The 72089-nt window shown below is 41.3% G+C and overlaps 1 protein-coding gene across 1 annotated transcript; it reads left to right on the top strand.

The window, feature by feature from the left end:
- The first annotated feature begins 62084 nt into the window (after positions 1-62084).
- LOC148532399 (olfactory receptor 1468-like) lies at positions 62085-67911 on the top strand. Its single transcript, XM_088467917.1, has 2 exons — positions 62085-62157; positions 66962-67911. The coding sequence occupies exon 2, from the start codon at positions 66967-66969 to the stop codon at positions 67909-67911; it is 945 nt and encodes a 314-aa protein (XP_088324043.1). The 5' UTR covers positions 62085-62157; positions 66962-66966.
- The last annotated feature ends 4178 nt before the right edge of the window (positions 67912-72089 follow it).

The following is a 72089-nucleotide window of genomic DNA, read 5'->3' as shown; positions in this document are numbered from 1 at the left end:
ACATCAGTAGCAAGAGCACTGCTTGCAAAAGAAGTCCATGGCCTGAGCTTTTCCTTGCCACTGCATGTGGTGTATGGAATGTTGACATTTTAAATTTTTTTGGCAGTCATTTCTCTCTTTTATTATAGGTGATGTTTTCTTTACATTTTGAAATATTGTTTAGTTTTAAGGTGCCCTTTCTTAAACTTTATTTCACCTGGACCTGCAGTACTAGAACTGGGTTTCTGTTCCCTCTATTCTATCGACTGATTCATATAGACTCACAGAGCTACTAGTGTCAGGGTGGCACCTGATGATGTTATATTTTTTAACACACAAGTTTTATATTATTATATATTTTAACAGTGCCTAAAAGGCCCTGAACACACAACAAACTGCCTCACAGAGCCCCTAGTATAAAAGTTGCACCATAATGATTTTATAGTCATGTTTTTTTTTGTTTTATAAAAAAGTGCCACAGTAGGCTTTTTTTAGTAACAAATACAGTGCTGCTGTCTCCTACTAAAGTATTTTTTGGTGCCTTATAGAGTTCTGCAGCTAGCCTACAGTACCCAGTGCCCCTGTCTTAACAGCACTCTTAATTTTTTTTAAAGTGCCCAAGTGGGCTTTTTTTTTTATAAAACAGTGCTGAAGTCCTCTCCTATGTAATTTTTTGTGCCTCACAGAGATTAACCCCTGAATAAGTCTTCAAGGAGACAAAATGCATAGGGTAACTGTTTTTGAGTCTAATTCAGTGACTACATCACTACGAATACATGCTTTAATCCTAAGGGTGAATCATCCATGTTCAAATGTGGTACCCTGTAAACCTAATCAGCACCATCTAAAATTATGTTTGTACTGTACAAAATGTTTTTTATTGTAATAAATTATATTATGTTTTTCGAAGGGTGTCAACAGCTTTTTGACCACTAAAACTACTAGGTTTTTATATGTGAATGTTGTTGCACTTCAATGGTAGTATTTTAAAGTGTTTATCCTGAATGGCCTTTTCTTAATTCTCCAGTATAATTTGTAAAGTTACTTAAGTGCTCCTTCACAGACCTTTTTCTAAATCTAATATATATATATATATATTTATTAGCTGAAGTACCCAGCATACAGTAGCTATGGTTTGAATCTTAAATCTATAAAAAAAATGTATGTGATGTTGTCCAAATCCATCCAGTGGACTGCCCAGAACAGGCTCCCTGGGTGAAATTTCTGTCTGGCGCACTTTGTCATTTACCATTTACAATATCCCACTAGTTCTCCATTTGACACTCATTGCTCATCTACCACTGTCATAACATTGAACTCTGTTTCCAAATCCCACCCACCATGATCATAACAGGTCACACACTCGGTTGACACAATTTTTTACTCATTATCACAGTAACTTCCTTTTTACTTAATTTCTACATTTACACAGCACATGTTTATGTACAGAGTGAGTGAAATGGATGTGGGGATCATGTTAAGTGCTACCTAGGTATCAGAACTTCAGTTACATAGACTGCATGTGTATATTCCAGTGAACACACAAATCTGTGAATTAGCAACTCCATCAATTTGAGACTCCACACTCCATGACAGTGCTGAATCTCTAGATAACCAAAATATGTGATGGAATACCACATCTGTATTGCACAAGGAACGCATTGACTAAAACTTCAGCCTTCATGGTCACAATTTTTTTTGTGAGCTTGAGTGATAAATGGTCAATAGATTTCTAAAATTGTACATAATGTGATATCAGCCTTAATAGGCCATGTTAAATAATTTTCTCTTTCTGGAATTTTATAACTTTATGCAACATTAAATAATTTAACATTTGAAATTAAAAAGTATATAATAAGATACCAGATAAAAACCATGTGGACAATCTAGTATAATCTATTTTTTAATCTTTAGTAACCAACCATATTTCCTCAAAACCCAACATAACTCTTTAATCTTATTTAATTATTTTTACATCAGACTATCCCACAGCCTGCATTGCTTCAAGCATGTGCTTAAAACATACATGTTGATACAATATATCTGTCCACCATTTAATCATGTCAACACTTAGTCTACCCCACCCTCTTTCACTGTCCAATTCTCTTACTCCTGCTACATCCTCTTAGCTCCCCTTAGACTGGCCACTCCTTATATCTTGCATTTGTCTCCTCTCTCCTTGTAGACTGTAAGCTCCATGAGCAGGGCCCTCATCCCTCCTGTTATTACCTACTTCTCTTGCACACCAGCTACACTCTATACCTCCTCTTTGGGCTCTCTGCCCCTAGAGTCCACTCTTCTATTGTTCTTGTTTCTTCAGATGACCTAGAACCATTATCTGCACCCACGTTAATAGGTACAAGTTTCAGGTTACATTGTATATTTCCATTGAACCTCTTGCATCAGAGGCTGTGTTTATTTTTGTAGTGTTATTTGTTACCTGTCTACTGTATTGTACTGTACTGTGTTACCTAGTACTGTCTTATTGTTTTGCGTTCTGTATGGCAGTGTGGGCCTGATTCAGACCAACTCGCTAGGATGCTTTTGCTCGTAGCTGCCGATGTTTCGCAATGTGCACATGCATATGCATCACGCTGTCGGTCGAAGCGGCCGCACGGTCATACGGGAAAAGGGGCCGGATATTCCAACGATTCCCTCGCAAGTTGCGTCCCTAAGTTCGGATCAGTAGCTGGCCGACCAAGGGGAGGAAGCGGTCGGAATTCAAAAAAATACACCCCCTTCTCGTACGCATTGCACATCATCTCCGGGCATATAAGGATTAATCAAGACCATCGGGAACCATCGGAACTGGTCGTAGAGCTAAAGGTTGACCGTACCCTCTCTTAAGCTCTACAATCATGTCAGTGTAAAAACCTCCCATGTCACATGTGCCATGACGCTACTTTGTTAAATATGCACTCCCATAAACCGTATGCACTCCCATAAAACGCCGTTCGCATAATTAGGCACGCCTGCGTTCGGATCTCCACTCCCCCGTTTTCAAGCACCTTCCCCTGTTACCACCCACAAACCCCTCATTCTGTCACTGAAACTACCGACCTGGCTGTGTTCAAGGAGAGAGAAATTTCTGATCATAGCGGCTAGTTTGCGCACGCGCATTGCGAACTTTACGCATGCGCAGTATAGCGAACATCGGTGGCGTATGACCGTGCAGCTGCAACGACTGACTCTGAATGAGGTCCTGTGTGTGCACGAACTAGTCCATGCGATTGCAAAGTGATCGTCCCATGTCTAAAGACGCCCCACCAGAATGAGTGACAGGTCAAGCCATTTGTGGGTGGTGACAGGTTTGGACGATGAAAATGGGGCAGTGGAGGTGCAAACACAGGCATGTCTGTGAATCTTAACGCCATTCCAGAGTTGTGCATAATTAAGACGGAGCATCATAGTACACATCACCTGGCTGGATTATACACTGAAGTGCACGCAGTGCCTGCGGTAGAGTATGGTCAACCACAAGTGCTGCGTTGGCTTCCGATGTACCGATGGTTGCATACACTTCCTGGAGATGATGTATATAAGTGGACATCTTAATACAGGCTGGTGGGCATCTGCATACACAGGGTGATCGCACGCCAAGACAAAGTGGGCGTGCTTATGCCTTGCCATGCGATCGCCTGCCTTGCTGTTAGTCAAATTTGCATATGCATCGAGCGAGCGAACGCATCTATCGAGTGGGTCTGAATCGGGCCAAGTGGACCAATTTTAGCACCCTGTAAATAAAGTTTATTAATAATAATAATAATTATTATTTAACAGTACTTTCAGCTGCACAGTCAGGAATAGTAACATTTTCAAAAGCTGCCTGCATTGCATAACACACAGAGAGCTCCACCAACAGACTTCCTATGTGTCTTGCTATCCACACATGTTCTTCCAGTCTGACCTGCCTCCCCAGATAGCCTTCTGGTATATTCTGCACCCAACACACAGTCTTCTAGTGTGCCCTGCCCCATCCACACAGTTTTCTTGTGTACCCTGTCCCTCCATACAGACATCTGGAGTGCCCTGTCGCCTCCACACAACATTCCTCTATGTCCTGCTCCCTCTGTACAGTGTTTTGATGTGCCCTAACTCCTATATACATCCTTCCTAGTTGCTCTGCTCCATGCACAAAGCCTTCCTATGTGTTTTGTCCCCTCCACAGATCCTTACCATGTACCCTAAACCCTTTAACACAGCTTTCACATGTGCCCTGCCTTCAACATATAGAAATCCCCCACTTCACAGCTGTCCAATGTGCCATGCCATTTACAGACAGCCTTTTGCAGTGCGCTGCCTCTCTTCCACAACCATCCAATGTTTCCTTCCCTCAAACAGACTTCATATGCACCCTGCCACTCCTGCGCAGCATTGCTATGTGCACTCCCTGCCTATGCATTCCCTGCACCGTCTGTACAGATTTCCTGGGTGCCCTATACCATTCACAGTCTTACCATATGCCCTTCCCTCACAGCCATCTTGTGTGCCCTGGATCCTACACAGAGCCTTGTTGTGTGCTTTTGCCCCTACTTGCAGCCTTGTTGTGTATGCCAGACCCTACACACAGCCTTTCAAATTGCACTGCACTCTCCACACAGAGATCCTGTATGCCTTCCCATGTTACCTGCCTTAAACAGCCTTTCAATGTGTTTGCTCTCTCAACATAACCTTACTATGTGCCCGACCCTTCAACGCAGACTTTATGTACCTTGCCAACTACACACAGCCTTTAAATGTGCCCTGCCAACTCTACACAGCCTTCCCATGCGCCCCTTCCACACTGCCTTCTTTAGGGCCTGGGACTTTCCACAGTTTTCTTATGTGTTCTACCCCTCCAAACAGCATTCCTATTTGTCCTTACCCCTCTACAAGTCCTTTCTATGTTTTCTTCAAATGGACTTCTGGTGTGCTCTGGGTCTCTCCACAGTCTTGCCATGTGACCTTGGTCATACACATAGTCTTCCAGTATGCTCTGGCCCTATCATGCAGCCAAATATGCCTTGCCCCCTCTAGATAGACTTTCTGTGTGTAGTGCTCCTTATACATAGCCTTCTTGAGTGCTCTGTCCTTCCACACAGGCTTTCTGTGTGCCATGCCCTTTCCACACAGCCTTCATGTAATCTCTGCCTCTTGCACACAACCTTCATGTGTCCTTTTCCTTTCACACTACCTTTCTGGGTGCCCTGCTATCTAAAATATTTTTTCTTGTGCCCTGCTTCCTCCACACAGGTTTCCATGTACCCTGCCTCCTCCATATAGACTTTGACTGAGTCCTGCCTCCTCCACATAGTCTTAACATTTACCCTACCTCCTCCACACAGCCCTACTGCATGCCTTGGACCCTTGCCACAACCTTGCTGTGTGCATGGCTATATGCACAACCTTCCCATGTGCATTGCCCCTTTCCCACAGATTTCTTGTGTGCCCTGTCCTCTCTACACAACTTTCCTGTGTGTCCTTTGACCTTCACAAAGCTTTCCTAGGTGCATTGCACCCATAACCTGCCTTCATGTGTGCTGTGCCCCTCCCAATAGCCTTTCTGTGTGCCCTGGACACACTCTCACAGCTTTCCTGTGTGCTGTGTTTCTACCCCCACAGCATTCCCATGTGCCCTCCCCCTCTTTACAACCTTTTACAGAACTCTCCTGTGTGCTATGTCCCAACAATCTGCCTTCTGTGTGCCCTGGACCATACTCACAAGTGTGCCCTGGGGCCTTCCTTTGTGTCATTCTCATCACACCACTATGTTATGTATCTTAGGCTCTACCCACAGCCTTTCCCTGGGTCCTGTTCTACCCACAGTTTTCTTGTATGCCCTGTCCCCTCTACATACTATTACCTTGTGCTCTGCCCCCTCCACAAAGCTTTACCCTGTATTCTGTCCCCTCCAGATAGGCTTCAATGTGCCCTCCCCCATCCACACAGTCTTCCCTTGTTCCCTGCCAACTCAAAACTGACATCTCATGTGCCCTGCCTCATCTACACATCATTCCTGTACTTCCTGCCAATTCAACACAGCCTTTCAATGTGCCTTGCACCATTCAAACAGCTTTGTTTTGTGCCCTGTACCATACAAACAGATTTCCCATGCTGTATATGCCAGATCCTAGCCCCACAGCCTTTCCATGTGCCATGCACTCTGCACACTGTGATTCTGTGTCCTGCAGTTTCCACACAGCCATCTTGTGTGCTCTACCCTCTCAACCATGTATCATGCCTTCTCCACACAGCCTTAATATGTGCCCTGCCTTCTCAACATATCTGTACATTGCTCACTGTCTACTCATTATAGCCATCCTGTATACCCTGACAACTTCAAACACCCTTCAAATGTGCCCTACCAACTCCACATTCTATCTAACAACCCTTTTCACAAGGTCTTCTATTAAGCCTGGGACCCTCTACACAATTTTCTTATTTGTTCTCCCCTACAAACAGCCTTCCCATATGCCCTGGCCCCTCGACAAGGCCTCTCCTTGTTTCATCCACACAGTCTTCTGGCATGCACTTGGTCCTGCCCACAGACTTGCCATGAGCCCAACATGCAGCCATCCTTTATGCCCTGTCACACAGCCTTCACATGTGGCCTGCCCCCTCAACACAGTCTTCCAATGAGCTTTGCCCCATTTTTTGGTGTGCAGTGCCCCTTACACACAGCCCTCATGTGTTTCCATTCCTTTCTACATGCCTACCAAAAGCCGGGTCTACGCTGAGCCGACTGCGGTGTGAGCGGCGCTGACTCAGGAATATCCCGAGTCGGCGCCAGCAAAATTCCGGGTCTGATCCCGATATAAACTTTGTTCCAACTCCGGGTCAGACCCGGAATTTAGGTGGAAAAGGGGTATTACTTGTCAAGATTCTGGGCCTGATTCAGAACTGAACGCTCTGACCAGAGCGCTCGCTCTGAATCAGGGCCCTACTACCTTTTTTTGGAGCGTCCTCATGGACGCTCGCATAGCTGTGGGTTACCACCCACAGCTATAGCGAGCATCCATGATGATGGTCGCGATGGTCTTGACCATCATGACCATCGGGCTTGCGACGGAGACCCTGCAGTAGGGTTTCGCTGCCGCAAGCCCTGGAGTGATTTTGGCTCTATCAGAGCCAAAATCACTCCCACTGACATCACTAGTGATGTCAGTGGGGCCGGCTTGAGACGGTAGGCGTTCCCATGGGAACACCTCCGTCTGGCAGCTAAGCCCCCGGCACGCACACCGAAGAGGGCGTGCTGTCAATCAACATCGACAGCACTCCCCCTTTGGTGCGAGACCCGGAGCGACAGCTTGGCTGTCGCAGTCCGGGTCTCGCGCATGCGCACGATGGAGCTCCCTCCATCGTGCGCATGCGCAGTGGGGCAACATCGACCTGTTTGCGAACATCCTTTGCTCGTGAACGGGTCTGAATGACCCCCTCAGCTTGAGCCAGACACTGCACGGTCACATGCCTTATCAGGCCTGCACAAGCTGCTTTGTGTTCTGCATATTTTACCACTGGCTCCTTTCAGTCAGTGTCTGGGAGAGTGCTAGGATTTCTCTACCTACTTTTAGCCACCACCTGACCCAAGTTATGGATGCACTGTTCCCATTCTGCATCACCATATCTGCTTTTCCAGCCAGAGTTCACAATGGCATGAAGTTAGGGTACATTTCTACAGTCTCTCAGGCATGCCTAATGTCCTGGGGCCTATAGATTGCACACACATAGGACTCAGACCACCCTGAGACACTTGTTAATATGAGTATATGTATATATACTCGTACAGTATATGTGATTTTTGTGTTTTTTTCCCAACAATTTATAGAATGCACCTTTAGGCTATTAAAATCAAGGTTCAGGTGTATTGTTAAATCGGGTGGAATATTCTTAGATACTCAGCCAAAGTGTCCAATATTTTGAAATCAATTTCAAATTTGAATGTTAGTAAATAAAAATCGGCCAGTGATTTATACAGTCAATTTTGAGTTGGTTAAAATTGACATATAAATTGTCAAAAAAAGTGACCTTTAGTAAATATACCCCAAAATATGGTTATTATATATATATGGTCTTTAAATTGAATAAATCACCTGATTTAAAGATACTATATATAATAGATATATGGATATATTTTAGTCATTCATATGAAAATAAGACACACATTATATTCTTGGCCATATGCCTGCAAAATTTTGTTGTTTTATACTGTTAGTACACATCAGCATTGGGATTACATACACCATTGTGGCATATTTAAAAAAAACAGCACATAGATATAGGGTAAAGTTCATAAGCATATCTTGTATGGTGAGCAGATTTAAGCTATTGATTTAAAATAATAAGCAATATAGCTGCATACACACACAATTTTGTAAATTAACGATTTTAGTAAACGATTTTAGTTCATTTTCTCAAGAGAAAAATGAACCAAAATCATTTTCTAATATCGTTTATTTACTAAATGTAATGAACGATTTTTTTGAACTACAAATGATTTTTGCATATTCCCTTAATGAAAATCATTAAGTTGGTCAGTCTGACTGAACTACAAACTACAAACGTGAATGCGCATGAACGAAAATTGTTTATCGTTCTAACTTAGAAATGTAATGATTTTTTTCAACGATTGAACGATAAACGATATCGTTAACGATAATCGTTCAAAATCATTGTTGTGTGTGTATGCACCTTAACCACTTGCCTGGCACGGTCGTATCAGATATGACCATACCAGACTGGGCTTTCCCTGACATGGTCGTATCTGATACGACCAGTCAGGAATAGCCACTAGGCGGCTACGGGAAGTTAATCTTCCCACTGCCGCCTATATCAGAGGGACCTTCTGGTCCCTCTACACCCGCTGCTCCCCCTCCTTTGTGTCCTGATCACTGCTGGCTACAGTAATCGGGCACCGTCGGCACCCCCCTCCCGGCGTACTTCAATAGTGTAAGCAGCCAGGGCTCATGTAGGCCTGGCTGCTGCTGTGACCCGATCACTGTGGCCAGCAATGATCGGGCAGCCTGGCCGGCCCCACCCCTTTCAGAGAGCAGCAGCAGCGGCGGCTCTGGCAGCCGCCGCCGCTGCTCCTGAGTAGCCGGGCCGCCAGCGGGACACCCTACCGCTGTGGCTCCGGCACAGAAGTGATCACATAGTAATCACTGGCTGAGTAGAAGCAGCAGCGGCGGCTCTGGTAGCCACCACTACTGCTATGTATTGGAGCCGCCAGCGGAACACCCTCCTGCTGCAGCTCCGGGAACACACAGTGATCAGTGTGATCACTGTGTAGAAGCAGCAGCGTGGCTCTGGTAGCCGCCGCCACTGCTGCTGAGTAGCCGGGCAACCAGCGGGACACTCTCCCGCTGTGGCTCCGGCACAGCAGTGATAACATAGTGATCACTGGCTGAGTAGAAGCAGCAGCAGTGGCTCTGGTAGCCGCCGCTGCTGCTATGTATGGGACCGACACTGGAACACCCTCCTGCTGCGGCTTTGGCAGTGATCACACAGTGATCACTGGCCATGTATAGACAGCAGCGGCGGCTCTGGTAGCCGCCGCTGTTCTAGGTATCCGGGCCACTCCCTCTGGCCTCAGCTGCTCCTCCTCCTCCCCCATAATGCCCCCTTTTATAAGGGGCCAGGCCATAATAAAATTATATATATATATATATATATATATATATCTATTAATCCAATGAGCTGCACTCACCATTCAGTAGAAGGAATCTTTAATAACTCACATATATAGCGTGATGAAATCGACGTTTCGGTCCTTCCAGTACCTTTGTCAAGACAGAGACAATCGCCACAAAGCTACCACCAACAAGACACACAGAACACTATCCCCTGTGCCTGCTGATATAGCCACATCAATTAGTAAGCTCCACCCTGTCAATCAACAATGAGTGAACATAAGGAAACTACTATAACATACACTGCATCAGAACACATTACTAATACTTACAACACTATATTGTGTGAAGCAGACATGCCGCTAGTGCAGCATCAGCCGCTAGCATGTTATTAGTCAACAAAACAAATACAGTTCATGCCTGTATCGCGTCAGGACCGGAAGTAGCATGCGCTCCACCAAGTGGAACGCACCAGCCCCAGAAGTGACGCGACAGGTCAGCGCCAGCCACACGCTTAAGCAGGTGCTAGGTAACACAACATAACACTAAGCCAGTAAAGTACTATATGGCCTATCATAGATAATCACAACTACAATTAGCATGGGGACAATCCCCTCATAAGAAACACACTACACTGAAAGAATAAGATCAATCAAACAGATAGATCGCATAGATAATTACTAAGTAACGTGGCATGGCAGCAAACCCATATCAGAGTGAACTGTAAATCGAGGATGTTCACCACTGCAAACTACATTGGGACAATTACTACAAAAAAGACAAACACTAAATTACCAAGACAGAGCTACACAAACCATTCAAATGGACAATTGCCAAAATAGTGGCAACAACAACCATCGATGTCAAAGATGAAACCATCGATGAATATTAAACATCACTATATACAACAACGAATACTATAGGTGGCTAGATCAACAGGCAACAAAGGGATACTCACATGGAGACACACATAACATACAAAAATAACATATTAGACACCAAATATATAAAAGCAAGCACCGAAGTGCACATTAAAGGGTTAAATATCCAGAATATTCGACTGTCACTAATATACAAATACAAAAACATAATAATCACCAAATAATCCAAATGGAATGAAAAAATAATAACTAACCATGTGCTGACATTGCAAAACAAGACAAAAAGAAAAAAAGAAAAAAAAAATATCAATTCCAGCAATCAAAATCCTCATATACTGTATAAGGCACGCCACAAAGCATCGGTCGCAAGCGGCTTATGGGTATTACCGCAAGAAGATATTATATGGATGGTATTCATTGAGGCCCTTTGGGGATACAGTATCCAGCTTAAAGATCCACATTGCCTCACGTTTTTTGAGAAGAAGCTCCCTATCACCACCACGTACAGGTGGTGGGACATGGTCAATAAGCATACATCTTAATGAGGCCGCAGAATGTCCACAAGCCATAAAATGTTTAGCCACTGGTTTATCGGACTTATTGGTAAGTAAAGCACCCCTAATAGTAGAATGCTGATTGGCCATGCGGTCCCTGAAAGGTCTTGTAGTCATCCCTACATAGTAGAGACCGCATGGACACATCAAAATATATATTACAAAGTCCGACAAACAATGTAATCGATGGCGAATGGCTATCTTCTTGCCATTATGCGGATGAGAAAAACACGCCCCCATTGTCACTGAACGACAGGTAATGCAATCTGCACATTTATAACAGGCTGGGCGGCGAGTCGACAGACAGTTTGTCTGTAGCGTCATAGGTTGTTTCATCAGCCGCATAAGTAACTGTCGCAGACTGGGACCACGGCGGTAAGCCATCATAGGGGGTCTTTTGCTCACTCTTAAATGCTGGATCAGTAGTGATAACCGACCAATGTCGTCGAATAGCCTTATCGGTAGTTGAAGCAGCTAAATCATATGTGGCAGGATAATTCATTCGTGAGGAATCGATCTCCTTTTTAGTTGTAATATTTAAATGTCTCTGTCGTGCTTTCAACAAGCATTGATCAACAACTGAAGGTGAGTAGCCTCTCTCTAGGAATCTGGTACACATATCAGTTAATTGTATCTCAGCGGCCTGCTGAGAAGTGTTATTTCGTAAGACTCAGATAAACTGAGATATTAGAAGGGACTCCTTAAGTCTGCTCGCATGATGACTCGATGCATGGAGAAGTGTGTTGCGGTCTGTTGGTTTCCGGTACAGGGTAGAACTCAGACTGGTACACTGACATGTGATGGTCACATCCAAAAAATTTATACAATCCTTATTGATATCAGCGGTAAAACGAATGGGACTATCTAATGCATTGAGAATCGAAACCATATCATAAAACTCTACATCTGTCCCGTGCCAAAAAAGGAACAGATCGTCAATATAACATTTATAGCAAATAATTTTATGTCCAAATTTGCCCAAAATATTTCTCTGTTCATAAGCTTGCATGTACAAATTGGTATAGGAAGAGGCCAAATTCGACCCCATCGCCGTACCAGATCATTGGATGTAATAATCACCTCCATAACAAAAATGGTTGCAACCTAGTACTAACTCAATCAGTTCACATAAAACTCAATAGGCGGTCCAACATGTATGCCATTGTTAAGAGTAGTTCTCAAAGCATCAATCCCTGCCTGATGGGGAATTACTGTGTATAAGGACGATACGTCCATAGTAGCCAGCCACATGTCATCTGTAATATCGTTCAGGACTAAAATTTTATCCAGAAAATCAGAAGTATCACGTAAAAAGCTATCCATACACATCACATGTGGCTGAAGGAAACTATCTACAAAGATAGCCAAGGGTTGTAACACCAAACCCCTAGCCGAAATGATCGGACATCCAGGGAGGTCGACCAGTGTCTTATGGATTTTAGGCAATAGGTAAATGATAGGACATATCGGGTGCGGTACTGTTAAATACATTGCTACTCCTTCATCAATCCATCTACACTGTAGCGCCTTAGTGACTACCTGGTCAACTTTGTTTTTCACCCCACACATTGGATTAGTAGTAACCTTAGCATACATACATGTGTCATTCAACTAGCGACGGACCTCACGGTCATATGCGTGCCAAATCCTGTACCACCACAGCTCCACCATTATCGGCCTGGCGTATTACCACTGTCTCATCATGGATAAATCCAGTTAGGGCTTGTCTCTGGAGCTGGGTTAGGTTATCATAAGTTTTATAGATCTTAGCAGAGGACACGTCATGTTCAACCAATCGCAAAAAAGTTTTTATACTGGCGTTGTTTGACTGAGGGTCGAACACACTGGGGTTTCTGAACATGTTGATAGTAGTCAAATCCTTTGAGGATGAAAAATTTTCCCGTAGGTGCAATTTGCGCCCAAATTTATAATGATCAATTGACCAATTAAATCTATTATGTTGCACTGTGGGGACAAAAGTTAAACCAAGGGCTAGAACTTCAGTCTCTGCCCGTGTTAAAGTTCTACTGGACAAATTATAAACAGGATCTATGTCCTGGACTGTCCTTTCCCTTGTTTTTTTGGTTTTACCACCGCGTCTACTGGGATATCTGGGGCTCGATTTAGGCCTATTCCCTCACCCCTGCCTAAAAAAGAGGAATCACTCGGAGGCCGTTGTCGAATAGGTTCACTCTCAGAATTGGATTGAGAGGAAGAAGAGTCAAAGCGGACAGGGGATCTGTATCTGGAAACGCCAACCTGTCGGCGAGGGGCACTATCACCTCTTAACCACCAATACACTTGGTGGTTAGTATAGTCGGCGTTAACCGTCATCAGTTTTTTACGTTTAAATGTGAGAAGGTCCCTCTGGTAATTATTAACCTGTTCTTGTAATTTACCTAGCCAACTTTCACTGCTATCACCAGTCAGTGTAGTGAGGAGGCTATTATTAAATAGTCTAATCTCTTCCCTTACTTTAGGTAACTCGGTCCCCACCGATGACTAATAAAATTAGATCAAGGGAGCATTTGTTCAATACCCTACACCATTTGGTACAAAACGCCAGATTGTTGCGCCCAATGGTGGGGGTATTGCTCACTCTGAATCCCCTAGGTATTCTTTTGTTATGGTAATAGTCAGAGAGGAATTGACCATGCAGAGTTAAATCAACCTCTCTTATTTTGAGTCTTAACAACTTATGATACAAGTCAACACTTGAGTCTTCACGGAGTTTCACAAACTCTGCATGGTCAAATAACACCCTATCAGCATCGTCATCCGTGAGTGAAACAAATGTATTTTGTGCCAATTCCCATGTGGCATCATCCAGCATATGTCCACCCTCACTAGTCATATCAAACAACGCCAGTACACAATCAACAAATGTTTTATAATGTGTTGGATATCAACCGGATGATCACCAACAAATGTGAACTGACAAATTAGATATCAGACAACCACCCCATCATGACATACAACATATAACACAGCACAAATACACATAAAGGTAAATCGAATGGCACGATCTCAAGGCAAAAAATAGTACCCAGCAATGTCAGCACATGAAAATATAAAACATCAAGAAAAACCAAAATCATTCAAAAACAAAAAAAATAAAATAAATAATAATAATTAAAAAAAAAAAAATAGAAAGAGATACATATACAAAAAAATATTATATATATATATATATATATATATATATATACTCTCAAAAAAAACCAATCCATCCATGTGTAGGTCTGTGTGCATCAGGGGTCCATTGTGGAGAAAGAAAAACAGGAGCCAGCAATGCAATTGAAGCAACAATCCAATGTAGTTCCAGGTGGTAGATTAAAGGTGTATATCAACAACACCCAAATATCAGGTTAATCCAATGAGCTGCACTCATAGCATCCAGTTCACCATGTGGGGTACTCTATTTAGAAACAGCAAAGTCCAAAGCATAAGGAAGAGAGAATAGGCACTCACCATTCAGTAGAAGAAATCTTTAATAACTCACATATATAGCATGATGAAATTGACGTTTCGGTCCTATCAGGACCTTTGTCAAGACAGAGACAATCGCCACAAAGCTACCACCAACAAGACACACAGAATACTATCCCCTGTGCGTGCTGATATAGCCACATCAATTAGTAAGCTCCACCCTGTCAATCAACAATGAGTGAACATAAGGAAACTACTATAACATACACTGCATCAGAACACTATAGGAATACTTACAACACTATATTGTGCGAAGCAGGCATGCCGCTAGTGCAGCATCAGCCGCTAGCATGTTATTAGTCAACAAAACAAATACAGTTCATGCCTGCATCGCGTCATGACCGGAAGTAGCATGCGCTCCACCAAGTGGAACGCACCAGCCCCAGAAGTGACGCGACAGGTCAGCGCCAGCCACACGCTTAAGCAGGTGCTAGGTAACACAACATAACACTAAGCCAGTAAAGTACTATATGGCCTATCATAGATAATCACAACTACAATTAGCATGGGGACAATCCCCTCATAAGAAACATACTACACAGAAAGAAAAAGATCAATCAAACAGATAGATCGCATAAATAATTAACAAGTAATGTGGCACGGCAGCAAACCCATATCAGAGTGAACTGTAAATCGAGGATGTTCACCACTGCAAACTACATTGGGACAATTACTACAAAAAAGACAAACACTAAATTACCAAGACAGAGCTACACAAACCATTCAAATGGACAATTGCCAAAATAGTGGCAACAACAACCATCGATGTCAAAGATGAAACCATCGATGAATATTAAACATCACTATATACAACAACGAATACTATAGGTGGCTAGATCAACAAAGGGATACTCACATGGAGACACACATAACATACAAAAATAACATATTAGACACCAAATATATAAAAGCAAGCACCGAAGTGCACATTAAAGGGTTAAATATCCAGAATATTCGACTGTCACTAATATACAAATACAAAAACATAATAATCACCAAATAATCCAAATGGAATGAAAAAATAATAACTAACCATGTGCTGACATTGCAAAACAAGAAAAAAATAAAAATAAATAAATAAATATCAATTCCAGCAATCGAAATCCTCATATACCGTATAAGGCAAGCCACAAAGCATCGGTCACAAGCGGCTTATGGGTATTACCGCAAGAAGATATTATACGGATGATATTCATTGAGGCCCTTTGGGGATACAGTATCCAGCTTAAAGATCCACATTGCCTCACGTTTTTTGAGAAGAAGCTCCCTATCACCACCACGTACAGGTGGTGGGACATGGTCAATAAGCATACCTCTTAATGAGGCCGCAGAATGTCCACAAGCCATAAAATGTTTAGCCACTGGTTTATCGGACTTATTGGTAAGTAAAGCAGCCCGAATAGTAGAACGATGATTGGCCATGCGGTCCCTGAAAGGTCTTGTAGTCATCCCTACATAGTAGAGACCGCATGGACACATCAAAATATATATTACGAAGTCCGACAAACAATGTAATCGATGGTGAACGGCTATCTTCTTGCCATTATGCACTGGATATTTAACCCTTTAATGTGCACTTCGGTGCTTGCTTTTATATATTTGGTGTCTAATATGTTATTTTTGTATGTTATGTGTGTCTCCATGTGAGGATCCCTTTGTTGCCTGTTGATCTAGCCACCTATAGTATTCGTTGTTGTATATAGTGATGTTTAATATTCATCGATGGTTTCATCTTTGACATCGATGGTTGTTGTTGCCACTATTTTGGCAATTGTCCATTTGAATGGTTTGTGTAGCTCTGTCTTGGTAATTTAGTGTTTGTCTTTTTTGTAGTAATTGTCCCAATGTAGTTTGCAGTGGTGAACATCCTCGATTTACAGTTCACTCTGATATGAGTTTGCTGCCGTGCCACGTTACTTAGTAATTATCTATGCGATCTATCTGTTTGATTGATCCTATTCTTTGTTGTTTCTTATGAGGGGATTTTCCCCATGCTAATTGTAGTTGTGATTATCTATTATAGGCCATATAGTACTTTACTGGCTTAGTGTTATGTTGTGTTACCTAGCAACTGCTTAAGCGTCTGGCTGGCTTTGACCTGTCGCATCACTTCCGGGGCTGGTGCGTTCCACTTGGTGGAGCGCATGCTACTTCCGGTCCTGACGCGATGCAGGCATGAACTGTATTTGTTTTGTTGACTAATAACATGCTAGCGGCTGATGCTGCATTAGCGGTATGTCTGCTTCGCACTATATAGTGTTGTAAGTATTCCTATAGTGTTCTGATGCAGTGTATGTTATAGTAGCTTCCTTATGTTCACTCATTGTTGATTGACAGGGTGGAGCTTACTAATCGATGTGGCTATATCAGCACGCACAGGGGAGAGTGTTCTGTGTGTCTTGTTGGTGGTAGCTTTGTGGCGATTGTCTCTGTCTTGACAAAGGTCCTGGTAGGACCGAAATGTCGATTTCATCATGCTATATATGTGAGTTATTAAAGATTCCTTCTACTGAATGGTGAGTGCCTATTTGCTCTTCCTTATATGTATATATATATATATATATATACACACACACACACACATTTTAATAAATTATATATATATATATATACACACACGCATTATAATAAATTATATATATATATATATATATATATTAAAGTGTGTATGTATATATATATATATATATATATATATACACACACACACACACACACACACATTATAATAAATTTTATATATATATATATATATATATATATATATAGGTCCAATCGGTCCGGCACCCCTGTTTACACAAGTAAAGACGCCTGCGTGCATTCCTCAGTGTAAGGTATAAAAAGCTAAAATAGGCGGCACTGCAGGTCTTAATCAGTCGTTGAATTTATTGCCAACATTTCAGGGCTAGACGCCCTTTTATCAAGGATACATAAAAGAGATAAACCAAGGTTCTTACTTTAAATAGCTCACCCGTGCATGTGTGTGTGGCTCGAGGAGGCCCGCGCTTCCGCACCTTGCAGGGCGCGTCCCCCTCTGATGACGTGTGCTGTGTCCTGATTCCCCAGTAACCTAGGAGACCCGGATGCCACGATCACCGGCCACACTGTATCAAAGTGAAACAAATAGCAATTAACAATTAAGGAACATACCGCCACCAATGGATATCATAATACTTAGCTAGGAACATACATGCACAATTTTATAGAAACTTGTAAGGAAACAATTATATCAAGCAATCTATATTGTACAATACTAGCACAAACTGAGGATGGCTAAGAGATAAGGCAGAGGGTGTTACTGGTAAGAAAAATAATCTCTAATTGAGACAGTATATGTCACTATATGCAGCAGTAAAATACTGCCAAATATTACAATTGGGAAAAGCATCTTATTGGTTACTGGTCACAAAGATGTCAATCAAAACGAATTTCAACAGATTTTGTCGTTTAATCATTTTGGTACAATATTTGTTCGATATAGATATATATATCTATATATATATATATATATATATATATATATATATATATATATATAGATGGATAGATATCGCAGAGCCTCTGATTAGGGATGGCAACCGACCATCGATGGTTTGCAAACCATCGATGGTCTGACTGAAAACAAGTAGTTTGCCATTGCTGGTGGGTATCAATGTTGCACCATCAATGGCAACCCTCAATTGATGTTTAGGAAACATCGGCAGTTGTGGTCTACACAGATCTCCTCGTCCAATCGCTAAACAATTAATGGCTTCTAACGATGGTTGAACCATCAATGGCCATCACTACAGTATATCATAAAAATCGCTATTTTTATGGTATACTGTGTTTAAAAAAAAAAAATTCAAATAAAATAGTGATGGATAAGTTTAAAATTATGTTCTTGACCTAATTCAATCATATAAGAAACCGACAATTTTGGAGCGGTTTTTGGAAAAAGAATTTCTCAGTTAAGTTGTTAGATAATTCCAAGTCCCAAATAAATAATTCTAATCACCTATATTACCTTGGACCCTCCACATACTGTAGTTATCCAGTGTGCCCTTCCACCTCTACACAGCCTTTGTGTGTGTCTGCTTCATCCACAGACCCTTTATTTGCACTCTGCCCCTTCCACACAGCCTTCATGTGTGCCTTTGACCCTCTTTACAGCCATCTCATGTGACCTGGGCCCTACCCTTAGACTTGCAATGTGAACTGAGGGCCTGATTCAGACCCAGTCACAAGCGCTGAGCACTCGCAACCAGGTCGATGGTGGCCCACAGCGCATGCGTACGACGTAACCGGCTCCATCGTGCGCATGCGCGAGACCCGGCTAGCGACGGGCACTCCATCGCTATGGGTCTCGCACCAAAGGGGGCGAGCTGTCGATGTTGAGTGACAGCTCGCCCCCTTTGGTGGGCGGGCCGGGGGGGTGGTTGCCCAAACTGAGGTATTCCCATGAGAACACCTGCCGCTTGGGGGCTGCCCCACTGACATCAAAAGTGATGTCAGTGGAGAGCTTCCAGCTCTGTTAGAGCCGAAAGCTCTCTGGGGCTTGCGATGAACGAGACCCTACCACAAGGGTCTCATCACAAGCCTGATGGTCATGATGGTCTTGACCATAGCGACCATCATCATGGCTGCTCGCTATAGCTGTGGGTGGTCACCTACAGCTATGCGAGTGGCCAAGAGGCCGCTCCGAAGAAAAAAAAGCCCGGCCTTGATTCAGAGAGAGTGCTCTGTCAGAGCGAGCGGCATTGAATCACGTCCTGAGTGTTCTCATGTGTACTGCCTCCTCCACACATATTTCCTCTATGCCTTTCCCTCATCATGTAGCCCTACACACAGTCCTATGTCTATCATATGCCTCTTTGTGATCTGGTCTTCATTTATTTTTGCAGAAAAGAAAGATCCCAGGTGTTAATGTGGCAATGATTGTTTTGATGCTCATCATCCATTGTGGACATCTTCTCTTCTTATTCATTTTTAAAATTGGTAGGTTCCCTAGGTTTGAAGGTTTTTTTATATAAAAAAATGGTTAAATTAAGCAAATTAACTACCTTTATATACAATTCTATCATTACTACCATATACCACCCTTTGATAATCAGTTTTTGTCTTACACGTATGCCCCTTCACACAGTCTTCCAGAGTGCACTGCCCCTCCATGCAGTCTTCTTGTGTTTACTGCCCCCTTCCAACAGCCTTCCCATTTGTGCTGGCCCCTTCCCACAGCCTTTTAAATTGCCCTGTGCTCTCTTTTTTCCTATGTGCCCTGTGCTTTTCCCACAGTCCCACAATTTGCTCAGGGCCCTAACCACGGCCTCCCATATGTCTTTTCCTATCAAACAGCTTTACCATTTGCCTGTACCCACCAAAAGCTTGTTGGTGTGCTCTAGGCACTGCACACAACCTTCCTGTATGCCCTGGGCCATACCAATAACCTTTTCTTGCACCCTGATCCCTACTGTCATGGAAATATGGATCAAAATGGACGTGAAGCTGAATGTGTAATGGTTAATTATTTTAGCTGTGTTGCATAGACCTGTAAATGGTTAATTCTTTTAGCTGTGTTGCTTAGACTCGTAAATGACTCCTTCATCTGTCCCCCATCCTTTATTACTTACATGGTACAAGGACAAAAGTTATATCTCCAATCTAAGGCCCTCATTCAGAGCCGTATGCTCTGAGCAGAGCGCACGCTCTGAATAAGGGCCGCCCTCCATAAAAATGGAGCATCCTCCTGGACGCTCGTATAGCTGTGGGTCACCACCCACAGCCTATACGAGCGTGCATTTTGATGGCCGCGATGGTCGTGACCATCGCGACAATCAAAACTGCGAGCCGGAGCCTGCGGTTGAGGTTTTCAACCGCAAGCTCCGGAGTGATTTTGGAACTATCAGAGCCAAAATCACTCCCACTGACATCACTAGTGATGTCAGTGGGCCGGCTTCTGACGGGAGGCGTTCCCGTGGGAACGCCCCCGTCAGGGAGGCACGCCCCCGGCGCGCCCACCAAAGGGGGCGTGCTGTCAGTCAACATCGACAGCACGCCCCCTTTGAAGAGACACTACGAGCGAAGGAAAATCCTTCGCTAGTCGCGTCTGGCACATGCGCACGATGGAGCTCCCTCCGTCGTGCGCATGCTCAGTGCAGAACATCGACCCACTTGCGAGCGGACAGCCGTTCGCGAGTGGGTCTGAATCAGGCCCTAAGTTTGAACTAAAAGGATATATTTGGAGGGGTCATGAACAGTGGAAATGATGGACATTGTCTACCTTTTGACATGTGATCCTTGTATGACTGAACGTGAAGTCCACCATGTCTAAATTATAAATAGTTGTGTGTTCTGCATGTAAGCCATTTGTCTTATTAAGGAATGACTTGTAATTAGTTATGCTTACATCTGTTACCATATGCAGAATGGACAATGCCTATTTAAGCCTGTTGAATATCTGTACCAAGTTGTCTCTCAAGCCACCCTTGAGCTAAGACATCCGCATGCATGTGAATAAACAAGTTATGCTTTTTCAGCTGATCAAGGCGAATCAATTTATTGTCTATTACAGTTGGTGTTACTGCCCACTTGCAATCTTTGCCTACACAGGACAATATGGCTACTAGATTTTCTGATGCAGAAAGAACACAGCTGCAGGTGAGATACTTTTCATTTTACCTTTCATTTTCTGTGATGGAATAATACAGTGGGTCAGTCCTGTGTAGCGAAGTTAACTCCAAAACGGGATCCTTTTTCGGTGTAAAGATCAGGCGAATGCCTACTTACTCCTATGATTACTAATTATTGTTTATTGTGTATTGTGATTATTGAATTGAACAATTATTGAACTGTGAATTTCATGTATCATATGTCATGATTTTAGGTTGTTATATTTCATGATAATGGTTCCATGATCTCTGCAATGTTTCAATAACATTGAATACTAAGGTGAAAAAGTGTTTTACAGCTACTAGAAAATCCTGTGTTATTTCAAATGTGTGAATGACTGGAGAAGCTATGATAACTGAGAAGTGTTGGGAGTGAAATAAGACCTCTGCTTGCAAACAGCTGAGTGTGTTTTGCAATTGTGAATGAAACTTAAGGTATGAGGACTCTTTGGCTAAAATTAACAAGCGTTCACACATGCTTGTGTCCGGGCTTTATTTCAGGTGGAAATTTACCTTTTAAGGTTCCGTTTTTGCTGGATCCAGCAATGACAGGTGTGACACGGTCATTGAAATACTGTTCCCATCTCCTACCACAGTAGGGGGTCCTATTTTTCTGGGGAAGGCTGGGTTAAGAGAATTATACCCCTTTTACACCGGAGCTAAAACCCGGGTTTTTGAAGGGTTAACCCGGGCAGCTCCCTGGTGTAAAAGGGCAGAGGGTTGGATCGCCGGGTCGAGTGACCCAGCAATCCAACCCAGGTAACTAGCAGGGTTTAACACGGGCGTAGCCCGTGAAACCCTGCTATGGGAACAGCACACTCCGGGTCACGAAGACCTGGAGTGCGCTGCTAGCCAGCTGATTGGTCCGGCTTCAGTGGCGCTTGGAGATGACGTCATCTCCAAGCATCCACTTTCACTCCGCAATAGCCGGGTCTATGCAGACCCAACTGCGGTGTGAGCGGAGCTGACTCGGGAATATCCTGAGTCAGCGCCGGCAAAATTCCGGGTCTGATCCGGATAGGAACTTTGTTCCAACTCCGGGTCAGACCCGGAATTTAGGTAGAAAAGGGGTATAAGAGTGGACCAAGAGTGTGATGAATAGAATGGGACAGGGAGGATCTGTCGAGGGGAAATATCCCCTGAATGGCAAAGCCAGTGATATGTATCGAAAGCATGGTATGATTGCGGTGAAATATTTGAAGAATTGGAATAAGCGAACACAGGGTAATTTAACATTTCCCCTTACAGGTATATTTGACAGAGCAATTTTGAATAATCTAGGAAATGTTTTAAAAAAACTTGTGATTAATGGAAATCCTATTGTTTATGGGTATCTGAATCTGTTGCAATGTTACCTCCTTCTGTATGTTTCCCACTCTATGCAAAACAAACCATGGTTTTAAAAACAACTGTAGATGAGGATGACAGGAAGGAGGAGGCATTGTATCCTTACCTCCATCAGATTCTGACTAACCCAGAGGAAGGTGCACAGGCTTTGGACAATTCCCAGCTGCTTGCCAGTGCTCCTTCCCCTCCTACTAATGACACTACACTACATGCATCTCTGAGACATGTTCAGCCACAAGATTCATCTAGTATGCACACTCTAGATTCAGTCGTAACACCTCTATTTGAGGAAAGAGGCCGGAGAATGATACCATTCACATCCACACCATTAGCACCTGAAGTGTCACAGCAGTCATTGAACTCTGTGAGACTCATCACTGCTCCCCCGACAGTAGCTGGAGGACCAGCAGTTACATATTCCATGCACATTCCCTGGACGGCATCTGATCTTAGAGCCCTAGCAGAAAAAATGCCTGATCCACGCAAAAATCCTAAAGCTGCATGGGATCACATAATCTTAACAAAACATATACACAGTCCAAACTACAAAGACTTGTTAAAATTGTTACCTGCCTTACTGAAAACAAATGACTATGCCTCTTTAAAGCAGCATTTGACCTTGCAGACTACTGAAGTTGTTGACGATGGAGCTATAGAAACTAAGTGGATGAAATTAGAAACAGCTTTTAACAAAACTTTCCCTGCTATCATAGACTGGACACAGATAATGAGCATTGCTCAGGATCCTAAGGAATCAGTAGCATATTACACTGCCAGATTCTTAAAGACTGTACAATGCCATAGTGGAATTCCAGACATTCAGGGAAAGCAGGACTTACCTCCTTTACTAGTTACATCTTATGTAGAGGGTTTAAGGAAACCTATACAGTCTAGGCTTAAGACACAAGCACCAGACTGGAAAACAAAAACTTTAAACAACATTATTGAATGGTGCACCACGAGAATAATTTGTTTGGAAAAGACACAAACAGATAGCATAAGTATATGAATGTACAGATTAAAGCAGCTGAAGTGACCGCAAAGCAGGCAAACAGACACTTCCCAAGTGAGAGGAGATCGACTTTCCAGAAAAAGGTAATATGTTACAACTCTCAGGCAAAGGAACATTTGTCCTATGACTGTAGGCAACCTCATAGACACGGGAAACCAAGACGATTTGAAAGGAATGTTAACCAGACAAGAGTAAATAATAATTGACAGGAGGCTGTGGCTTCCGTGTGTCCAATATTGACTGCAGACAGTGATGACCCAATGATAAGTTTAATTGTAAATGATAAAGTAATTTCCTGTATAATAGACACCAGAGCCACTTCCTCTGTACTTGCAGGGAACATAAACTTTCCTGTTACTAACAAGACATTCACAGCAGTAGGGGTATCTAACAATCCAGTTGAAATGACGATTTCTGAACCATTAACTGTTACACTTGGTCCCCTCACCGAGACACATTAATTTATGTTGTCCACAAGTTCACCTGTCAGCCTGCTGGGTCGAGATCTGTTAACAAAGCTCAGATGTTCAATCAGCTATACACCTGATGGAGACTACCTGCACGTGCCAGAACATAATGCTGACATGGCACAGGATGCTTTATGGCAACCCAACAAATGTAGACTCATGTCTGCTTCACAGATACTACCCAGCTGGCTGTCACAAATCCCTGAACAAAAGTGGACCACAGACAATGCAGATGTAGGACTGATAAAATCTGTAGAACCAGTACATACACATCTCCCTGTAACCTCACAAGCAGCCCCCAAATTACCTCAGTATTCACTCAAGCCAGAAGCAGAGCTAGGTATTGTTCCCATACTGCAGGACCTTCTAGAGCAGGGGGTGGCAGTTAAAATCTTAAGTCCATCCAATACACTATTCTAGCCTGTTAAAAAGAGGCATTGCAGGGGGTGGAGATTTGTATAGGACTTGAGGGCCATTAATGCAGTGGTGCTCTCTTTGTTCGCTGTGGTCCCAAATCCTGTTACCATTCTGATGCAAGTACCACCAGACCATTCCTACTTTTCTGTGATTGATTTATGCTCAGCATTTTTTTCTATACTAATACACCCAGACAGTCAATATATCTTTGCCTTTACCTACAGGGGTCAGCAGGACACCTGGACCAGGTTACCTATGGGTTATACAGACACTCCTACAATCTTTAGTCAGACATTGATTGAAGATTTGAGTAATTTCATACTGTCATGTGGCTCCACTCTCATTCAATATGTGGATGATATTTTGCTCTGCTCACCGTCACTTGCAGTGTCTGAACAGGACACCAAAGCTTTGTTGTGTTTTTTGGCAGACAGAGGACATAAAGTCTCAAAAGATAAAATGCATTTTTGTTCCTCCAGAGCTAAATAGATAGGACATTGTATCTCTCAAGGTTACAGGCATTTAACTACAACATGGGTTGAAGCAATTCAAGAAGTACAGTTGCCCAAGAATAAGAAACATGTGCATGCCTTTTTGGAATGACAGGGTATTGCAGACAATGGATATCTGTTTTTTCACAATTAGCTACACCTTTGTATGAATTGACAAAACATGCTATCCCAGAACCTTTACAGCACATGCAGGAAACCATACAAGCTTTCTAAGGAATCACTTTTGCAACCACAAGCACTAGGAATTCCTAATTACAACAAACCTTTTTCTCTTTTTTGCCATGAAGTTTTTGGCCATGCTGCAGGAGTGTTAACTCAGCATCTTGGACACAAACAGCATCCAGTAGCACACTACATCACTGTCCTGGACCCAGTAGCAAGGGCTCTTCCTGTCTGTCTGAGAGATGTAGCAGCAGCTGCTACACTAGTTGACAAATCTGCAGACATTGTCCTGAATCAGCTATTGTATGTGTATGTAGCTACTTTACATACCTGCAAACAAACTCAGCACCTAACTACCTCAAGGATCACTAAGTGGGAATTGGCATTGCTTGCACCCAGTAATCTCATCATTCAGCGGTGCAACATTTTAAATCCTGCAATCCTTGCCTTTTGATGATGAGTCTTTACAGACTCAGAGGGTGGGGATGGAAGTACACATAGTTGTCTTTCAATTGTAGCACAACATTTTTCCACACATCCAGATCTCACTGATGAACCTATACAAAATCCAGTTTTGTTTGTGGATGGCAGGTGTCTGAGATGAGAGGATGGCAATCTTGGGTCTGCATATGCTGTATGCACAACAACTGACACTCTGGAAGCCAGATCCCTGCCTGCCCCTCACTCAGCTCAAGCAACAGAACTTCTAGCTTTAACAAGAGCCTGTGAACTGGCTCATGATAACAGTGTAAACATTTATACTGATTCCCGTTATGCTTTCGGGGTAGTACAAGATTTTGAAACTTTGTGGAAAATGAGAAATTTCCTAACATCTAATGGTACACCTATTGCACATGCTGAAGCGGTACAGAAACTTTTGAATGCAGTAATGAAACCTCAGCAAATAGCCATAATTAAGTGTCAAGCACATACCACTGGTAAAGATGAAATTACTAAAGGAAATGCCAGAGCAGATAAAATGGCTAAACAAACAGCAATGTCAAAAGAACCAATGAATTTAATGTCTGTAATTTGTATACCTAATGCGCAAACACTTATCTCTATGCAATCAGCTTCTTGTCCACAGGAAATCTCCACCTGGGAGCGGGAAGGATGCCAGATGGATGCTGATGGTTTGTGGTGCAGTAAAGAGGGCAAGCCGGTAGCACCTAAGTCACTTTTACCTGCATTGGCCAAGGTCACTCATGGTCTGACCCATGTGTCTAAAACTGCTATGACTAATTTAGTCAAGGCCTACTAGTATGCTTCTGGGTTCTCCACTTTGGCTTCTAAATTTTGTAGGAGTTGTCTAATTTGTCTACAAAACAATCCAGGGTGAACAGTGCCTACAATATCATCACACCTTCCTGCCACAGAGGGACCATTTCAGGTGGTACAAATTGATTACATTCAGCTTCCAAAGGTAAGACAACTGCAGTATGTTTTGACATGTGTTAATTTATTTAGTGGGTGGGTCGAAGCCAGGGCAGTGGCCATGGCAACAGCCAGCATAACAGCCAAGAAAATAGTACAAAAGCTAGTGTGTAGGTATGGGCTACCACATGTCATATCTTCTGATGAAGGTACACATTTTACAGGAAAGATATTCAAAGAAATGTGCACTTTGATTGGCATAAAACAAAATCTTCATGTGCCGTATCATCCTCCGTCCAGTGGCAAGATTGAAAGGGTTAAACAGACCATAAAGACTAAGGGGTCTATTTACTAAGCAGTGTTATGAAAAGTGAAGAGTGAAAAGTAATAAGGTGCCAACCAATCAGCTCCCAACTGTCATTTTTCAAACACAGCCTGTGAGATGGCAGTTAGGAGCTGATTGGCTGGCACCTTATCACTTTTTACTCTTCACTTTTCACTTCTCCTAACACTGCTTAGTAAATAGACCCCTAAGTTACAAAAATGTATGAAGCAGACTGGACTACTTTGGCCTGAAGTCTTTACACTAGTCTTGCACTCAATCCGAACCACACCCAGAGGACCCTTGCACATCTCACCTTATGAGATTCTATTTGGATAACTACCTAAACTTATGCTGGTCCCTGCTCCAGACATTTCTACAGCACAATTAAATATCTAATCACCATGAGCAAACAGATCAAGCAGACACATGAAGCTATAGTTTCTCAGCACCTAGTAATCCTGCGGCTTATCATGATTTAATGCCTGGTGACTTTGTGATGATTAAAAACTTTTTGCATTCCAGTACCTTATCAGATTGGTGGGAAGGACTATACCAGGTGTTGCTGACAAATCCCACAGCAGTGAAGTTTGGAGAAAAGTCTACCTGGATTCACGCATTGCATTGCAAGAAGTTCCGTTCTGTTCCACCAGAAGAACCTGAGGATATTCTACTGACAACCTTGCTTGTTATACGCCAAAATCTGTAACCACCAGAAAGGACATAATAACCCCCCCTGGTCTGTGTTACCACCTAAGTCAGAAAGGAGCAAAGCTTCTCAACCCGTGAAGAAAAGAAGATGTTGTGAATACTGGTTGCTTTGTTTACACAAGTAATGCTAAACCCACCTATTACAGACTATGGACATGAGATCAAAGGAAATAATGCAGTTTTGACTATTCATAAGGCTCGTGCAAAGACTAAAAATGAAACTAATTGTTTGGTGTGCACTCATTTGCCAATGACCTCTGAATCAGGAATACCTTTAGTAGCAATTTCTGTAACTTGGGAAGAAGCGATGAAATTTGATTGGGAATATTGGCAGGAGAATTTCCTATTAAACAACCTAAGTGAAAAGATTTGCCCAGAAAGAAGGATAAACTCATCTCCACTAGAAGTAGTAGCCAGGATAGATACCGCATCCATATGTGTAAAACATAATGATTTTACTGCCCAAGCCATACCAATTTCTGAAACAAGGACTGGAAAATACTTACAGATAACAGAAAGATAACAGATGGGAGACACTGAATGCCCCCAGGGATTTCTAGTCCTAAATAGTATCAATGGGGTAAGGTATGCTTTTAGAGATCGGTATGGAAGTATAAATGATTCCTTGGTAAAGATAAAAGAACAGTTTGGGGACTTACATGGCTCCAACCCATATAGTAAAGAAGGTAATAATACACAAGCCTTCCTGAACACTCTATTTGTCAATATACTCATATGGGGTGTAGCACTACTGCGAGGATTTTATTGGTTTTGTGGAAGAAATGCTTATTCTTGGTTAGCCATAGGAGGATCAGGTAACTGTGCCCTTTCCAAAATAGCTCCAATGGTAAGAATCACGAAGGATCTTCATGGGAGCCCACAAAACATAGATGATAGGCAGGTGTTCTACAGGGTATCAAGAGGGATAGTATACACTAACAGATGTGAACAGTTCTTTTATTTACTCTTTCCACAAGTAGGGCTAGGCATACTATCAGAAAGACTAGAAGCCTACACTCAGTACATGGATAAAATAGTAAATGAGACAAGCCATGCCATAAGGGATATGAATGAACAACTAGCACAAGTACGCAAGGTAGCTCTGCAGAACAGGTTTGCTTTAGATCAAGTGTTAGCCTCAGAGGGAGGAACATGTGCATTGATTGCTTTTTATGAGCGCCTCTGAATCAGGCCCTAAGTTTGAACTAAAAGGGTATATTTGGAGGGGTCATGAACAGTGGAAATGATGGACAATGTCTCCCTTTTGACATGTGAACCTTTTATGACCGAACATGAAGTCCACCATGTCTAAATTATAATTAGTTGTGTGTTCTGCATGTAAGCCATTTGTCTTATTAAGGAATAATTTGTTATTAGTTATGCTTACATCTGTTACCATATGCAGAATGGACAATGCCTATTTAAGCCTGTTGAATATCTGTACCAAGTTGTCTCTCAAGCCACCCTTGAGTGAATAAACAAGTTTTTTTTATTTTTTGCTTTTTCATCTGATCCAGGTGAATCGATTTATTGTCTTTTACACTACCCACAACCTTTCCTTGTGACTTGGGCACTACAAACAATTTCTGATCCTTAAATACTTATATCCTTCTGATCCTTTTAAATACAAAAGTTGACTCTTTGGTGGTACTGCAGCCAGGATTCTGCTGATGTGCATCTGCTTTGAAACACTTTTTAATTGTTTAATTTCTAAATGGCTGTGCTCCAATCTGACTCCCTGTGGTTTAAAGCTGTAACATATAAAAACAAGTTAACTAAAGCAAAATAATTAACTTCATATACATTTCTATCTATACTATCATATGTTACTTACTCACTGCCTTCAACTGTACCCTGAGCCAAATTCACAGCCTTCCTGATAGCCCTTATCACAGCTTTCCTGTGTGCCCTTGGCCATACCTCAGCCTTTCTTGCTACTAAAACAGTCTCTGTTCCTAAATTCCTTGTGCTCTGGGCCCTACCCACAGCCTTCATGTTTTCCCTGGGTCTTATCAACTTCCTACCTGTGTAAACTGGTCTCTGCCACAGCCTTACTCTATGCCCTGCTCCCTTACCACATATTTTCTGCATCCCTTTGGTCCTGTCCACAGCTTCCTGTGTGCACTTGCCCCCACCCACAAGAATTCTGTGTACACTCCCCCACAGTTGGCCCATATGCACTAGTTCTTATCCACAGCCCCCTTGTGACTTAAACAGTTTATGGTCCTAATTTCCTTCTACTAAAAAGCCATCTTACAAAGAAAGAAAGAATAATAAAAATGTATGAAAAATAGTTTAGTGGTAATGGGTTTGTCTGCCAACACTCCAGTAAATGCAAGGAGAAAGGGGGATTAAACAAGCTAAGAATAAAGAAACAAGACTTCAAAGGTGTGTTAAGATGTAGTAAATAGAGTGTAATAGTTTCCAACAATTATTAAAATGAATATTATATGACACAAATAGTAGTGTGCTGGTGGTGCTCCCCTGAGTTTAATGGAGTTCTGTATGAAATCATGGCTGTCGGGATGCCGCTGTTCAGAATACTGACAGCGGCATCCCTAAAGCCAGAATCCCAACACCCATAAGAACGGCTGGTAAGTATTTTCCCTACCACTACCCTAACCCTCCCTCCCTGGTGCCTAAACCTAACCCCCCTCCCTCCCTAGTGCCTAAACCTATCCTCCCCCTCCCCGCACCCTAATCTTGACAGTCCCTGCCCAGTGCCTAACCCTCCCCCTATTGCCTAACCCTAACCCCACTACCTAACGCTAACCTCACCCTAACACCCAGATGCTTACATTTGGGGAGACAATGGTCGGGATACTGGTGCTGGGATCCTGACCTGTCAGGATTTTGGTGCCGGTATTTAGACCGTTGGCATCCCACACACTGGGATGTCGACTACATCCCGTTTAATGTACAGTGGGCCATGATTCAGAGATGGATGGATTTGCAGAGCCGCATACACAATCACAAATATGTGGACAAAGAGAAGCGCAGCCCTGTCAACCACCAATTAACTGAAGAGTGACATATTAAAACAATTTACTTAATTTTTATTTTTGCTGAATTTCTCATTAAGAAACTTTTGGCTCAGGGGTGCTATGGAAAAATGTTTATACAGTAGGGCACCGGGATTTGAAAAAGTTTGGGAACCAGTGCCCTAAATGTCACACACCAAGCATGATAGTACTGTAAGGGGTATATTTACTACTAGTGAGAGTTTTTAGAAATGGAGATGTTGCCCATAGCAACCAATCAGATTCTAGCTATTATCTCCCAGAAGGTGCTAGTTAAATGTTAATTAGAATATTATTGGTTGCTACAGGCAACATCTCCACTTCTAAAAACTCTTACTTTAATAAATATTACCCCCAACTGTTGTTATTTTCTCAGTTCCTACATCATGATATATAAATTATGTGCATAATTAGCAAAACCTGAGTCACATGTAAAAAGCAACTGTCAAAATCAAAGAGAATTGTATGAAGCAATTCCCAAATTCTAGAATTAAATAATGTTAATTTTATTTATATTATGAGTTCCTCCATCAGCATTTATTAATTTCCAGTATAAGAATACAATATGACCTGAGTGTAAAAATTGGGCCTGATCCAGAGCTGGACGCAAATGGCCGATCGTACGTTCGGCGTACGTGCCGAAATATGTAAATTTAAGTGCTCGCACGTAATTTCGAACGCACCTAAAATTCCACCCCAAAGACTACAGACCCCTCCTCTACCTAACGAGCGTGCCAAATAGCGAGCGTACATCCCCAATGTGGCTTGCAGGGAACGCACGCACAAGTACAAACCGGAAGTGGGCCTGTCAGATTCCGATTACCTGCTCGTTTATTCTGCCTACCTCCCTCAATCGTATCATGCCAATCAATATCTCAATTAGCTTAATTGCTCTTCACATGTTTGTTTTGTTTTTTTTTGACATGCAATAAACTTTACTCTTGTCCGTGTTTGTGTTTACCCGCAGAATACGTACGGTTTAAACATTAGCTTTCATTTGTCACAATACATGTTTGAGCCAATTATCCATTTGCTTTCTGTGTTTTTACCCACGCATATTTTACTGGGTTCATTTCTTTATTTAAATTAGCTTATGCATGTCACTGCATCAAGCCTATCATAACTCTCAATAGATTTTTGGCCCTGTCGAACACATGACTCATACACTAACCAATAGAATGGTTCCTGTTAATTACCCAAATACATTAGCCAATCAAAATTATTTTCTGGTCTTTATTAAAACTGTTTTATTAAAAATACACCATTGCCATCATGAGAGCCTCTGCATTCACCAAGCGCGAGCTCCTGGTTTTAACAGAGGTGATGGACAGGCAGATCACCAGCCAGCCTCCCCCCATCACCAATCGTGAAAAGCGTTCCGCATATGTGGAGGTACGTGGATGCCTGCGTTCCTTCGGCTCACGGCGCCAGATCGGCCAGCTGGAGCGCAGGTGGTCCGACCTTCAACGGCGGACGCCCCACTTGCTGGCATGCTTTCGCATGCGGATAGCGGAAAGTAAGTTTTTTTGACTTTGGTTTTCATGTTTATCTTGTGGCCCTAACTGCATGTGCATGTTTTCTTGTATAGCCTGTTCATTCTTTGTACTCATATCTGCATGTGCATGTTTTCTTGTATGGCCTGTTTATTCTTTGTGCTCATATCTGCATGTGCATGTTTTCATGTATGGCCTGTTTATTCTTTGTACTCATATCTGCATGTGCATGTTTTCTTGTATGGCCTGTTTATTCTTTGTGCTGATATCTGCATGTGCATGTTTTCATGTATGGCCTGTTTATTCTTTGTACTCATATCTGCATGTGCATGTTTTCTTGTATGGCCTGTTTATTCTTTGTACTCATATCTGCATGTGCATGTTTTCTTGTATGGCCTGTTTATTCTTTGTACTCATATCTGCATGTGCATGTTTTCATGTATGGCCTGTTTATTCTTTGTACTCATATCTGCATGTGCATGTTTTCTTGTATGGCCTGTTTATTCTTTGTACTCATATCTGCATGTGCATGTTTTCATTTTTTTGGGTTCAACATTTAGCGTTTAACAAGGTGATGTTCTAAACTAACCTCAATTTGTTTTCCATCATTTAGGGGCAGAGCGAAGACAACGGCGTCATCGCCGTCAAAGACGGCACTCTTGTCCCCTCTCCCCAACCCCCAGCCAAACCTCCTCTACCCAAAATACCCAAAATTCCCCATCCTCCCCAGCCTGCCCAGACCCTGTCGCCCATCCCTCTGTGCTAGTTCCCCTCCATCCCAATTCCCCCTCCCCTCAAACCACCCCTCTCTTGACCACCCCATCGCCGGAATCGGTCATCACCCCTCCCACCTTCTTGGGAAATTTGTCCACCTCCGAGGAGGACGAGGGAGTTGTTTCGGGGCCAGCCGTCATTCATAACGGTATGTTTCCCTTTTATCCTATTTTGTTGTTGAAAATGTGTTGATCTAATCCTTTGTCTGTGCCTTTTCCTTTTTTTGGTTTGCCAAAAGTTTTGTTATATATCTGTTTGTATTTACATTTTACTGCTGATTTCCCCATACACATATCCCACATGGCAAAACAGTCAAACTTGTCTGTCTGGTTTTTTTTTTTATGGTTTTTGTTTGTCCATTTTTTGGGGCTTCTGGGTTTTGTCTAAAATGTGCTTTTGGTCACACTATTGTCACTTTTAGATAACTCTCTTTTGCTTGTGTTTTTTTTGGAGATTCTTAAATTATGGATTCATTGTAGTAAGCCCCACAATTTTCTAACCCACAGAGGACCAGAGGCGTTTGGCGGACCTAGCCGGGTGCGTGCAAGTTATGCGGGGGCACGTGATCGGCCTGCTGGTGGTCCTGAATCGTATGGCAGGGATCCTGCGTCCCTAATTTTTTTATTTTATCCGCAAATTATTTTTCATAATTAAAAAGTTACATTTTGAGTTCAGTCTCATTCCTTGTCTCCAAATCTTAGATTATTTAAACTTACATAAGTAGACTCTTGCAGCAAGTATTTGCAACTAATGTCACTAAGATTGTGTTTTGTTGATTTTTAGAAAACAGGCACATGAAACAGCTAACACTAACAATCGGTTTGGCGCGTTTATTTTTTTTCCTTTTCTCACTTTAAAAATTTTACATGTTCCAATTTTGGGGGAAACCAGCTTAGGCCGAGATTCCAAAGCATACTGATTCTACATAATACCTTTTGGTGTTGGTTTGGACCCACAAAGCATAGTTAAATAATGTGCAAATTGCGACATTACAGGATTAACCCTTAAGCAAATTTAACGTGGGTGAACCTGCTTACACTTGCTTGTAATGTTCAAGAAAATTTTTGGAATTACAAAAGCAAAAAATGTATTCACCACATAAACAAAAAACAAAAGTGTTGGCTCACAAACAATACACACAGTGATATCAAAATGTAAAAACCAGCAAACACCATAAGAAAAATTTAAACTAAAATCAAGAACTGGTTGATGAATGAGCATGCCAACATGATTCCACAAATGTTGCGTTTCAAAATTGGGTCCAGAATATATATATCCAATGTGTCCCCATGAAGTTATTTTTGGGTAGCAGGAAGTAGTCATTGTTTCAGTACAAAAGATTATGAAATAAAACACAAGATGGGAAATAATAAACCAATTAATTTGATGGTCTCAAAAAATCCTTACCACATTGTGTCAAAGAACTTCTTTTGTGCCAATAATTTCCTAAAATATCTGGCCACCACATCATCGCGTATGGCCCCCCCACATACTGACCTCTGACCAACCTCGGGGGGGCCATCCTCAGGCAAGGCATCCTCTGGCTGCATTGGGACACCACTCCTTATGGCGATGTTGTGAAATATCCCACACAGAACTACAATTTTCGAAACCATATCCGGCAAATACATGAGTTCACCACCAGAGCGGTGGAGGCATCTGAATCGGCCTTTTAAAAGGCCAATACAGTGCTTCACCACTTGCCTGGTGGCTATAAGTGCGGAATTAAAATTACTTTGTGGCCCTGGTGTGGGAGCCAAATAAGGAGTGAGCAGCCAGGGCGTGCAAGGGTAGCCACTGTCTCCTGTGAAAAAGAAGTGACAACATCAGGAACACTGTGTATCAAGCTTAGCATTGGTATGTACTAAAGGTCTCCACTTACCCAGAAGCCACGCATCACCAGCTTGTAGGTTGTCTAATTTTTGCCATATCCCTGATTGCCGGATGACGAATGAGTCATGTGCACTCACGGGTAATTTTGCATTCAGGGACAAGATCTGGAGGGAGGCATCACATACCACCATTACATTGAGTGAGTGATAGTGTTTGCGGTTCCTAAAAATGGTCTCCAGCCGTGCTGGAGGCTGAAGTGGTATGTGAGTACCATCCACAACCCCTATGATGTGTGGGAAGCCAGCTATTTGGTAAAAATTGGCTTTGGCCACACTAAGGCCACCCATATCCAAAGGCATTTTAATAAAATGATGGAGGTGCTTGAAAAGGGCCTCCATCACTGCCCTCAGGATCCTGGAAAAGGAGGATTGGGATTCCCGCAACTATTCCCACCGTGGTTTGAAAGGATCCTGAGGCACAGAAATGTAACACCGCCATAAATTGCATAAGTGGTGGTATTGCTGTAGGACTGTCAATTTGCCGCTCAAGATCACTCTCTATTAATGAGAGAGTGTCTATGATGATTGGAGGCGGAAGACGGTAGCGTCTTAACACCTCATCATCGGGCATTCCAAAAAGGGTGACACATGTTCGATATATCTGGGGCCTTGCACGCCTACGATGCCTATGCCTGGGACGAGATTGAGGTTTGTCGGCTTCCGGGAGCATGGCCACAACAATCCGACCAAGATCAACCTGAAATGGCAAGAATTGAATGTAAGGTTTGTTTGCCCCCCAAAAAATGAAAAATACTTATCTTTACGATACAATCCAATGATGCTTACATGCCGGGGTATTGTCATGATTTACAAAGCCTAAAAAAGAAAATACCCGAACAAGGTAAAAATGTTGGGTGGCCATTTAGGATTCTTAATTTGGTAAAAGACAAAACATAAAAGGGGATAAACACACATTTCTCCAAACAGCAAAACGACAGTGCGCAGACTTCCACAATTTGGGGCCCAAAAAACAAACAAGATTGCTAACGGTAAATATCACCCAATTTAACTACAGAAAATAAGCAGACAAAAATGCGCTAAATAGTTCGCAATTACAATACAGAAAATAAGCAGACAAAAATGCGCTAATTAGTTCGCAATTACAATACAGAAAATAAGCAGACAAAAATGCGCTAATTAGTTCGCAATTACAATACAGAAAATAAGCAGACAAAAATGCGCTAATTAGTTCGCAATTACAATACAGAAAATAAGCAGACAAAAATGCGCTAATTAGTTCGCAATTACAATACAGAAAATAAGCAGACAAAAATGCGCTAATTAGTTCGCAATTACAATACAGAAAATAAGCAGACAAAAATGCGCTAATTAGTTCAGACATTTAGGAAACACAAAACCAAAGGTAAAAACTGTAAGGTGCACAAAAGTTGCGAAAAAAATGACATGAACATTTAACAAACAAGTGAAAATCAAAATTACCAATACAGGATATATAAGTCACCAGACAAAAAGGTCGTTGGGGCAGAGCCAAAAGAAACCTACAAAAGGATAACTGTGAAAAAATTAGAGAACAAAATTTTAAAAAAAGAAGGATAGCCAAATTGAACAAAATGAAGACGGCAAAAAACTTACCAAAAAAATACACCACAAATAAAAGAACCACACCAAAAAAAGCGAATGGAAAGATAAACTCCAAAAAAACGCACAGAAAAAAACGCCAAACACCGCCAAATACAATTCCCGCCAACAATCCACTCCGACCAATGTAACCTCCAACAACCAACACCCGCCACCTAGACTCGAGACGGCCAAAGCCATAAATAGTGTTTATTTTCCTGCTCAAATTAAGGAGGGATCATAGGAACGCACAATCAATGATGCGGCCGAATAATAAGGATGCATGTATAAATACGTCACGACCAATGAAAAATGGTCTGGTGTATTTCTTGTTTTGGTATAAGAAATGGCTACAGACCAGCCAAACAATGGCCAAGAGGTAAGTTTTTCAGGCATTTCCAAACAAGGATTATTTTGAGACAGAATATAGTGAAAGTTTGCACGCTACAATTTCACAATTTTTTTGAAAATAGGTGTGGAGGATGACATGGAAGAGGCTGCTGGGCCCAGTATTCCGGGCAAAGCAAGGAAAAAGAAAAGGCAGCCACAATTCACAAGAAAGGAGATGGAGGTTTTGGTTCAGAAGTGTGTGGACATCCTGCCACAGGCAGACAGGAATATGGGTGCAAGCCAGAAGTGGAGAATGTGGGAGGAGATAGCCAGTGCTGTCAATAGGGTGGGTGATTATGTCCGTCTAGCCCGGGATGTCAAACGGCGGTAAGTAAAAACTTGACCCCCCCAAAAAAAGATTGAAATAATGCAGGAATAATAGCTACTTTTTCACCCACAGATGGCAAGACTTCAAATATCGCCTGAAACAAAAAATGGCTGACAGGGCTAGGCATGCAAGGGGGACAGGTGGGGGTCCCACCCATGTGTCATTGGAGTTTAATGATTTGGAAGAGCTGGCACAGGGGTGTGTGCAGGATGTGGAGGTGTTTGGCGTGTCCAACATGGATACGGACATGCCAGACTTTGCGGCTCCTCATGTTGTCCCAGGTAAATGTTGTGATGTAACCAACTCTGAAATGTTCATGTGACAATATGTAGATTGTAATGTTCCTCTTTTCTGTTTTTTCGCACAGAGACACAGGCGGATGTGTCTGCTCCAGAGGGGAGCCTTGGCCGCAGAATTTCTGCTGGCTCTGCAGGGGAGGAACCAGTACATCCGGCTGAGGACCCTGCAGAAGCCAGTCCAGGGCAATCCCCCTCGCAGGCAGTGGCACTCCTCACAGAACTCAATTTTAAATTGGATTCCCATACGGAGATTCTGCAGAGGATGGACGTCTGCTACGGGTGGCTGAGGCCCTGGAGCAAAATGCGGCGGCCAACGTGACCATTGGTCAGGCCCTGGCTGAAAATACCAGGGCTAACATCCAAATCGCCAATGCCCTGGCACAGCTCGTTCGCCAGCACATGGTGGAGCCGACCTCCCTTCCTGCAGAACATCAGGATCCTCCACCTCTGGCACAACAACAGCCATTCCTCCAAATGTGCCTAGCCCTGTGCCTAGTCCAGAGGCCACAACATCTGCCTCTGGACAGGCCAGCCAGAGGACATCCCAGAGCCGGTCTGGCGCCCACCCTACCCCAGCCAAATGGGGAAAGAAACGATGACAGCACTGGCTACTTTGCCCACACACCTTCTGTGCTTGACTCATATTCCTTTCTGGCCAAAACTTCCCTCTCCTTTCTTGTGAATTGTTTTTAATATTTTTTTCATTTTTGTGCAAAAAATATAATTTAAACAAAAAATATGTGTCAAATATTAGTGGGTAACAAGGACCCCAAAAATGTACGTGACAATGCACATGATTTGTTTAAAAATGTGTTTGGCAAATAAAACCTACAAATTGTTCTCAACTGTATTGTGACATTAATTGACAATTGTTTTATAGTTAATTCTGTCCCACAAGGGAAAAACGAAATCTGAGTTTGGGACTTTCAAAAAATCAAGGGTTAAAACAAAATGTTACTTTAAAAAACACTTTGGAATAAATGTTAAAAAAAACAGACCAATGCAAAAGGTTACAATACACACAAAGATGATTACAATATTGTTACAAAATGCAAAAATACTAACCAAATTGTAAAATATATTAGTACCAAAAAACGCTAATTGATTGTGTAATCCTGAAATTAGCAGCCGAGAATTTCAGCTGCGTACGGTTTTGTGCTATTACAAAGTGGAAAAAAAAAAATACAAGCTGGTTTTCAATCCAAAGTTGATTGTTTTTCTGACAAGCCGTGATAAATCGATGAAACATCGTGGAGGCCCGGGCAAAAGGACAAGGCCATCGCCATTGTGGTCGAGTAATCCAGACCCTAAGCTGTGCGAGCAGTTTGAACGGAAAGAGGATCAGCCAGTGACGTATGAGTTGGTACGAACACATTGGACGTTCGCATGAGCTAATTTATGTACGCCCCAAAAACGCCTCGCCACGCCTGCGTATTCCCATCTCCACCCCCGTCACCGCCCAAAAACGGCCTGTTCTGTCAATCACATTTGACATGTCACTTCCTGTTCGCAATTTGCCGAACGAGTGAAAAAAAACTCGCAATCTGCCGTACGCACATGCGCAGTGTTACACCGGTGCATGCGCGGTGTCACAACATCGGAATGCAACGAGCGTACTGCTGTTAACGAGCGGCTCTGAATGAGGGCCATTGAGCAGAACCCATGGCCGTAACAAAGCTTCACTGCACCGTGTTGACCATGATGTCTGACTGCATGATGTCATGCCATGGGTGGAGCCACCAGCACCAGGGTTGACAGCAATACCATCAAAGTATCCTCTGGATGGTCCACTGTGCTGTACAGGCTGCAGACTACATGTCTGGAGCAACCAAAGGACACTCTGGAGGAGCTGCAGAAGTGACACTGGCTGCTGGTTGCCATTCCAGGCATCCTGCTAGCCAGATTCAGGGACTGTGGGGTAATATTGGTACCGCCTACAGTGTCCTGCGCTCTGTGCAGTGGCACCACTCTCCCACTCCTAGTTACGGCCCTGGAGGAACCTGAGTCACATATTAACATCAAACATCAAAGGTCACAAATAATTGCAGGAAGCAGTACACAAATACTTGACTTCAAATTATGTTATAAATATTATAATATTTCTTCATCAGCATTTCTTAAATTCTAAAATAAAGCTAAATATGACTAGCATTAATTTAAGAAAATCCCATATTTTGAACTATGGGCCTGATTCATTACCGATCACAACTGCGTTTAGGCACGCAATCGGCCGACTGTTGCATTCTGCACATGCATCGCAGTGTGTGTGCGCAAAGACTTCCCTGCAATTTCAGTGGCTACACAGACCCATGGTAGAGTGACTGACAGGAAGTGACCATTTGGGGGAGGTGACATGGGAGTGGTTGGCAAAATTCAGGCGTGCCAGTGTGTTTGAACGCCAATACAGTGGCATGCGTAAATTAGCCACTGCAATGCCATGCGCAGCTTGGGCTTTCGCTGCATGCAATGAGGCTAGCAATTCCTGACTAAGGTCAGACCTTGTGCAAGTATGTATGAGGCTCTGAAGGTACTCGATGTTACCAATGGTTCGCCGATTTGTAAAGTACTATGTATGTGTATAAGGTGAAGTGGGCATCCTTTTGTTAAGCTGCAATGGCATTGCGATTGCAATCATTAACATATTTTAGCTATAGCGATCCGTAATGGATCAGGCCCTTATAACAAGCATTGTGGAAATACCTAGTAAGAAAAGTAAGAGAAATGCTGCCAAGTGCTTGATCCCAGGCCGCCAAGAGCTGAGTGGGGGCCCGGGTACTGGAGAGTGTGGCTGCTGCAAAGAGGGGCAGTTGCTTGCCTCAGCAGCACTGCAAAGGGAGACATTTGTCCACTACAGTGACAAAATACACCCCCAGTGGCTGTTGCCTATGTTGGGCCTGGACCCTAGTGACACCCTGGTGGCACAGCCTCATCTCTGTGGGTATGAGGTCACTGCCTTCCCCAGGGACCATCTTCAGGGGAAGTGGTGCATTGATCAGTAGGATAGACTGTTCCCCTTCAGGTCCAAGCAATATGTAATCCATGACATCTCTAATGCAGGCCAATAAAAATTATTATAGCAGCAACAATATTCTTTGGCCTGTAAAATAAGGTTGTTCTCCTTCAGATCTTTCTATTCCATTATCTGTGATGACTTTCTATAAGAACAATGAGGATGTACATAGCGGGACCTATCATTTATTTAGACAAGAATGTTTTTTTTTATTTAATTGTTAAAAGGACTAGTATACTGATCTGTATATTTTAGCAGTCCCCATTCAGGTCTGCACAAGTTTCACTATAACATTAAGCTCCAACTTGTGTTGCTTTGGTGTACAAAATAGAACATAATTTATCATCAGGTGTGATGTTTACAACCCTGTGTTATTAAAATGCTACTGTTTTGTTTAACAAAACAGTGGTTAAGGATTATAAAGAAAGCCAAATAGACTAGCCAGTTTAGTCAATAGATAATATTTTAAAACAAGTGGAAAAAAGAACAGTATATAAATATTGTATGAATTAGTTGCAGTGGACCTGGAACCCTCAAACAAGCATGGGTCTAGGGAATCTGTACCCACTTACCCCCTTTTCTCCCCTCTCAGCACCCCTACTTAACCCCAATAGTGACTAGTTCAAGCCATGCACTGTAGCAGTGAATGGCAGATGAGTGGACCAGAGTGGGGCATTACAGCTGGAAGCATAGAGAGACACTTTTGCTGTCTGTGTGTAAATCAACCAGAATAACCTCTGATGTTAATGAACATTGGGCCTGATTCTGAGTCAGACACAGCGTGGATGCCACGTACATGCATCTGAGCCCCTGATTCAGAGCGGATGCTCTGACAGAGCGCTCGCTCTGAATCAGGGCATCTTTTTTTATGCCACCCACAGCTAATGCGAGCGGCCAGGATGATGGTCGCAATGGTCAAGGCCATCGCGATCATCGGGCTTGCGATGAGACCCTTGTGGTAGGGTGTCATGGCAGCAAGCCCCAGAAAGCTTTCGGCTCAAACAGAGCCGAAAGCTCTCCCACTGACATTACTTGTGATGTCAGTGGGGCTGCCCCCAGATGGTAGGCGTTCTCATGGGAACGTCTACATCTGGGCAGCCACCCTTCCTGCCCGGCCACCAAAGGGGGCATGCTGTCACTCAACATCGACAGCACGCCCCCTTTGGTGCGAGACCCGGAGCGACGGATTGCCTGTTGCTATCCGGGACTCGCACATGCACGCGATGAAGCCGTCTCCATCATGCGCATGCGCTCTGGGCCACCATTGACCTGGTTGCGAGCGTTCAGCGCTTGCAACCGGGTCTGAATAAGGCCCTGAGTCCACAGCACATGAGTCCTGTTATTACTGCTCAGAGATCCAATACAAGATCAGAGGCAGGTTCTGTGAATTCATTTACTTTTGCTATTCTATTTGTTATAGAAACCACCATCCACTTGACATCATAGAAAGACCACTGTGGACTAGAAACTATCCTATTAATTTTCATTTAATGGTACTTTTACAGAAACAACATTCAATTGCCATCATAAAACAAACAACTGGCTACTTTCATTTTGTAGGTTTGTGAGCAATTTAAGTGAAGAAAACAAAAGTTGTAGGACAATTTAAGGAGAAACACATAAATTGGAGATGTGCGTTGACCCCATGTTTTGATTTTGGTTTTGGTTTTAATTCTTCATTGTATTTTTAGTTTTGGAAAAACCACCCTTAGGTGTTTTGGTTTGGATTCGGCTTTAGATGTTTTTTAAAAAATCAATGAAAATCGATAAAAATTTATAAAAATCAATTACAAAATCGAGAAATCATGTAATTTTGACCTGGTTACATGCAATCCAAAACCAGAGTTTGGTTTTGAAATCCAAGTTCTGAACTGACTATAGAACCAAACCGGGACTTGGTTCGACTCAGAACCTCACTTATATGTCCAGCAGATCTCCTATTTCAATTCTAATAGAACAATCAGTTACCTCTGTCCATACGAGCCAACATGCTATTTACCCATAATAAGTACTCTGTCCGCTGTAACTGCGTGGCCACGCTTCGGGGTTTGTGGACCTCGTGATCCTATCCCTGCAAGGAGCATTGGCTGGAGGTTACGGAGAAATTAGAGTTCAATTGCTGCTGTGAGCTGTAACTGCACCGCTGGGCAGTGAAACAGTTGCTGTAATCTGGACTGGTAACCAAAGCCGAAGCAATGTGACTGCGGGGGTATAACGTCAATGTGTTTCGTCCCGTGAAATGCCGGGAATTGCTCAAGAATGAAGACCAAATTGTCTAGTGTCTCCTTTTATTCCCCAACATCTAATTAATGAATCAATTACGCCAGGATTTTATTTATGCAAAGTCTTGGCATTTCACAGGATGAAACGTGTTGATGTTATACATCTGCAGTCTGTTGCTTTGGCTCCGATTACCATCCCAGATTACAGCAACTGTTTCACTGCTCGGTGGCATAGGTACAGCTCACAGCAGCAATTGAACTCCATTTCCTACACAGAAACCTAGGAGCTCATTCAGACCCGTTCGCTAGCAAGTGGCCGCTCGTTGCAGACAATGTTCGCTAATGTGCGCATGCGTGTAGTTTGCAGTGCACGTGCGCAAACTAGTATGAGCAATCAGATTTATCTCGCTCACCCTGCAAAGACAGCCCAGTTGAATGATTGATAGGAGAGGCTTTTTGTGGGAGGTAACAGGGGCAGGGCAGTAGTAACGGGGGAGTGGAGTTGCGGACGCAGGCATACCAGAGTGTTTTCACGCCGTTTCTTGGCATGTATAATTAACAGGCAGTGTCATAGTACACGTCACCTGGTTGAATTATACACTGAAGTGCTCGCAGTGCTTGTGTTAGGGTACAGTCAACTGCAGTCAGATTCGATAGAACTCGATGTACCAATGGTTGTATATACTTCCTGGAGATGATGTATGCTAGTGGGCAGCTAAAGACAGGCTGGTGGGCATCTATAAACATAGAGTGATTGCATATATATATTTTTTTTTGTTTGTTTGTTTGTTTGTTTTTATTTTTTGTTTGTATGGGACTGATATTGAAATAATTGTGTATTTTTTGTATATAAGATGTATGTTTATGTGGGATATATTTTCTATATAAATCAAATTACAATGTACAACAAATTAATACTTTTAATTTGTTTCCTTTCTAAAAATAGCCATACATTACTAATATGAGGTCAAGAAAAACTAAAATGACTTCAAAATGTTTTTACTAGCTCTATTTTTTGAGCTACACTACTTGCACTATACTGTATGTACATTAGTAATAAAGTCTTAGCGAAAAGCTATTTTAAAACAATCTGATATTTTCTTGAAAGAAAATAAATAACCGTTGATTTAATTCAATCAATCACAAATAAGAACACCAAATGAAACAAACATACAGCATACGAAACAAACATACACCATACGAAACAAACATACAGCATATGAAAGTACTATCTAATATAGTGGCCTATTCATGGGGGTGCTTTCCCTTTGCTTGTCGCTTGTACTCCTCTTCTGGGGCATCTCTTGTCACTATCCAACAGTAATGATTCACCTACCCTGATATCTTTGTTCCATTGCTGAAATGTCTTGGTGGAATCGCTCACTATACTTGTCAGTGCACCACAGTTATCTTGTGTGGGTAATCCTGTGAATCGCATATATTTGAATAGGGGAGGGGACAAATAACTGATTCATTGGGTCATTAGGCCCCGCCCCCTCTCCGCGGAACACAGATTACTGGTAAGATTCTCTCCATTCTGCCCACTTCACTAGGAATACCCCTACATCGTCATAAATGGGCTATATCTCGGAACTCAGAGCTAACTGAGAGTTTTAAATGTCATATTCATTCTTTGCATGCTGATATCAATTAGAAGTAACTGTTTTCACATTGGAAACATTTTCATTGTTGTGCAGTGTTATTGGTGTATTAAATAATCTTCCTATTTATGAATAGAGAGCAAACATCTAACAACAGTGTAAACTATTTATTAAACAAAAAACACCAAGCACAGTAATTATTTTTACCATTGTACATTTTTTTTCCTAAGGTCCTAACTAGACCTCAATTACTTGCAGCTGGGGAGAATTAATATCTGTAAGCTCATACATTATTAGCACCAGGAATTGTAGTGAATTCACTGAAAATAAATGAAATGATCTTTCACAGGTACTGTAGTACCTATAACTGTCCACAAGGTGACATCAAAACACTGCAATAGAAAACCTACTGTACAATGCACTATAGTTTTCCTTTTCTTTTGCAGTCATCAAGCAACATAAATAGATTGAACCATACATATAAGATAAATATAATTGAGCATTTTAATTTACAGTTGATATTATAGATAATACATTATTATACATAAGTACATATATATTTTAAAAACATAAACGGATAAAATAATGCAGTGATAAAGAAATAATGCAACACAAAGAAAATTGTTTTCCCTGTATAGGTAACAGACTGGAAAAATACTTAGTCATAGCTATGCATAGTCATGTCTTTATTTAAATAAAAAAGACTACTGTATGTTTTTTGTGTTACACACAGAAAACATATTGGAATGAATGAGGGTATACCAGTATATTAATTAAAACCTTAAAAAGTATGTGCCCTATATCAAATTCCACAACTAACCCCAGCATTAATATAACTCTACTGGCTGCCACTAAACCAGCAGGACAACCAGAACTGGATACACATTATAGGTGCCTATTCATTATTGAGGGCAGATTGGCCCCACAATAGGTAAGTATCCAACTTACTGTAAGTTGCAGCAATGGATACAAAAGTTCCTGAGCAATAATTATTGATCCATTTATAGGACAGCTGCTCCGAAAAGCAGCTGTCCTGCAATCCCTATCATCTACACTTTCCATGCTAATTACAAGTAGAGATATACGTAGACCCCCATGTTTTGGTTTTGTTCTTAATCACCAATTTTTAGTTTTGGCAAAACCACCCTTAAGTGTTTTGGTTCAGTTTCAGTTTTGGATTTCTTTAAATTAAAAAATGGTGAAAATCATGTAATTTGGACCTGTTTTTTGTTTCTACATTATTATTAACATCAATAACTTTCATTTCAAGTTAATTTTGAGCATCTCAAAGCTCACAATATTGTTTTTACCAATACTGGCTAAAGGCTGCAGCAAGCTGGCTGGCTAAACTGAACAAAATAGAACAGTGGCAAAAAACACGTGGCAGTTTAAAAGACTATAGCACATCTATGAAAGATAGCGGCACTGCAATGGCAGGCAGGATTGTAGTTTAATAAGCAAATTGATCCTATAGGTTGATTTATTAATCAAGAACTATAGTAGATCAGAGGTCCGAGGCCAGCACAGGTAAATGGAGGTGGAGTATTTAGTAGAAGCCATGTAAAACTCTACTAAAAAACAAGCTTCTAAAATCCAAATTACATTTTTAAAGTGGAAACTGAATCCAAACAGCAAATCAGAGGTATCAGGACAATAGAAGAGATTGAAGTCTGAGTAACAGCCTAGTTGAAGTTGGTAATTATTATATGATTACTGATGTGTCCTTCTACATCTACCCTCAATAAACCATGCAGTGCTACATGCCTGGCATGAGTGAACCGCCAGGTACTTCGCAACTCAGCTAGCGCCGGGCTTCTTTTTTTTCCCGAAAATGTGTCTTAGTCACAATGTGATGCAAACTTGGAATGGAAAAAGGCTTAGGCCATTGCATCAAAGCACTTTGTATATGTTGACTGAAAGACTCAATCACACACAGATATAGAAGTGGTGCATATTAAATTAATGAGCATAGTCTACTGGTGTGTTCTAGTCACATCATATTGCAACCTAAATGCATTTTTGGCTAAATATTAGGTGAAAAAGATGCTCAGTGCTAGGAGAGTCTCTCGGGACCTGGCGCACTGAGAGGGACTGTTTGGCACAACTGCAGAAAAAATGTTCGAGGACATATCTGTACAGTATGTTATTTGATGATTCCACTCTATCTGTGGAGAAGCTGCAGGAAATGGGGCATCAACCACTGGATTAAAAGCTGGTGATGGATGGCCTTGCAAGATAAAAAAGAATATGAATACCCCAGTAAAGTACAATAATATACACTTTCTTTCAAACACATACAATATTGGCAAAGCCCATAATGAAAAGTGGTGCATGATGGAATTGTCCCTGGGCCCTCCCACCCACTCCTTTGTTGTATATTAAAAAATACATGCACAGTTTAACAAAGCAAGCACTTCAGTGACAGGGACTATCACTTTTTGAGGTTGAAGTGCTTGGTTTATTTGAGACCACACAAACCAAGCTACCAATTAGCTTAAGGCAGATAACAGTTTTGCTAGTCACTGATGTCATTATCATTCTCACACTAATCAGTGTTAATATAGTTATGACCACACAACATCAGCTCAACCCCACTTACAGAAGAACTTTGTTGTAATTGGTGACAAAGGTCTTCCTCATAGAATTTGTAGTTTATTTTTATAAACTTCACTTTTTCCACATTTTTTGGAAGTAGCGTTATACGCTGATCACTCACAAAGTTCCTGGCTTGGCTAAACACTCTTTCCAAGTACACACTAGAGGCAGTCACTATGGATGACTTTTGGACCTCATCCCAGCGGATGAAATCCCAACGCCGGAAGGCCAGCAGATGAAGATCCCAACTAAGGCCCGTATTCAATTTAGAGCGAAAAGCTGAGATCGGTGAAAAAGTTTTGCCAATGACATCATTTCCCCAAGCGGAAAAGTATCGCCGTATTCAATTTGAAATACTTTCCACCTAGGCAGAAAGTCAATGCCTATGAAAAAGTTTCGCCTATGAATAGCAGGCGGAAAAAAGTGCAGAATTGCGGTTTTGGGGTGCAACATTGCGGGAACCCCCGTGCAGCCTTTAGAAAGTCCCCCAAAGGTAATATGTAAAAAAATATTGAAAAAAGACTTAAGGACACCCAAAAAATGGCTTTCGATTCGGGGGTCAAAAAAAAACAAAGTTGGGGGACAAAGTTAAAAACTAGCCAAATAGACTCCAGGGGGGTCCCCAAGTATGCCCCAGGTGTTTTTTCGATTGCAGGTTTTTGTTGCAGCAGGTGGAATTTTCATGATTTTTTTTAACTACACTTTAGCAACTTTTAAATCTACTACCCCCCCATTTTCAAATACCCCAAATTTGCTGGGATAAGTTATTTTCTACAAAAAAACCTCCAAAATACTATTCTTCACCACTTATACAAAAACACTATTTAGCACCTATTGAGCCCATTAAAAAACACCAAATACCTTCAGCAAGCCAAATCGGGGGAAACCATAGTGAACCCCCATGTCAGAGCATCTTTTGGGTGGTTGATTTCCCCAAATCTGACAGGACTTTCCACTCATTTCACTTTTGCTGGGTCCCGTTTTCGTGTCCTTTCAAATTGAATACGGGGATACGCGGGGACGCACGCAATACTTTTCCACCTGCAAAACAGGCAAAGTAGGCGGAAAGTCCGGGAGGCGGAAAAGTATTGCGGGTGCGATTCAAATTGAATACAGGGATACGCGGGGATGCGTGCGATACTTTTCCGCCTGCAAAACAGGCAAAGTAGGCGGAAAGTTCGGGAGGCGAAAAAGTATCACAGGTGCGATTCAAATTGAATACGGGCCTAAGGTAAGTAACGACCCTAACCCTTCCCTCTCCCCCTCTAACCCTCCCTTAGGGGTATCTAACTCTAACCTCCCCCCTAGTGCCTAACCCTAACATCACCCAGGGGTGCCTAAACCTAACCCCCCCCCTCACACAATAAACCCGGGGGGGTGCCTGACCCTATCCTCCCCCGGGGGTGCCTGAGCCTAAACCCCTTTCCCAAGCCTAACGCTAACCCTCCTGGGGGGGTACCTAACCCTAAAACTACCCCCTCACATGGCAATCGGCTCCCGACATCCGGCTTACCTATGAATGGTATGCCAGGCATCAGGATTTTGTTGTGGGGCTAATGATAGGTGTCAGTATTTAGATGCCTATCATTAGTCCCATGCCGGTATTTCAGTATCAGGAAGCCAGCGGTCTGCATTTTGACCGCCGGCTTCCTGACTACATCCCGACTAGGGGGTGGATAGCTTAAGTAAGTCAAAGCTAGTTTTCCTCCTATTATTCAAAGCGACTGTGTGAGATGCTAATTTGGACAATGTCATTAAAATAATCCTCAACCATTTTATTGATGCTTACTGCATCAGATTGAATCACAGTAGAGGTGTCAATCATTGTGGGCATTTATTTTAAGCCTGACATGATGTCATAATGTTTCATTCTGATGCACTGAGTTGACTCATCATTCACTCTCCCAGTGGGACTCTTGGAAAGGTCAGTCTTTTCCTGGCAGCAGTATTTGCAGAAAATGAAGCAGAAGGCATTGTCATGTCATGTGCCATTTGAGCTGACAGCTTGCTTGCAAGAAGCTCTATGCATCTCTTAAGAACTATATCAGTTGGAAAGAAAGACATTGCATACATATTAAATCTAGGACCAAGTATGGTTGCCAAAATGTAATTATCCAATTGCAAGATACTGCAAATGATTTGATCCTGACAAAGCAAATAAAGACTCAATCTACAAGTCCAACATATTTTGCAGAATCGCATAGCTTCATCTTCTCCTTCAGCTTCTCTAGCTGTTTTTCCAGTATTTTAGTTAAAGGTATGATTCAGGCTGGCAGTGTCTTAACTTACTTAATAGGTACACCTAAAAAAAACATGTCTCTTGAAGAAACAGCTTACTGCCGAGAAAGCCACAGTGACATCAGAGAAAGTTTTGCCACACCACCAAGCTCTTAGTGCTATTTGCACAAGTCCGGTTGCATTATCAGACCCTCAGTGCTATTCTTATAATCACTGCTGCACCTGCTGCAGCCGTGAGGCTAAACATCGTCTCTTGTGTCCTTCCGTCCTCTGGAAGCTTCATGCTGCACAAATAGACAGCCACAGCCGCCCACTCTATCATCGGCCATGCCAGTCTGAACCACATGACTTATGATGAGAGATCAAGCACCCACAGGCACAGTGAGTACTGCAGTAACAGACAGCTATGGCCGATCCTTCATATACTGGCCTTATTAATCTGACTTTATGATTGCTGGTGGAGGTCTGATACCCGCAGGTTATTGAGTACCATTTTTTGCCAGACATGATTGAGTCCACTGCCTGCTGTCATGACTTAAACAAAAATATTTTAAAAAATGATTGTGATATTGTTTAATGCTTATAAAGCTATGGGCCCTATTTACTACAATCCGTATTAAAATGCAGATTGTAGTGTGATATTACCTACAGAAGTCACTTGCAATAAAGCTCTATCCCTGCGAATCCCCTCAGCATCCTTATCACTGTATTTCACAAAAAATACAGTGACAAGGTGGCTGTGCATGAGCTGACCAGCCGCTGCTACCCCCCGTGATCGCGATCCCCCCTTCCCTTAAATTGACTTACCTCTGGTGATCAGGGCTCCAGTGATGTCTTCCGTGGCTCCGGTCAGCTGGTCTCCCATCCTGCACTGTGACCCGTTCAGCTGATGACCAGGTCACAGTGCAGGATGGGAGACCAGCTGACCGGAGGGAGGACATCACTGGAGCCCCGATCTCCGGTCCATGGACTCTGGTAAGTTTTTTTTTTCGTTTTTTTTTAGCAGTGATCAGCTTTTGGTCTGCTTAGACCACACAGCTGATCAATGGGGCCAGCTCTGGGCTCTGCTCCGCCTGTTAGAGAAGAGCAGGAGTCCAGAAACCAGGGGAGACCATGGATAATGCCACCTCCAGGTGGCGTTATTATGACAGGGTTTCCCCTGGTATTTTTTCACAATTTATATTTAGTAACTACCAGATCGCATTTCCCATTACAATTATGGGAAATGCGATCTTATTACTAAAACTAAGTCATAATTAGGGCTTGGAGTAGAATTTTACGAATTCTACTCCAATTACCCTTTAGTAAATTTAGGTGATACTAAAATAATGTGAAAAGGGTGTGAAAACACTTTATTTTAGTAAAAATAATGTTAATAAATAAAGCCCAATATGAGAAACAGCGGTGCAACTGCAGTTTAAGGGACTGGGAATACATCATCCTTGGTGTTTGGATTCAATTTTAACAGTTTTTTGGAGAGACTTTGGCTTATTTAAGTAGCAAGTTATAGAGTTTGGCCAAACTAAGTTAAATACTTCTAATACCCTATCAGCAATAGGTGATTCTCAACCAGTGTGCATTACAAAACATTGCTACATTGTTCCAACATGAATTTCCTGAATTGATACTCTGGTTTCATTAACTTGCTATTTTGTTTCAATAGCTGCTGCTTAAACAGATTGTTCAAATATTCCAACTGACTTCTTAGGTCATTGTTTTATATTGTCCTTTCAATGTTTTGCTATGAAATATTATATGTACTGTATTTAAGGATCTGTATTTTATATACCTCAAGTCTGTTGGGAGATTTATTAAACCATTCTATATTTAATTGTGGTCCTTGTAGTGTCACTGTGCTCCTATAAGTCAAGTTCCTATATGTTAACGCTGGAGCCTGCCTAAAACCAGATAGTTATCAGGCATTTTTTTTCAGAGCCTGCTGAGCTCCTGAAAAGAATTGCCCGATAAACAGGGGTGCAGAAAGGGAGTGAATTACCCAAACCCGAGCATGTTGGCGGAGCCTGGGCCCGACACCATAACAAACACAACCCCCTGCAGCCGGCCACCACCTCTTACCTGTCAGCAGCCCATCACATGCTGCTTTGTGCTGGGCTGCAGTGGGACCAGGGAGACTGATGCCGGTGAACATAGCACTGCTACTTGTGTATTTTTTTAGGGGGCATGGCCAAGGCTCCCGTGATTAAGCCATGTTCCTTTATGATGAGCACAGGCTTCGGGGCTAATTGTATTAGCCCAGGGGATCAATTAGCGAGCAGTAAAGTATTGTGGCTAATTGAATTCCCCTCAAAGTAAGTGGTAGACACACTAGTGCTCTTTGTTTTGCAATTATTTATTTGTTGAGAGACATTATTAAAATTACGTAAAAGAGCAACATTTTAGGAGATTGCTTGGTGTGTTGAAGGTTCCAATGAGTTTATTGTCTTGCTGTATTCTGTCCAATTGAGCTAAATTATAGGATATATAAAAAAGGCAATATTACAATAATAAAGCCCCAATTATTCAGCATATTAAACAGTATTCCAACACTCTGTCATGTACGTAAGTGTGCCATTTTTTGTTATAAATGCAGCACTTGGACATCATAGACATATTATCATGTGTTTACAGAAAAGGTCTATCTGCTGTTACAGTAGTTTGCTTTACAAGCCCTTACATATTTATATCCTTATCCATACTCACTCACATTTTATATATTCACACTTTTTTCCTGGGTATATGCTGAGAGGAAGCAAATTTCCAATTTCTGTCTTGGGAACCTGTATATCTAGAAACTGCTCAGGCAACAATAATTACAGACATGTGACAAGAAGATGTTCAAACTTTAATAAGAGCTGCTGCTCACATCTCTTGGATTGTAGCAAGAAATATAAATCCTTCTTGTAGTTGGAAATATATTTTGTGTAAAGTTCAGCAAACAAAATACTTTATATATTGATTTTTATCTACAACATGTATACAGTATTTATCAGAATAACTTAGTGTTTTTGTTTTATGACTGCATATTCACTATTATATACCTTTTTTTAATATACAGAGAAATCCTGTGGAACTTACATTTGAAATTGATGATCAGACTTTTTGTTACAAAATCAGTGGATCATTGGCCTCATTAAGGACCTGATTCAGCAAGGAATGCAATTCTGCGTATAAGCACGCACAGCAGTTGCTAATATCCACGGTGCTATTTAAATGTGTGCATTCACATTGCGTAAATATAGACCCCCCATTACCACCCACAAACGGAACTTCCTGTCAATGACTTTCTATGGAGTCTGCGTAGCCTCTGTGTACAGAGTTCTGACTGGAGCATCTGGCTTGTGCACGGCAATGCATACGCATGGGTAGTGCAAATTATTTGACCAATTGCATGCGTATGTGCAACTGCGTTCCTTGCTAAATCAGGCCCTAAGTGGTTTCAGATCGAGGCAAATTCATTATTTTAAAAAATCGTTTAGGTTATGCAGAAAAACTAAACAAATTGTGAACATTGGAATAAAGGATGACTTCATTAGAATGTATACATACATATCCAAGATCAATACAATATTTCAATCTTCTTAATCTGAGATTGTGAAGATGACAAGAGGATTTTGGAAGAAGCTATTTTCTCCAGCAACACAGAACTGTGATGTGGCACCGTGAAGTGACAAGGAGACATCAATATGGAAGAAAGATATTTTCTCCATCTTCACTGCATTTGTAATCAGAACTTTTTCGTAAAGGAGTCAGTGATGGCCATTTAATTGCACAGATTAAACATAATCTGTATGCCTTCCAAACAAGAAATACTATATTAAGCTATAATGAATAGAGGGCCTGATTCATTACGGATCACAACTGCACCAGCATAAACATTGGGCCGATTGTTGCGTCCTGGACATGAATCGCAGTGCGTGTGCACAACAGCTACACTGTGATCGCACTGTAATTACGCAGAGCACGGTAAACCATTGCAGACTGGTTGACAGGTAGTCAGCATTTGGGGGTGTCAACAGGGGAAGTGGTTGGAGAAATGCAGGCGTGCATAAATTAGCCACTGTGACGGCATACGCAGTTTGTGTACTCGCGATGAGGTTAGCAATTTCTGAGTAAGGTCAGAGCTGTTGTAATTGTGTGTGAGGGGCCGATGTTACTCAATGTTCCTGAAGTTCAGTATATCCAGCACTGCAAGGTATTACAGATGCGAGATAGCTGCAGTGGGCGTCTCCATGCTGGATGTGCAACGGCATTGTGATAGCATTCATTAGCATATTTTCACAGCGGGTCTGCGTGCATAATCGCAGCTGCAATCGTAATAGAGATCTATAGTGAATCAGGCCCAGAATACATTATTGGGTGGATGTTAAACCACATATTTTTCATTCAACATTTGTGTTGCTTGTACTGTTCTAAATCTGAAACATATATAATGTTGTTTATCCTCATCCACACCCCGCAATTAACACTAAAATATGTTCTTATTTTTTAATACATTTAACATTTTAAAGATCATCTTAATTTTGTGATAATTATAGAATAAATGGTAGGGCTAAATGGCCTACATATTGTAGTGGTATAAAGCATCTGTTTATTTTGGTCCCAGCAGGGTAGAGTGCCTAGAAGTGTCTCAGATTTGGGGCTAATGCCAGCATACAACACTACGCACTAGACATCATCACACTTGCCGATGCCAACAGAGGCCATTCAGCAGCATGAGGTCCGACAGAGGATGTCGCTGACAACGCGCAGGAACGCACATCATCAGCAACAAAGTGGATACACATTTTGGTGTCTCGTTTTATGTTCACTTTAGGATTTTGTTAGAGCATTAGTGATCACAGATGGATGGCACACCTGTGAGCACACCAGAAAAGGGGCGTGCCTCCCTGTGAGGGGCATGGTCTCATGGCAAGCCGACCTCCACATTCCATCACTCATACAAGAGAAAAGGAGACAGCTGATGATTGAATGAGTAGAGACATGAATCATAAAGATCCAAAACACAGCATAATATGTGCCCGGTGTGACCTCTCATACTAAAGATACACAAATAGAACATAGGAAACAGACATTTGGATGGAAAATAATAATATACAAATTGAATCTCACATTTACTACTGTACTACCTGCTCAGCGACATGTGGGAAGGAGCCGCAGTCACACTCCTCCTCCTCACCTGGGCAGCAGACATGACACAGTCACACCTGCACTCATGTGAGGGGGGCTGCAGAGTGTGACACTGAGCCCAGATTCACACAGTGACAGCAAGCCTGATGCCAGAGCCTGCATTAATATCACTGCTGACCCCCTCCCCAAACTGGTCTTTACTACATAGCAGGGCCTCCGATTCAAAGCATGGCACACAGCAGGGTCCTCAATTCATTGTAAGACAAACAGTAGGAGCCCCCCTTCATAGTATGCCACACATTAGGACCCCCATTCATAGTATACTTCACAGTAGTAGTGCCCTCCATTCACGTTATGCCACACAGTAGTAGTGTCCCTTATAATACATTATTGTACACAGTAGTGATGTCCCTTATTTGACATTATGCCACACACTGTAATGTCCCTAATAAGACATTATGCCACACACAGTAATGCCCAATAAATTATGCTACACACAGAGATGCCCCTTATAATACATTATGCCACACACAGTAATGCCCCTTATAAACTCACACAACTTAGTTCTGTCCCACCATTGGCTATGCTGTGCAATGTGGAATACAAACAGAGATGGATAGGAGAAAAGAAAGAAGGACTGGTCCCAGCACTAGATTGGGGGTAATAATTGGTTATGTAAGTGAAATTCTAATCAATCAAAATTCATATGGATAGGTGCACCAGGAAGTAAATTGTACAGTGAAAACATAAAAAAAGGAGGAGGACATCTCTCTGGGGCACACTAAGAAGAATTAGTGGCCCATTTAATGTTCTATATTTGCGGCTATAACCCCAAAAACACCCATTTTTGGGGGTTAACGGCAAATATTAAGTTTCCCCTGCATGTATGAAGGAGGGACTACAGCAGGTATCGGAGATACCTGCTGCAATCCCTCCATTCCTACTGGCAGCATCATCCCAGATAGGTTTCTATGGGGGATGCAGGCAAATTTACCAACATGCAATGCATTCTGGAGATTGGCCCCCACAGCTAACGCCATGTGAAGATGGTGTTGCCCGATGTAGCCTATGGGCTACACTGCACATGATCAGCCGCCGGTGGGTTCCTCCGGATCCCTCGCTGGCACTGGCAACCATGCATGTGCAGTAAGTGGGACTGTGCATGCACAGCAGCCCTGGCAGCTCTCCGGGCACATGGCAGGGACAGGCTCCTTTGGAAGCCCTTGTCCCTGCATGTGCCGGATGATGCATCCTGGTGCTATGATCGCATTTTGCAATGCAATCATAAGTGATATTGTCATGCCCAGATTGCATTGCAATTGCGATCATTAATAAATGGGATCCTAAATGTAGTATTGCTAAAAACAATAAATTTTATGTTTGGACTAAACTCAATGAACATATACATAACAAATATAGGCATAATGAAATATCTGGACTGAATGTAAATTAAGCCTGTGGATCTGGAGTCCAGTATATTCATAGCTAATTAAAATACAAAAATAATAAACAAATTGTAAAGGCAAAAATGGGATACGTTCGGCATCCCGGTGCCGAAATCCTGACGCAGGTCAGAATCCCGAAGCTGGCATCACGACCACTAGGATTCTGAAGGTAAGTAGAGGGGTTGAGGGGAGGGTTAGAGGTTAGGTTTAGGCCCTAGTGGGAGGGTTAGGGTTAGAAACTAAGGGGGTAGAGTTAAGTAAAGGGTGCAGGGAAGGGGAGGTTAGGTTCAGACACTAGAGAGGGTAATGTAAGCATACCAACCAACAAGTGTTGGTATGTTAACTCTGTTGGGATGCCGGCATTGGGATTCTGACCACTGGCATCCCGATTGCTGGCATTCTGTACCTAATGCGGTGAAAACATGTGGTGGGTGTGACAAGGGGAATGAAACAACAATTGAAGACATGATTAAAATAAAAACGCTACACCAGCCTGCATACGTACAACTATAGTGGAATTAGTGGAATCCCATTCTTATATTACACCTGAAAATCTGTATAATGCTAGTAGGTAATTTATATTGTTAGAATAACAAGTACACTAGGCACAGGATACGTTCAGTATCCCGGCAAAAGGGATGCTGGCGATCAGAATATTGAAGCCGGAATACCAAAACTTTGTCAGAATCCAAGCGCCAGCATCCCAACCATCGGCATAAGATAAGTAGCAGGGTTAGGCACTAGAGGGAGGGTTAGGATTAGGCACTAATGGGGGAGGGTCAGGTTTAGCCTCAGGGAGGGGGAGGTTAGGTTAAGGTACTAGGGGCAAGGTTAGGTTTAGGAACCAGGAAGGGAGGGTTAAGGTTTGGGTTAGGGAGAGGGTTAGGATACCGATGGACAGGTATCAGTATCCTAACCCTGTCAGCATGCCGGTGTCTGGATAATGACCACCAGGATCCCAACCGCTGGCATCCTGCACCCTTTCACAGACAGGCTACTCTCTTTATCACTGGCTCCACTAAGAGGCATACAGGTGTCAAACTGTTTGAAAAACTCAAATATGTGATAACTTTTCAGTCTGGCTTCCATTCTCTCCACTCCACTGAAACTACCCTCACAAGAGTCAGCAACGACCTCCTTGCTGCCAAATCCAAAGGCAGCAAAGCTCATTCTCCTGGACCTATCTGCTGCTTTCGACACTAACACCCTCTGCTGCTGCAAATCCTTCACTCCCTTGGTCTAAGTGACACTGCCCTCTCCTGGCTGTCCTCCTACCTCTCTGACCAATCCTTTTCTGTTTCCTCTCATGACTCCTCTTCCCCCCTACAGCCTCTTACAATAGGTTTCCCCCTAGGTTCTGTTTTTGGACCTCTCCTATTCTCCCTCTATACATCCTCTCTAGGTGAATTCACCAGCTCCTTTGAGCTTCATTATCATCTTTATGCTGATGATACTCAGATCTATCTTTCCTCCCCTGACCTCTCCCCCTCTCTACTGGCAATTTGTAAACTTAATATGTCTAAGACTTAGCTGATAGTCTTCCCACCCTCCCACATAACCTCACTTCCCACTATTTCTTTATCAATTGATAGCACAACTATTTCCTATATCCCCAAAGTGCAATGTCTGGGAGTTATACTGGACTCACCCATTTCCTTCAAACCATATGACCAGTACCTCTCACAGTCCTGTCATTTTCATCTCAAAAATATTTCCAAGATCAGACCCTATCTCATCCAGGATGGTACTAAAACCCTTATACACTCACTGGTCATTTCCAGATTAGACTACTGTAACCTCCTCCTATCAGGCCTCCCCAATTCTCATCTCTCTCCTCTCCAGTCTATCATCAATGCTGCTGCTCAGCTCATCTTCCTCTCAAATGCTCTACATCTGCCTCCCTTCTCAAATGAGTGATACATGTATATGCTAGGTTTGCACAGGTGTCAGTCGATTGGTGAATACAGGTGTCAGTCGATTGGTGAAAGCCTAACAGATGACCTGAATCTATTCCGCATAAAAGCCGCTCATCAAGAACTTCATGGCACTTCTTGTAAAAGGGAAGATTGCTCCCTGAAATGCGTTGAAGCCTGTTTGTCATTGGAGTTTCACCAGGGAGATCAGAACACACGGACCAAGATCAAAAAGGGCACCTGCCTAGTGAACTGAAGCACAGCGGTGTGCTCTGTCTTACTTACCTTTTTTTGTGTCCATGCCTCCTGGTGAGAACCTGTACAATTAAAAGTCTATTACTGGATACTGAGTTTACAGAGATCACTTTCTTCAAACTGCTTTCAAATAAAAAATAATTTGTGGGAACGCGTGCAGAATACAAATGTAAGTTCTCTTCCTTATTGGAATTGCATTGATGCTTAGAAATATGTTGAGGATTTGTAAAGAAACCTTTCTATACATACGGGTGAGAATGTCAATGTAAGTTATACAGCCATCCCTGAATTTTTATGAAAAGGATAAAGATACCTTTTATGTGTATGCGGGTGAGAATCTCCATGTAAGTTTTTAAACACTTTACTAAGAGCTCACCCCTGGAGGAACTGTCCCCTGCAGTGTACACACATTACAACAGAGGAAGCACTGGTTTAGTGAATCCTGCTTTTGATACTTGGTTGCTTTTGCTCTGCTGCTCATGTGGGTGTTACGGTCACTAATGTAGCAATATATATTATCCATGTCCTTATCCAGCATTGTATTGTATTGTATTGTACTGTAAGTCACTGGCCACCTATTTGTTTATGTACATTCAAAGGTGCTGCAGAATATTTGTGGTGCTATATAAATAAATGATAATAATAACAAAATGCCTTACCCCACAAAGACACTCATCAGGATTTGTCATTTCTGATAATGCAAGTAACATTGTATGAGTACTATAACTGGGTCAATTTGAACACATTCCATGTTTTGCTTACACAATTAACTTGGTGGTTCAGAATTTCTTTAAAAATTACATGTCTATGCAGGAATAATGGTTGTGGTCTGTAAATAATTTCTGGGCATATTCAGCATTCAGAAAGTGCATGTTGAAGATTGCAGCAGATGCAAGAACAATTTAATTTGCCATTCCACCAACTAATGCAAGAGGTAGTAACCTGGTGGAATTCTACCCTTTATATGCTTTAGTGATTTGAGGAAAAGCAACAAGCTATCATGATGTGCACATGAAGCCATAAAATAGGGATAGGTGAGATGTTACCACCTTACTGCAGTACCCTGGAAATACTCTCAGTTTTAAGCAAGCTACTGAAACCATTTGAAATTGTAACCTGTGAAGTGAGTTTAGAAACTGCCAGCCTGAGTCAGGTCACACCCTTACTTAAACTACTGGAAAAGCAGCTAACTAAGCTGAAGTCGGAGATGAAACTAAGAAATTCCACCTAGTATGGTAGACTTTAGATCAAGTTATTTTTTCACTTTTCCAGGACCAAAGAGTTTGCAACATCTTGCAATTGGATCACTACAGTTTGGCAAACATGCTTGATCCTAGGTTTAAGTCCTATGTAGTGGCTTTCTTCCACCTGAGACAAACTTAAGATATGCAAAGAGCCCCGTGCAAGCAACTTGTCAGCTCAAGAGGCATGTGACAGGACTTCTCCTGCTTTTTCAAGAGACCCACTGGTGATGATGATGAATCAACTCAGTGCACCAGAGTGAAACATTATGGCATCTGGTCAGGCTTAAAAGAAGTGCTCATAATTATTGACACCTTTACAGTTCTCAATCTGATTCAGTGAGTATATCAATAAAATGGTGGAGGATTAAATTAGCATGTCACACAGTCCCTTTGAATACTTGGAGGAAACAAAGGCAATTTGGAGACCCTTGTACAAAAGTAGAAATGTATAATTAATTGATAAGTTAATAACAAACCTCTCCAACCAGCAAATCAAGGACATATCAAATAACATCATACAGATACAAGATAAAGATGAAAGATACAGAACATCAACACCTGTGACAAGTACAGTAGCTGTCCAGAATGAGATGTTGTGCTGTTGTGACCTCTAGAAGAGAGCTGAGAAGCTGAAAATGATACCTCAACATCTACCAAAAGATAAAGATACAAAATACAGAACATCAACACCTGTTACAAGTGGCTGTCCAGAACGAGGTGTATGTTGTTGCTGTGACCTCTAAAAGAGAGTTGAGAACCTGGAGCTGGTACTGTACTTTAATATCTACTTGTTGTATATTGAAATGATTTGCACAGTTTAACAAACCAAGCAGTTCACCGACAGGGACTACCACTTTTGTGGCTGATGTGCTTGGTGTGTTAAGGTCCCAACAAAAAAAAACATTTTGGTAGTTTGGTTAAATCAAGTTACCAATGGGCTTAAGGATAACAGTGTTAATTTTCCTCACCATTGGAAGATGTCATAATTTTCACCAACATCCTCATAACTGTTGTTAATATCAGCATCACACAATATTTGCTCATCCCTACTGGAATCCACCATTACAGAAGGCTCTACTTCTTGCAATTTGTGACAAAGTCTTCCTCATAGAATTTGTGGTTCATTTTGATGAACATCAGTTTTTCCACAGTTTTTGGAAGTAGCCACCTACACCAATTACTCACAAAGTTCTTATCTGTGCTAAACACTTTTTCTGAGTAGACACTGGAGGGTGGGCAGCTTAAGTACACCATAGTTATTTCTGGGGCTGCCTTCAGAGATTCTGGGGCTCATTACTAACAAAATAGGCAGCCCCCCTATATAGGGCAGAGATGAGTGGAGCTGTGAATAATGTCGGTGGAGCTATTTCAGGGGTGTTACCTCAGATGGTGCATAAACCAGGCATGGCTAGGCATTGTGGAGGGGGTTGGAGGGTGGCACAGGGCAGGGAAGACTGGACAAGGGAGGGGACTGGGCAGGAAAGGGTAAATTGTAGTGGCAAAGGGCAGGGAAGGCTGGTTGGACTAGTAGGGGTGGCAAAGGGCCATAGGAGAGGGTGAGGGAAGACAGGCTGGCAGGACTTAGCAGGCTGGCTGGACTGGGGGATGGGCAGGGCAAGGCAGGCTGGCTGAACTGGAGGGGCACAGGAAAGGCTGGCTGGCTGGCTGGACTGGGGGAAACAGTGCAGGGAAGGCTGACTGGAAAAGAGAGGAAGGACACAGGGCAGGGTCAGCATACTTGCTTTCTTTATTGTTTTCCTGTCCTGAGAGAGAAGGGGCCCAGCTGGCAGTGGCAAGGAATGCATCGGGCAGCAGGCAGGGAGAAAGAGCATCAGCACTGCGGCATTCAACTAAAAAACACAATGATTTAGAACAAAAATCAAAACATGGGGATCTGTGCACATCTCTACTACAAAGTCATTTCCTGATGTACATTGTGCATATGAATTTGTAAGGACTGAAATGCCCAATATCTCATTTATGTATACAGTAGTATGTACAGTATATGAAAAGGCCTGCAAGTAGCAGTGATAAAACATGAGGCCTGAAACCCATCAGATGTAGCAAGCTTTTTCACATTTGTATCTATTTACTTTTACTAAGACATTACTTTGACTGTATAAATACATTTGTTCAAAAAGGACACATGACATCACAAAACTGTGCTTATATGGCCTTATTTAGTAGCTTGATAAATTACTCTTGAAGTGTATTTTGAATTTTTTAAATGTATATTACTTTATTGAATTTCAATAAAAATGCTAATATTTAATAATATTTAATAATGTACAAAAAAAAGTTGTACAGTTGTTTTTATTTTGTTTTTTTTTGTGGTTTTGCGTGTTGAAGAAAACGTTGTTTACTAGTGTTCTACTCCATTTGGGAAATGTTATAAAAAATACATTAATCTTTGGAGACCAAATAATAAGTCTACTGAGGTGCCTCATTAGTAAATCAGACACTGAAAATACTGATTCAACACAGGATATAAATTGTTATTTGACTAAGGAAAAAAAATAAATTTACAATTATGGCTCATTCTTTTTTCAATCAGCATCATAACGTTTTCCTCTCTTTCCTAGGTTAATTCATTTCAGCATTTTTGCTTATAGATGGATCATATTTTACCGATAAATATAGTCTTCTGTAAAAAGTATATTTTTTAGATAATTCTTAAAGATGTTTGATTGATTTAGAAATACTGTAAGGTATCTAGATGTGGCCAGTATGTTATTTGCCATAGTTCTGCTATCTGCAAATTTACTTATAGTAAAACGAACCATAATCTTTCATTGTGGTGGACTTGAACATACTTGTTTATAAACAGCCAAAAATTACAAAATTATTTTTTTAACCATGATTGTGTTCAAAAACATAAACAGAGGATGATATCAAATATTAAACTCTGTAAATATATTGAAAAACTTTATTTCAATGTACTTTTAATGCAATTTTAATTTCTATTTTAAAAGTAATGTATGCTTTCTCTCTTGGAAAATCTATTTTTAAACTTTTTTATTGGAGTTTAAGCCCATAGCATAGCCCTTCCAATTTTAGAGACATGGCAGATACAAGCTAGCAAACAATCAGATTATAGAACTATTTTATAGTTTATAGTAAGTCAGTATGTATTGTACATTCATCAATTTCCAAGGTACATGTAAAGATGCTTCTTACATGGAACTTCATATACATGTTTTAATTTTTAGTACAAAATAGAAGATGCAAAGCTGAGGTCCAAAAATGACTTAAAGGTAAATAGCCATCTTTCTTAATCATTTCATGTTTTTTTTATAATTTTGCACATACATTATGGTTTTAGTGAGCTGATTCTAAGTGGTGTTAGCAGGGCCATGGCACCACATATATTTTACATTTGTTATTTAAAATGAAATATATATAATCAGTTCAGTAAGAACAGCATCAGAGATAATGAATCATTCCTATTTAAGTGTGTGAAAGTCTCCCATATACCAGTATATTGGATAATATCATTCACAAACCTTAATAGGCTATTGTGATCCTTTTGCTTGTTTCAATATATCATTCTGGTTTTATTAATCACCATTATATAGTATTTGACATGGAAGATGTAGTGAGAAGATAACTCTACTTCAAAAGCAGTATATAACTTCATAAATTATACCATATATAAATGATAATATTACCACAGTCCTACAGTAAAAGAAAGAGTATGCATACAAAACAAGATATACAGTATGTGTCTCTGTGGTGGAAATTTAAGTCTTACATAATAGAAGTTTGTGTGGAATTTAAAATGCAATGTTTAATAAGCAACTCACAAAATGTATAAATGGAAAAAATCCTATACTATATACTATATTATATAGGATAGACTAAGCATTCATTCATAGGCACATAATACAAATATTATTCTGACTTCAAACTAAAATTAAGGAATAAAAACTGTGAACACCTTCAAAATATTATCTCTTAAATGTGAGGGTAATGGCATGTGCATACATGTCACACTTGACAACATCAATATCAATGACCCAATAACAAATGTGTAAAGTGATTAAAAAAAAGAACAACAGATATAAGTGAAAAATTATGAAACTGAGATAAAAAGAAATATGCAAATCCTGTAAATTCTAAAGTCCCATTGATGCACTAAATGTAGAATGTCTCCCTGAGGCTGTCTGTGAAAATGGTTACCACATAAGAGGTGTGTTTGATTCAAATGCAGTAACTTTATGACCAAGTTGGTTAAAATTACGATAGTTATTAAAATGTTCTGAAACTCTATGTGCAGCTATATTGTTATCAAAGATTTCCTCTGTTAAATGATTCAGGTATCCTGCCTATTGTAGGAGGTAGAGACATTGTAATAGGTACTCTACATATGTGGCATCACAGTTTATGAAATCATCTGTTGTAAAACTCCCTTCAAATCCTGTAAAGAACTATTTTGGATTACTGACCATATGCTCACATGTAGTACACTATGGGCCTGATTCAGACTTTGGAATAGAAAGAGATATCTCTCTCAAATGATCATCTTGGCGAAACCATGCTGTACTGTAGGTGGGGCAGATTTAAAATGTGCAGAGAGATTTAGATTTGGGAGGAGTGTTTCCAGACTGACATCTAAATTGTAGAGTAATAATAAAGCTGTGCAGTATTTGTGAGCTACATGCAAAAGCAGCCAGTATTTACCCCACATGTAAAAAAATTAATGTATTTACATCCCTTGCATTGCAATATGGTTTGTTCAGGTTCACAGTTGAGAGTGATATCTCACTCTATTACCAAGTCTGAATCAGGCCCTATGTTTTATTAAATAAAAAAATGGAATGGGTATGTAATTCCGTCTGTCGGCATGCCTCCTATCAGAATACCAACAGCGGCATCCTGGTGGTTGGTATCCCAACAGGGGTCAGCTAACTATACTTAACCTCTTCCCTTCATCCCTAACCCTCCCTTCTTGTAGCCTAATCATCCCCGTTAGTGCCTAAACCTAACCCTCCCCCTTAGTGCCTAACCCCCTCCAGTGGTGCCTAACCCCTAAGTGTCCCCCCTAGGGGTGTTTAACTCTAACCACCCCCGAAAAAACCTAACCCCGCTACTCTCCCTAATTCTAACCCTCCCCCCTGTGGCTAACACTAAGGGTGCCCCAGACTAACCTTGTTCGGGGTGCCAAATTAGTATTTCGACACCTATCTTAAGTCCCTTGTCAGGATCTCACTGTTGAGATAACTACATCTAAAAAAACTTCCATGTAGTTTTCAGGGAGCCAGATATTTGCATTTAACTGTGCCTTCTGCTCTATGTGTTAATGGAAACTAGGTATTAATAATACCTTATTTTTTTAATACTCATAAAAACAATATTGGGCTTCTCTTGAATAACAGAAATAGTCATGTTTAAGCAGTTTTAATAATACTTCTTGTAATGTATAGTTGCATTTAAATATTAACCCTGTGGAGAATTATTACTAATAATAGTAGCAATAATGGAGTCTCTATTGAATACTAGGGCAAAAATAAGTACATCTTGGACCAAGTTGTTGTGGAAGCCACTACCCTTAGATTTTTATATCATGTCATTGCTTGAAGATTAAGGGGCAAATTCAATTACCAGCAGTAAATTACAGCAGGTCATTATGGGAGATAGTGTGGGGCTTTAATGTCCGGGGCTATTCAATTAGCCTCCTGCATTCACCCTATAACCTAGTAAACGCACATTAAAAATGTTAACACGGGTTATTGGGCGTAAACACACAGGATTCGTGATAAGTTTACAGACCTGTCTATTAACTGGCAGTTATCACATGATAACTGCACAGTTCATGGGGATTTCTTTCCAGGCCTCAGGAGATCAGAAAATTAATCCCCGATAAATGGGGCTAATTAAATGAGGGCCAGCAATCAATTAGCACCCGTTAAAGTACAGTTACTTCTTAATTGATCAATTGATCTTTTGGTATATGATTTAACTTTGGTCTGTGCTGAACACAAGTAGAATATAATTTTTAGAATCAACAAAATGTGATAATTCGAAGTGATCATCTGGATACCGAGCACTGAGAAAATTAGATCCAAAAAATTAGCAAAAATATAGTTATAATAAAAACTGAAAAGATAAATAGGCAATATATGTAGCCGGCAAAGAGAGGTTCTGGTGACGCTGCTACCAGTCTTTGCAAGCACAGAGGAAATCAGTGCTGAATCAGTTAGGTCTCTGGATCAGGTGCAAATAGCACTTTAGGTAAGTAAACCTCTGAAATTTGGTTAATAACGGCAAATAATAATATTTCATCTCAAAAACATCGCTTTTGGGTGGAAATTTTTGAGAATAGAAAATAGTCACAACTGGATATTTCTGGTATTTTATGCCTCCAAATTACTTGCCATAATGGTCTTTTTATTTTTTTAAATTTATTTATTACCAATTATTCATATAGCGCACACATATTCCACAGCACTTAACAGAGAATATTTAGCCATTCACATCAGTCCCTGCCCCAGTGGAGCTTACAGTCTATATTCCCTAACACATGCACACAGGGTTTATTTAGTTGGGAGTCAATTAACCTACCAGTATATTTTTGGATTGTGGGAGGAAACTGGAGTACCCGGGGGAAACCCACGCAAGCACAGGGACTATATACAAACTCCACACAGTTAGGAGTGGTACTGCAGTATCATGAACAATTTACATATACAGTACTTGGCTTGCCTTCAGGACAATAGTTTTTATTCTTCCCTCAAATATGCTTCATATTTTTATATACTCTAATTACATATAAATTGTGTGAAATGCATGATTTGCATAAAATATCCATAAAACTGTACTGTATACTGTTATGGTTTTAAATTACTTTTGCTGGCAATTTAATGATTTATTTAATAAAAAATTGGTAATCAACAGTAAGTAATAGTAACCAATTAGATATCAGTTATAAGAGCCCTTCTGCATCCAGACTAATGAAAGGTAATATCTGATCATTTGCTTTGGGTTATACAGATAGGTCACATATATCTATCCTTCGTGTGCTACAAGTCACATTACGCATGAGCGCCGGGTTACTCGGTAGCACCAAGTGTCTTTTCATGTAACTTTTTTCATAAAAATACATCTTATTCGCAAAGTTATGTGAATAGGACATACAAGCAGCTGATGCTGATTAAAATGATGTGCGGTATGCCTATATTCTGTCCGTAACTGTGGTTATATCTGCATGCAAAATGCTACGTTACAGTGTTTAACGTGCAATGAACTAGATGTATGTGGACACATCTGTAGCTAGAGGTGAGTGGTTCGGTTTTCCTGAAATATGAAAACACCCAAACTTAGCGGTTCCTAGTCAAATTGAGTCCTAGCTTGGAATCATTTTGGGGTTCCGAGTCGAACAGAGTCTCAATTTCAGTTCTGTAGAAAGTTCGGAAATCGGACTTAAATTTTTTTTTATTTGATTTTCATCGATATTTAATTATCCAAAACCGAACTGAAACCAAATTCGAACCAAAGGGTGGTTTTGCCAAAACCAAAACATGATGATGAATTAGAATCAAAACCAAAACATGGGGGTCCGCGCACATCTCTAGTTATAGCACAAGTTCTTCTTTACCTGTTTATATAAATAAACCTAATACAGTGAAACTGTCATAATTACTGCTGTGCCCTAGAAAATACAGTAGCATGCTTTTATCACTGTAGTTATAAGAACTGTCTATATAAGCTATGATTTGTTATATTCTTATTATATAAATCTTAATAACAATTAGGTTGCACAAGTATATTATATAGTTTTTGCCAAAATGTATTTCCGGAAGCTACAGCATTACATAATAATTATAATAATATTTTATTCATTGACTTGCTAGTAGATGAAACAAATGTGTGATCATTATTATATTTTATATCTATTTTGCACCAAGTGTACTGCATTTAAGTATGTAAAGCAATATATGAGAAGCCATACTGTATGTTAGGCATGTTTTCTTTTGTATTCACAAAATAACACATTCATTGTAATGTAATGTCTGATAGCAATAAACATTGTTTAAGAATCTGCTGTTACTATGCCAACAGGCAAAATGAACCACTCCAGTGTTACGGAATTCATTCTCTTAGGATTTTCCCTAACACGAGATAAGCACATGTATTTGTTTATGTTATTTCTTCTAATATATATTTTAACACTACTGGCCAATGTTGTGATTATTATACTTGTGTACAGCGATTATCGCCTTCATAACCCAATGTATCTGCTTCTTAGTAATTTTTCTTTCCTTGAGATCTGCTACTCAGCAGTTACAGTGCCCAAAATGCTTTCAGATTTAATTGGTCAGAGTCGGTCAATTTCCATAGCTGCCTGTATTACTCAGTACCATTTTTTTTCTCTCTGTGCTGCAACAGAGCATTTTCTTCTGGTCATCATGGCTTATGACCGCTATGTGGCTATTTGTCAACCTCTTCATTATGGCGGTATCATGAGCAATAAGTTTTGTATTCAACTTATTTTAGCATGCTGGTCTATCAGTGCCTTTTCTCTCACAATACCAGCAGTTTCTGTATCAAAGCTTCATTTTTGTGGACCCAATACAATTGACCATTTCTTTTGTGAATTTAATCCACTATTGAAACTTTCCTGCACAGACACCTATATTGCTCAATTTATTTTTAACTGTCTCGCTTGGGCTATAATACTTGGATGTCTAATATGCATTTCCATTTCTTATATTAATATTATTTCCACTATCATAAGTATCCCTTCCATGCTAGGAAAAAGAAAAGCCTTCTCTACCTGCATCTCTCACTTCACCGTGGTTGGAATATTTTATGGTACAGTCATTTTCATATACCTGAGGCCAACAGTGAATACCCCATTTCATCAAAATAAAGTGGTTTCTGTATTTTACATAGTGGTGACTCCAATGCTAAATCCTATCATTTACAGCTTCAAGAATGAATCACTGAGGAAAGCTGCTGTCGCCTTGATTGAAAAAATGATAGCACATACTATTGTGAGACAAACATGAAGAACATCTATTTTGAACATTTGCAAATGTCTTTTCAAAATTAATGTGTCACATAACATAAGCCACAAGCTTGAATGGATTACACTAGCATGCATTGAGCAAATAGATACCATTCCCTCATATGTCTCATAATTTAATTTGTTTCCCTATTCACCATATATTGTGTATTCATATTTTGGGTCTAATGTAGAATTTGGTGCATTTTACATAAAAAATGCAGTTGTACCCAGGTCTGAAAAGGTCATATATGTGCCAGATTATCAGCATGTGTATGTTAAACTTACTGTAATTGGTAGTGAAAGATGATATTTAGTGTGAATGAGAGGCTTACTGTAAGTGTGCGGCAGAGATGAGAGGTTGACGAGGATGCCTAAGATGCATGGAGGAGAGGTGGTGGTGAGAGCTTTGTAGTAGATGGTGAGCAGCTTCAACTGAATTCTGGATTAAATGGGGAGCCAGTGTAGAGCTTAGTACAGTAGTGTTGTGGGTGAGGGGCAGCAGGAGAGTAAAATTGTTTTGCCACAGGATTTAGGACAAATTGGAGAGGGAAAAGATACATTAATATACAGGTTGAGTCTCCCATATCCAAAATGCTTGGGACCAGGGGTATTTTGGATATTTGAATATTCTGTATTTTGGAATATTTGCATAAAATAATGAAATATCTTGGGAATGGGACACACAGAATGCATTTATGTTTTATTTACACCTTATACACAAAGCCTGAAGGTAACTTTATACAATAATTTTTGAATAATTTTGTGCCTTAAACAAAGTTTGTGTACATTGGACCATCAAAAAGCAAAGGTTTCACTATCTCAGTCATATTAAAAAAAATTACGTATTTCGGAATATTTGGATATGGGAGACTCAACCTGTACTGCAATCAAACAAATCCATAAATATTTATTGTGTTTTATAGTTCTTTGTATTTTTGGAAGCATTTACCCTTACTTAATGGTCTAATATGCTCAGTAATTAAACAATCAAATATATAGACCTTTGTTATGTATAGTTTTGTGTACCGCTTGAGGAGCACGTACAAATCAATTTATTACCCTACAACTGATAAACCTGATAACAACTGATAACTTTATAACCCTACAACTGATGTCCTTAAAAAAAAATACTTTATTTATAACAATACAAGTAGAGCAAACACAATTAAAACTATGAGGCATTAAAAATAAAAGAATGATAGGAGACTTCACAGCGCACTGATAGAAATATAAATATAAATTTGGGGCAAAATGTAATAGGGTCTGAGTTTTGAAAATGTCTGAGTATAGAGCTATGCTCACACATTTTTAACTCAACCTATGTAATAGGGTGCAAGAACATGCAAACTCGCATGTTTCTCACACCCCCACAACTCACAATGGCAAAACTCCCATCAAGATGTTTTGCAATTGTGAGGATACAACTCTGCCAACGCAATAGAGTACACATTTTTCATAAACCAGCACCAGGTTCAGTGAGTCAGTCCTGTTAGTCAAAATACAGGGGACAAAATGAGTAGGGGTCCCCTGTATTTTCCACAACCAGCGGCAGACTCTGTTTTATTTATTTATTTTTAAAATTTTATTATTTGTTTCAACACAGAAGCTTTCACTGATTTGTGAAGGCTTCTGTGTAACTCGGACCTTGTAATGAAAGTCACATTACAAGGTCCGAGTTTTCATACAAAAAACTCACACTGACACGCACAATGTAATAGTCTCAAACTCACAAGTTTGCAGGCTATTACATTTGTTGAGTTGTGGGACAAACTTCTAATTTTAAAATGTTCAAAAAGGTACGAGTTTGTCCTGCACAAAAATCTCAGACCCTATTACATTTACCTCCTCTTGTGCTCTTGTCGCTTATTGTTTTATTTTTTATAAAGACATAACCAGGAAAAGGAGGGACGGATGGGAAGCAACATTGGTTGCATGGTACAACTGTTTTGGTGTTGATATCAGGTAGAACATGTATTCCATTGATGCCACATACCAATTTTATTTATGATAGATGACATGGAGGTGGGTGAACTTAAAATCCGTGGTGATCATGCGTCTCATGCCCAGCACAAACTTGAAGCTGCCATCGCATACATTTTGAGTTTTCTTGATGGCTGCATTACTTGAAAACTTGGCAATCCTCTTGTGAATGAGCGTCCCTGTTCATACAAGTGCAAATGATTCTGAATCAGGAAAGTGAAGTTAGATGATTCCCATGTACAGAATGGAGATGGAGTCCTTAGTATTTAAAATAGCAGATCAAATGCAGTGGGTTTCTGAAATATGCACATCCTACAATGAGCTTGACTAAACTACAGATCTGTGCATAGCTGAAATTGTATAGAAATAGGGAGGGAGTAGCACTCGTCAAATGAGCCAATGTTACTGAGGACCGGGTATGAGTAAATCAGAGAGGCAAGCTGGTTATTGATGTGTTTCTCTATTTGCTAGACACAATAACATACACATCAAGGTACAACACAATTTCATTATACAACAATTGACAGGTTACAGCAATACATTAACTTAAATTATATGGTAAGCACTACTTTGGTACTTTAAGGAGCAATGAACCACTAGAAACTATTGGCACCCCTGTAATTTACTCATGACCTCAGTACAGTTCCTGTAAATAGCAATGTGTAGCAGGTGCACAATAAGTATCAGCACAGTTCCTGTAAAAGCAATAAGTAGCATGTGCACAATTCTTGTAGATAGCAATGTGTAGCGGGTGCACAATTCGGGATGTCCTCAGGAAGCCGGTGGTCAAAATGCCGGCTGATGGCTTCCCGACTGTGAAATCCCGGCATGGGACTAATGATAGGCATTTAAATACTGACACCTATTATCAGCCCCACGCCCAGGTTATCAATCATAGGTAAGCCGGGTGTCGGGAGCTCTTAGCCACGTGGATGGGGAGGGAGGTTTAATATTAGGGACTCCTGGAGAGACTTAGAGTTAGGCTTAGGCTAGGGGAAGGGGGGTTAGGGTCTGGCGCCACCGGGGGGAGGTCAGGTTTAGGCACCCCCCGGGAGGGTTAGGGAAGGTTAGGGTTAGGCACTAGGAGGGAGGTTAGGGTTAGGCACCCCTAGGGGAGGGTTAGGAGTGTTACCTACCTTAGTCGGGATCTTCAGCTGTCGGCCTAACAGCATCTGTCTTTCATACACCGGGCTTAGGTGCGGTGGTGATTCATACTGATTCCTGAATGTCAACAAAGTTCCAGCAAGCAGCAATAAGTAGCAAGTACACAGTTGCTGTAAAAAGCAATGCGTAGCAGGTGCACAAACCACTACAAGGGAAATTGCAAACTGTGGTCACACAGGGATGAAAGACTCTAATGCAGAAATAAATATTCAAACTAAGCAATCTGGTCAATAATCTGAAAATATTTTAATTGTCTACTAGCAAAGAAACGACCAGTACATTTAGAGAAAACCTGATTTAAAAATACATTGGGAGAAACTAGCATTTAAGTAAAAACAGCAAACGGACATGTAACACATCCAGAAAAGCTGCACTTAAATATCTACCAACCAACAGACATGCAATACATATAAAGACACAGTATTTAAATTTTACCAGCTAATGCACCACCATATACATGCAACATAGTGAATGTTCAGCATAACTTGGCATAATGGATTAGATAAATGTAAACAAGCATGAGAAGCTTCCCCATGAATTATAGCATCAAACACTAGCAGGGTATACCGAATATAGGGTGGTCACACTCAGGGCTGCCATCAGAAATTTTAGGGCCTGGGACTGTAAAAATAGGCAGGGCCCACCCACATTCCTATACATTACAAAAAAAGTGAGGTGGAGAGGGGGGCGGGCTGCAGCCGGCGGCAGGAACGGCTAGTACACCCTCAGGTGAGCCCGCGTACTCCCTCCTTACACCCTGTGTATAGAAATGCAGCATGTTCCTGGTTTTCTGCTGCTAGATGCCGATGTTATGTCTCCAAGCAGATAAATAAAAGCACATTTTATTTATATATATATAAATATATATACAGTCAGGTCCATAAATATTGGGACATTGACAGAATTTTCAGATTTTGGCCTCTATTCACCACCACAATGGTTTTGAAATGAAACAAACAAGATGTGCTTTAACTGCAGACTTTAAGATTTAATTTGAGGGTAATTACATCCAAATCGGGTGAACAGTGTAGGAAT

This window comes from Taudactylus pleione, unplaced genomic scaffold (assembly GCF_031769625.1).
Source record: "Taudactylus pleione unplaced genomic scaffold, aTauple2 ptg000078l, whole genome shotgun sequence".
Classification (NCBI taxonomy): domain Eukaryota; kingdom Metazoa; phylum Chordata; class Amphibia; order Anura; family Myobatrachidae; genus Taudactylus; species Taudactylus pleione.
This window is presented reverse-complemented; position numbering and strand designations above follow the sequence as displayed.

Bases quoted from the DNA above. Each gene is read 5' to 3' on its own strand.
- LOC148532399 (XM_088467917.1), top strand. From the start codon at position 66,967: ATGAACCACTCCAGTGTTACGGAATTCATTCTCTTAGGATTTTCCCTA.